This window comes from Lytechinus pictus, chromosome 18, assembly GCF_037042905.1.
Source record: "Lytechinus pictus isolate F3 Inbred chromosome 18, Lp3.0, whole genome shotgun sequence".
Classification (NCBI taxonomy): Eukaryota; Metazoa; Echinodermata; class Echinoidea; order Temnopleuroida; family Toxopneustidae; genus Lytechinus; species Lytechinus pictus.
The window spans coordinates 999,903-1,071,991 of NC_087262.1; the positions used below are offsets into that span (position 1 = coordinate 999,903).

General features: G+C 37.3%; 3 protein-coding genes across 7 annotated transcripts in view; all 3 read left to right on the forward strand.

The window, feature by feature from the left end:
- Positions 1-3,252: 3,252 nt before the first annotated feature.
- Positions 3,253-30,779, forward strand: LOC129282207 (cytochrome P450 1A5-like). Of its 2 annotated transcripts, none has more exons than XM_064112729.1 (10): positions 3,253-3,402; positions 16,019-16,202; positions 17,467-17,640; positions 19,360-19,453; positions 22,614-22,772; positions 23,739-23,947; positions 24,602-24,724; positions 25,732-25,971; positions 26,465-26,563; positions 29,769-30,779. In XM_064112729.1, the coding sequence occupies exons 2-10, from the start codon at positions 16,034-16,036 to the stop codon at positions 30,023-30,025; spliced, it is 1,524 nt and encodes a 507-aa protein (XP_063968799.1). In that variant the 5' UTR covers positions 3,253-3,402; positions 16,019-16,033; the 3' UTR covers positions 30,026-30,779. The 2 variants fall into 2 exon arrangements, with proteins under 2 accessions (XP_063968799.1, XP_063968798.1); XM_064112728.1 differs by lacking the exon at positions 3,253-3,402 and adding an exon at positions 8,792-9,001.
- Positions 30,780-35,464: 4,685 nt separating this feature from the next.
- LOC129282265 (cytochrome P450 1A1-like) lies at positions 35,465-58,586 on the forward strand. Of its 3 annotated transcripts, none has more exons than XM_064112730.1 (10): positions 35,465-35,838; positions 40,793-40,976; positions 42,437-42,610; positions 43,788-43,881; positions 45,974-46,132; positions 46,762-46,970; positions 52,614-52,736; positions 53,299-53,538; positions 54,033-54,131; positions 56,049-58,586. In XM_064112730.1, the coding sequence occupies exons 2-10, from the start codon at positions 40,808-40,810 to the stop codon at positions 56,303-56,305; spliced, it is 1,524 nt and encodes a 507-aa protein (XP_063968800.1). In that variant the 5' UTR covers positions 35,465-35,838; positions 40,793-40,807; the 3' UTR covers positions 56,306-58,586. The 3 variants fall into 3 exon arrangements, with proteins under 3 accessions (XP_063968800.1, XP_063968801.1, XP_063968802.1); XM_064112731.1 differs by having other exon boundaries at positions 35,468-35,838; positions 40,802-40,976; XM_064112732.1 differs by lacking the exon at positions 42,437-42,610 and having other exon boundaries at positions 35,744-35,838; positions 40,802-40,976.
- A 12,476-nt stretch (positions 58,587-71,062) lies between these two features.
- Positions 71,063-72,089, forward strand: part of LOC129281258 (cytochrome P450 1A1-like) — a 15,652-nt gene continuing 14,625 nt past the window's right edge. For both annotated transcript variants that reach the window (XR_010296459.1, XM_054917199.2), the window contains exon 1: positions 71,063-71,250. Coding sequence is in view for 1 of the 2 variants with exons in the window: in XM_054917199.2 (XP_054773174.2) it covers positions 71,082-71,250 (169 nt within the window). In the remaining variant the exon portion in view is untranslated. The remainder of the gene's footprint in view (positions 71,251-72,089) is intronic.

A 72,089-nucleotide genomic window follows, 5' to 3' on the forward strand; every position in this document is an offset into this window, starting at 1 on the left:
AAAAAAATCTTTAATGTCACTATATACATGTAAAATTTTTGCTCGCGCGTCGCACTCGCATTGCATGTTCGGTGAGATACATACCTTGCTCAATAGGCTGATATGGAGCTTAAAATATAAAGTTTTAAAGTCTATAATCAATAAAGATTGAAAGAAAAAAAAAGTTTTGAAGCCAATTTACAAAACATATTTAAGCTCGGACATCGATCTTTCATTATTTTGTTTCATTTACAAACTGATTTTCAAAAAGTTCTCTCCAAAATGTCCGTTTTATTGTCTGAGTATCAACATTTTCAGCTCGCGCTGCGCGCTTGCATTATTTGATCTGTCAAGTATTTATTCTCTCCATGTATTCCATAAAGTTTCCAAATTATCCCTTTTCAGGTTTGATTGTCAAAACCTATCAGCTAGCGCTGCGCGCTCGTATTTTTTTTATTTATGAGGAATTCTATAATATACTACTTAAAATCCTATTTTCATGACAGTTTATCAAAAATTCATATTTACAAAAGTACTTAAAAAGTTAATATTAACAAATTTCGCGCTTTCATTAGGCTTATTAGATTAATAAATAAGATAATAACATTCTTCATGAATTCCTAATAATTAAATTGTATCTTTTTTCAGAAAGGAATAAGTTTTACCTCGCGATTAGGAAGAGGAATAGGAAGATCATCACTTTCATATGATTACAATATGTCCTTAGAATGTCCCGGTCCCAGGTCAAATAATAAATGAAAATATCAGATCGCTCTTCGCGATCGCATCGTTTAGTGCAATCCATATATCCGTTTCACACCTACGCAGAGCTTAAATTTAGACTTTTTCAGATAGGAATATCAAATATTTTTCAGCTCACGCTTTGCGCTCGCATTATCGATTTTCATGATAAAGAATGTGTTTAGAATGCCAAGATTCTAGGTCTACATCTAAAACACGCGCACGCATGTTTATTGAAATATGCAGCTTGTTCTTAGTTTAAAACATGCTTAAATTATCCAGTTTCAAATCAGAATATCACAAATTTTATGATCGCGCTTCGCGCTCACATTATTTATATAGGAACATACCCAATTACCCATCATTTTCGTGATTTACAAAACATAAATAGTGTCCCATTTTTAGGTCTAAATTTTTGTTTTTATTTCCGCTCGCGCTTCGCGCTTGCATTGTTTAGTTATATACCTATCCTGTTCATGATTACAAAAAGTGTTTAGAATGTCCATATTTAGGTAAGAAGGTCGAAAATTTTCAGCTCGCGTTTCGCGCTCGCATCATTTGATTATTGAAATATATATCGTATTCATGGCTAACTGCAAACGGTCCTTAACAGGTCCATTTTCGATCAGGCCAGAACGTATTTTTAAAATTTCTGCTCGCACTTTGCACTCGCAGTAATGATATAGTTACATATTATACGCATCTTGTTAAGGATAAAAAACATTGCCCAAAATGTTCAATTTTTAGTACAAAATACATGAAAAAAAAATTAGCTCGCGCTTTGCGCTCGCACTCTTTAAATAGGGCTTATGAGATTATGCTGGGGTTTTTTAAGAATATACTTAAGAAGTGACTGTTAGGACTACCCCTTCAAAGAAACAAACAAAAATTGACTTTGAGCGACCGATCGGGGGATGTATGGGTAAAAAGAAAAATGTTGCCCCCCCCCCCCTATTGGGGAAAGCTGGATCCGCCCCTGAAGTTACTTTAGGACAAACATAATAAAAAGCTAAGAAATTGTTAAGATCGTGTTACATATTGGAAGGTCCCAACCGCGTAGCCAGGATTTCATTTTGGAGGGGGCGGTAAATGCACGCGAAGCGTGCCAACACTTACAGAGCGCGCGAAGCGCGCTCCCTAGGGGGTGGGTGCAGGGAGGGGGAGTTTACCCCTCCCGCGCGAAGCGCGAAGCTTTTGGTATGTCATAAATTAAAATGAAAAGGAGCCGTCTCTCTTGTCTCTAGTACCTATATCAGCTCCAATTCAGTTGACTTTATTGTGATTTTGAACCTTGTTTTCAAAAGCGATTGTGAACGCACAAAAAGGAATACAATGGAGGAAATTAAAATCATAATAACCCCGCGCGAAGCGCGGAAGCTAAAGCGTTTTTTCAATTTTTTTGCCATGAAAAGGGTCCCGAGAAAAGGGTATTCTCAAAGATATATTGAATACTTCCCTTGGAAATATCGGATTTGATTACAAACAATTTAGCGACAGTGCATATCTTTAACTCGCAAAACAGAGGAGAAGAAGTGTATATGCCGGGAGGAAGATATTCCTCCCCGCGCAGAGCAATAAAACTCTGAAATTTCAAAGGGTGGATGTTTCATCAAATGCAGATATGTCTAATACCCCATCGGCTCTAATTCAATTGATAACCTAAGATTATTGAACTTCATTACAAGGAAAATAGTGCGCAAAAAGTTGAAACTTCTGTGATTTATTAAAATTATATAAAAAAGGAAGCCTACTTTCTTTGACTTATCCTGAAGCGCTTCATTTTGAATTATAAAGAAACCTAAGTGTCATTCAAAATTTCAAACTGAGGGCGCAAAATAGGACAGGAGATGAATGTGCAGAGAAATAACATGAAGATTAATAGAATTTGAAAAAAAAATATTGTACTTTTTTATTTAATACGACACGAATTTTATACATTCCTCTTTTTAAATTAGGAACCTGTTTGCCCCAAATTATGGTTGTTTAGTAATGACCTGAAAAGCGGGAGAAGTTGACTTTATGGAGGTGACGGCAGAAATTGATATAAAGATTTTACCCGCCCGGAGCCGACCCGACCAGAAGTTGCGCGATCAATAAAAAAAAGATAACTTCATATACTTCGGCCTAACCTTACTCTAATTCCATGCCCTAATCTATACATTTGAACTTTAATTGGCAAGAAACACATATAGCTGAGGTGGAAAAGCAGGGTTAGAGAAAGGGCGGGGGAAACAATGGAGAACTTCAATATTGTCATTTAACCGCGCGCAGCGCGGAAGCAAAATTCATATATATATTTACAGGAAGAGTGAAGGAGTTTCTCTTTTGAGAAAAAAAAAAAGAATAAAAAGAAAAAAAAACGACAAAGCTACCTTTCTTCCCTTTCCTCCCTTCCCTTTTCCTTTTTCCCTTCTTTTTTTCTTTTTGGGGACGTTTTAGGGGGGGCGACCGCCCCAACCGCCCCCCCCCCTGGCTACGCGCCTGGTCAAGGTCCCAGTCATTGATATGAGGCGACAATATTGGTCTTTCTCCATTACTACCGTGCATGTTACAATTGGGATAACGTATGGCATACAGAAAATGCACGTACATTAACACAGGAATCAATCTTTGTATGCAATTCTGAGATGTGAAGTCAAAGTCAACAAAGGCAGACGAACTTTCGTCTAGTATTTAGATAAGGTATTTATATTAAAAAAAACACTTTACTTTGTAAATGTACGCAATTGTTTGTGTCTTGTCTTCGGAGTATGACTAAGCAGTAAGGATGTAGTCTGCATTCACAGACCTTTGGTTTTATCAATTTGCATGATGCATAATGCAGAGTCTGAAAAAGTGAGACTAGGTTTACTATGTACTATGGCTGGCTCTACCAAGAAAAAAGACCGAGAGTGTTTGCGTCTAGTCTCAAATATGAGTATGTTCTGGTAGACTAGTAAGAAGAGTCGTTGATTAGGTTTTCGAAGCTACATTTGCCCCCACCATACTAAACTGAAGAAAAAATGTATAGTTAATGCGCCTCTGCCCCCAAATTGTACCCCCGCATGTTTAAAAAAAAATCCTGTTAATGCCACTGCGGAGCTATAGATGAGCTATTGTTTAAAGCATTTAACCACTCATGCATGACTGTTCACATGAAAATGTCATGTCATACTGGAAGAGGAATATTGTCTAGTCATGTTGACATACAATAATTTGCCTTTAATCAAATATCTATATGGAATATTTAACTTTTTTAAGTGTCCAAGAACTTTTTTTGCTGAGTGTACATGTTTGTATATATTTATTCCGACGTTGTCTCAATGCAATGTGTATTTTTATTCTGAATTCCATTCAATATTTTTACGCTCTTTTAGTTGTCCTCTTAAATTGTATACGTGTTATATGACAGTTTACAATCATTGCAGATTCATTTTTATTCATTGTATATTCTTTTATTATTCCTTGCTCCTTGCGAAAACTTTTTTTCAACAATATGATAGCAGCCTAATTCATTCAATTCATTCATTTTATTAAGTATATCGTATAAATTCTGGCCAAACTATTGAATTTTATGATCTTCCTATCAGTAACATGATGCATCATATAGATTTTGTTATTTTGTTTGATTTACCGTATATGTTACATAGGTGGATCCAGGAGGGCCGAGGGCCCCCCCCCCCCCTCCCCCCTATTGGCGGAGCAAAAAAAAAAGAAAAAAAAGAAAAAAAGAGGGGAAAAAAGAGAGGAGAAAATAGAGGAGGAGGAAGACGAGTGAATAAATAAGATGAGGGGAAGACTTGGAAAATGAAAAGAATCTTTCATGTCACTATATAAAATTTTTGCTCGCGCTTCGCCATCGCATTGCCTGTTAGGTGATTTTCAATACAATACCTAAAATGGAAGAAAAACTTATCAAAATTCTCTCATTTGACATACACAAAATCATTTTCCTTTTCTTGAAATACCCAATATAAACTGCCATGGACTTTGACAGTCCTCATGTTCTTACGATTTACATTTATAAGTAGGAATAAGTAAACAAAGCGCGGGTCTGAGTTTTTGGCTGTGTGCTGCTTTATGTTCAAACGTTTCACTTGAGTCAAGCCTGATCTAACCCGTGGATGTGATCTGTCGATCTAGGGAAGATTAAGGACATTCTGCAATTACTTTCAGAGGAAATCAAAGGTAATAACTGCCTGCATGCACTATTTTATTCTTTCTTTAAATTGAACATTGGAATGTAGCATTTATAAAGTCAGCTTATAGGTGATGTTTACCATCTGATTTTTCTTTCTCTTTTTTTTTTTTTAATTCTTGCTTCTTATTTGTATTTTGGGGTCTGTCGTTGTGCTTCTTTCCGACCACCCCCTATATCATGATCCCCTCTCCTTCACCAACTTTTAGTGTCCCTCTTTTCTGTTCTTCCGTCTTTACTGCTTTCTTCTTTCCTTCTTTTAGTTTCCCCCTTCCTTTTCTCACTCATTTCTTAGATACTTTATGTTATCCTCTCTTTATGCAATTCCTACACTCCACTCTTTTTGTTTTGTTTTTGTCTCACCTGCATAGCAGAGTGAGACTATAGGCGCCGCTTTTCCGACGGAGACGGCGGCGGCGGCGGCGACGGCGACGGCGGCGGCGGCGGCGGCGTCAACACCAAATCTTAACCTGAGGTTAAGTTTTTGAAATGACAGCATAACTTAGAATGTATATGGACCTAGTTCATGAAACTTGGCCATAAGGTTAATCAAGTATTACTGAACATCCTGCCTGAGTTTCATGTCACATGACCAAGGTCAAAGGTCATTTAGGGTCAATGAACTTAGACCATGTTGGGGGAATCAACATCAAAATCTTAACCTAAGGTTAAGTTTTTGAAATTTCATCATAACTTAGAAAATATATGGACCTAGTTCATGAAACTTATACATAAGGTTAATCAAGTATCACTGAACATCCTGCTTGAGTTTCACATCACATGACCAAGGTCAAAGGTCATTTAGGGTCAATGAACTTTGGCCGAATTGGGGGTATCTGTTGAATTACCATCATAACTTTGAAAGTTTATGGATCTGATTCATGAAACTTGGACATAATAGTAATCAAGTATTACTGAACATCCTGTGCAAGTTTCAGGTCACATGATCAAGGTCAAAGGTCATTTAGGGTCAATGAACTTCGGCCAAATTGGGGTATTTGTTGAATTACAGCCATAAATTTGAAAGTGTGTTGGTCTAGTTCATAAAACTTGGACATAATAGTAATCAAGTATTACTGAACATCCTGTGCGAGTTTCAGGTCACATGATCAAGGTCAAAGGTCATGTAAGGTCAAAGAACTTTGGCCACGTTGGGGGTATTTGTTGAATCGCCATCATATCTCTATAAGTGTATTGGTCTAGTTCATAAAACGTGGAAATAAGAGTAACCAAGTATCACTGAACATCTTGTGCGAGTTATAGTAGTTTTCAAAATCAGCACTGCTGCTATATTGAATCGCGTGATGCAGGTGAGACGGCCAGAGGCATTCCACTTGTTTGGTTTTCTACGCGCTTATATTTCTTCAAATTATTTTATACTTATACATTAAGATATTGCGACAATAGTTTCATATTTACTCGCACTGTATCTTTGTCGTTCGTCCGATCAAGTTTTTTTTAGGTTTTCCTTTTTTTACGCCATTTTTATAATTCATTTTGATGCCTACTGAGAGTGGTGACCAGGGAGTGTTCCACCTCCAAGATACGCCACTCCCGGACGCCAATTTACTTTTAGTGCCTCATTTCTCATGTTTTCTATACCATGTGTAATCAAGCTATTGATAATATATATGTATCCAAGATTTATTTCCAATTTGCCTCTAGCTTTATGTACCATTTTATGTTATATTCATAACCATTAACTGTTCATTTGACATGAGAAAAAACCGCTTGAACTGAACTTTTGTTCAATATTGTTTGATTGAATTCTACCCTCCCCCCACCGCCCCCGAAAAGAAAATATCAAATCATCAGTGATTGATATGAAAAAAGGTTTTATCCCATATTATTTGATGTTATCATAGGCAGATCCAGGGAATGAGGGGCCCTACCCCCCCCCCCCCTATTGGCGAAAAAAAAGGAAAGAAAAAAAAGAAAAAGAAGGGAAAAGAGAGGGAAATGAAGAGGAAAAAGGAGGAGAAAGACGAATGAATGAAATAAGATAAGGGGAAGACTTGGAAAAAAAATCTTAAATGTCACTATAGACATGTAAAATTTTCGGTGAGATACATACCTTGCTCAAAAGGCTGATATGGAGCTTAAAATATAAAGTTTTGAAGTCTATGATCAATAAAGATTGAACGAAAAAAAGTTTTGAAGCCAATATACAAAACATATTTCAGCTCGGACATCGATCTTTCATTATTTTGTTTCATTTACAAACTGATTTTCAAAAAGTGCTCTCCAAAATGTCCGTTTTATTGTCTGAGTATCAACATTTTCAACTCGCGCTGCGCGCTCGCATTTTTATTTATGAGGAATTTTATAATATACTATACTTAAAATCCCCTTTTCATGACAGTTTATTAAAAATTTTGGCTCGCGATTTGCGCTCGCATTTATTGTTAAAAATATATTAACCCATGCATCCTATTCATACTTACAAAAGTACTTCAGTTTTCAGGCCTTAACAAATTTCGCGCTTTCATTAGGCTTATTAGATTAATAAATAAGATAATAACATTTTCATGAATTCCTAATAATTAAATTGTATCTGTTTTCAGAAAGGAATAAGTTTTATCTCGCGATTAGGAAGAGGAATAGGAAGATCATCATTTTCATATGATTATAAAATGTCCTTAGAATGTCCCGTTCCCAGGTCAAATAATAATAATGAAAATATCAGCTCGTTCTTCGCGCTCGCATCGTTTAGTGCAATCCATATCCATTTCACAATTTTCCTACGCAGAGCTTAAATTGAGGCTTTATCAGATAGGAATATCAAATATTTTCAGCTCACGCTTTGCGCTCGCTTTATTGATTTTCATGATAAAAAATGTGTTTAGAATGCTAAGATTTTAGGTCTACATCTAAAACACGCGCACGCATGATAATTGAGATACACAGCTTGTTTTTTGTTTAAAACATGCTTAAATTATCCAGTTTCAGATCAGAATATCACAAATTTTATGATCGCGCTTCGCGCTCGCATTATTTATGTAGGAACATACCCAATTACCCATCTTTTCGTGATTTACAAAACATGAATAGGTCTAAATCTTTTTTTCAGCTCGCGCTTCGCGCTTGCATTGTTTAGTTATATACCTATCCTGTTCATGATTACAAAAAGTGCTAAGAATGTCCATATTTAGGTCGGAATGTCGAAATTTTTCAGCTTGCGCTTCGCGCTCGCATTATTTGATTATTGCCATATTCATGGCTAACTGCAAACGGTCCTTAACAAGTCCCTTTTCGATCAGGCCTGAACGTATGTTAAAAGTTTCTTCTCGCACTTTGCGCTCGCAGTAATTATATAGTTACATATTATACGCATCTTGTTAAGGATCACAAACATTGCCCAAAATATTCAATTTTCAGGACAAAATACATGAAATTTAAAAAGAAATTAGCTCGCGCTTCGCGCTCGCACTCTTTAAATAGTGCTTATTAGATTATGCTGTTTTTTTAGAATATACTTAACAAGTGACTGTTAGGACTACCCCTTCAAAGAACCAAAAAAAAAAATCGACTTTCAGCGGCCGATTGGGGGATATATTGGTGATTGGGGGATATATTGGCTGCTATGCTTCAAGCATTTATTTGCTTATTTAGTTTGCCTCTGCATTTTACTCATTAAGTTTTTTTTTCTATATTGTATCTATGTCTTTCTCCAGTCACTATATATAAGATTGTCACTTGTTTATATACGTTATGCTTTCTTATGATTATGTCTCACACATTGTAAATTTGTTTCTGTATATTATTCCTATACATGCAGAAAATCCTGCAAAAAAAAATTGCCCCCCCCCCTTATTGGCGAAAGCCGGATCCGCCCATGAAGTCACTTTAGGACAAACATAATACAAAGCTATAAGAAATTGTTAAGATCGTGTTGCATATTGGAAGGTCCCGGTCTTTGATATGAGGCGACAATATTGGTCTTTCTCCATTACTAACATGCATGTGACAATTGGGATAACGTATGGCAAACAGGAAATGCATGTATATTAACACAGGAATCAATCTTTATATGCAATTCTGAGATATGAGGTCAAAGTCAACAAAGGCAGGCGAACTTTTTGTCTACTATAGTATTTAGATAAGGTATTTATATATATATATATAAAACACTTTACTTTGTAAATGTACGCAATTGTTCTGTTGTTTGTATCTTGTCTTCGGAGTATGACTAAGCAGTAAGGAGGTAGTCTGCAGGCACAGACCCCTAGTTTTATCAATTCGCATAGTGCATAATGCAGAGTCTGAAGAAGTAAGACTAGGTTCACTATGTACTCTGGCTGGCTCTACAAGGAACAAAGACCGAGAGTGTTTGCGTCTAGTCTCAAATATGAGTCTGTTCTGGCAGACTTGTAAGAAGAGTCGTTGATTAGGTTTCTCGGAGCTACATTTGCCCCACCATACTAAACTGAAGAAAAAAATGTATAGTTAATGCGCCTCTGCCCCAAAATTGTACTCCCCCCGCGCATGTTAAAACAATCCTGTTAATGCCACTGCGGAGCTATAGATGGGGCATTCAACATCTTTTTTTATTTGATTTGATTTATTGTTTTCTTCTGCATCCATAACATTCGTATAATACATTTTTCATAACATAATAAACATAATATGCTAGTATTTTTGGCATGAATCATAAATAAAGAGTATTAAAAAGATAATTTCAAACAAAAATGATTAAAGGAGAATGAAACCCTTGAAACCAGCTGAATCCATATCAAAGAGAAAAATCAAAGAAACATATTGTTGAAAGTTTGAGGAAGATTGAATGAATAATAAGAAAGTTATGAGCATTTGAATATTGAGATCACTAATGCCATGTAGATCCTCCCATTGGCAATGCGACCAAGATCTGTGATGTCACACACGTACAACTCCCTCATTACTTTAGTACTTATTTCACTTATATTCTCACTTTTATAGAGTCTATCACAAGGTGAGGTGTTCTCTTTATGAGAGGACGAGTACAGAGGTTTCACAACATTATATCATTGATGAATCGTTTGTCATATGATTAGAATGAGCAAAAAGAGATGTTTTGGGGTATATTTTCAGTGTCCAAAAGGGGAGAGTTGTTCATCTGTGACATCATAGATCTTGGTCGCATTGCCAATGGGAGGATCTCCATAGCATTAGTGATCTCGACATTCAAATGCTCATAACTCTTCTATTGCTAGTCCTATTTTACTCAAACTTTTGTTGATCTTATTCTTTGATTTTTCTGCTTTCACAAAAGCTAACTTGCTCCAAGAGTTTCATTCTCCTTTAACTATATGATATTCACAATTTGCAGGAGAAGGATTGTCATCATAAGCAGATTGCTTGAAAAAAATGACAATCCCAAACTTATACTAATCGAATTAATTAATACATTTATAAAGCAGAATGGGCATACATTTTCAAATACGAAACATGAATTCATGCAATAGTATAGTATGAAGATGAAGATGATAAAGCTGAGGGTGACGGTGATATGATGATGTTGATGACGATGATGATGATGATGAAGGCCATGGAGATGATGGTGGTCATGATGGAGATATTGGTAATGACTAAATCGAAGGAGGAATAAATTCACGATAAAAAGGATACGACACAGAAATTTTACTTCAAAAATTCTGATAATAACATAGATTTAACGTTTGCCTTAAATGAGTGAAGAGACGAAGATTGTTTTACAGGCTCTGGTAGAGAGTTCCACAAATCTGGACCATGGTGTCTTATGGATCTCTGCGCAATAAGCAATTTAGGGTTGATTAAATGGAAATTTGAAGAGTTACGGGTAGGGTAAGAATGAATAGATGTATTCAGAGTATAAAAATTGTGGAATGAAGGTGGGAGCATGTTATTTACGTACTTAAACATAAGTAGTAAACTTTGAAGAGTATTTATGTCAAATACTATTAGAGTCTTTAGTTTATGGAATAATGGATTTGTGTGTGATAAATATTGGGAATCAGTACAGATTCGAATTGCTTTTTTCTGTAATAAGTATATTGTATTAATTTTTGTTTTTGCACATGTTGCCCAAACTATGTTGCAATATGATATATAAGGCAATATTAATGAATTGTAGAGTATGACAAGAGTTGTATGTGGAATTATGTTTTTCATTTTGTAAAGTATACCAACGTTTCTAGAAATACTAGTAGTTATACAACGTACATGTTCATTCCAATTTAAATTTTCATCTATTGTGACACCTAAAAACTTTGTTTCTCTTTTCTTTTTGAGAGGAGTATTGTCTATGTTTATATTGTAAGGAAATTCGTTATCATGTGAGTGTGTATGCTTGAAATATATAAAGTTTGTTTTATCTATATTGAGTGAAAGCTTATTACACTTAAACCACAAAGATAGTTTTGGTAATTCACGGTTAATTATATCTACTAAAGTTTCTAAGCTATTATGTGAACAAAAAAGTTGGTGTCATCTGCAAATAATACATATGATAATAAAGGTGTTACAGAAGTCAAATCATTGATATATATTAAAAAAAGCAAGGGGCCTAGGATTGATCCTTGTGGAACTCCGCATTGTATTAACTGAAAATCAGAAGGAATATTATTGTGAATTACATATTGTTTTCTATTGGACAAATAACTCTTAAACCAAGATAGTGTAATTCCGCGAATTCCAAAATTTTCAAGTTTTTAAAGTAATATCTGGTGGTCAAGAGTGTCAAAGGCTTTGCTTAAGTCCATGAATACGCCTATTATATGTTCTTTTTTTGCCACTGCATTTGTAATTTTATCGTATATTTGTATTAACGCCTGATCAGTCGAATGTCCTTTCCTGAATCCATATTGGTTAGAATTTAGAAAATGAAAAGTATCTAGAAACTTATAAAGTCTATTGTAAATAATCTTCTCTAATATTTTGGAAATGCTGGGAAGAATAGAAATAGGCCTGTAATTTGTTATTTCATGCGGATTGTCTTTTTTTAAAACAGGATTTACCTTTGCAATTTTTAGGGAATCAGGACATATTCCGGTGCTAATCGACATATTAAAAATATGACACAAAGGAGAGGCAATATAGTGTATGATCTCCTTAAGAAGGAAAGTACTAATTCTATCAATTCCCTGTGATTTGCTTGATTTGAGATTTTTTGTTATTTCAATTAATTCCTGAACATTTGTTGGGTTAAAGAATAAAGAAGAGTTAATGGGTGTGGGAAGAAATTTTCCAAAATTTTCATCAGTTCTGTCAAGTTTGTTTGCCAATGAGGGTCCTAAGTTAACAAAAAAGGAATTAAAGGTATCAGCTACATCTTCTGAATTTATCGCAACATCATGAGCTGTGAAATTATCTTTGGGTAATATTTTGGGTTTCTTGCCAATCAAATCATTTATAATCTCCCATGTTGCTTTCATGTTTGATTTGACTTTGTAAAGCTTCTCGGAATAAAATAATTTGCGAGAAGCTCGAATTGTATTGGTTAGTCTATTTCTATAAGTTTTGTATTTATTTTTGTTTTGAATAGAAGGGTTCTTTAAAAATGCCTTGTAAAGTTTATTACGGGTACGTATGGATCTTAAAATTGCTTTAGAAATCCATGGCATTTTTGCCTTCTTTCTTTTGACCAGTGGTATCAGAGGAAAATTTTTCTCGTAAAATGTCTGCAATTTATTGTTAAAATTTGTGTATGCAATGTTTGAATTAGACTCATGAAATACATCCAACCATTCTTCAATAGCAAGATCCCTTTTAAACGATTCAATGTTATTTTGAGATTCTTTTCTATACATTGTCGATTTGAGTATATTTTCTTTTGGAATATCATTACGCAGCGGCGTAATTATAAATTAGAATTACGTTAAATTTGGTGTGATAAAAGATTGATATCAGCCAGCAAATAAAGGAAATTAGGTTAAATTTATGGGGCTAAATTATCAAATCAATCTTTAAAAAAAACTTTTAAAAATGGAGGGCAACTCCATAGAATATGGGAAAATATGTACGTCCGACCCCTTAAATGTACGAGGGACCTTCATGAAATTTTCTGTCTCAGATTTCTGGTTCTTAAGAAAGTATTTAATATTCTCAAAGGACTATGACTTGGTCAGTTTAAAAAGTGTAGTAAAACTTGAGAAAAGTGGGGGTCGGACGTACAAAAAGGTTTATCATTTTATGGAATTGCCCTGGAGATAGGATTTGTTTCTGACATTGTATCATTTTGTATAAAACTGGGACTATCCTGACAAAATTACCATGTATCATGTTCAAAATCATGTACAAAAATAAATTTTGGTAAAAAATGACTTTAATCAAGCACTGCTGTCCAATGTCAGGTCTACACGCAAAGGAGGCAACAAAGAGGGAGGGACGACGTCCGCCCTTATTTTTTTAAGAAATGAAAAATTAGGGGTAAAGAGTTGAAAAAGACACGAGATATCGAGGGTAGATAGATAGAGAGAGATAGGTAGATAGATACAGAGGGGGAGAGAGGGGAGAGAGAGAGGGGGGGGGGGATCTGGGAAGCATTTCATCGACTGACTAGTTCCACAAAGTGTATTCTCCTTTTTATTTTTTACTTTTTATTTCTTACTTCTTATGTGAATCAAGTCAGTGTATATATACATGTTTTTATATATTTATTCCGACGTTGTCTCAATGCAATGTGGATTTTTATTCTGAATTCCCTTCAATATTTTTACGCTCTTTTAGTTGTCCTCTTAAATTGTATACGTGTTATATGACAGTTTACAATCATTGCAGTTTCATTTATATTCATTTATTATTCCTTGCTCCTTGCGAAAACTTTTTTCAACAATATGATAGCAGCCTAATTCATTCAATTCATTCATTTTATTAAGTATTTCGTATAAATTCTGGCCAAACTATTTAATTTTATGCTTTTCCTATCAGTAACATGATACATCATATAACTTTTGTTATTTTGTTTGATTGACCGTATATGTTATGCTTATATGTTTACTTTTTATTGTATATGGACCCCATGGAAGTACAGTATTGTCATGTCGACTAAATTGAACTATCCACCCGTTTTACATTTTTTTAATACGGAAAATGAATACTATACTATCCTATACTATAACATTTTTTTTGTCCGACAGTTTGTCAGATTAGATCTGACAACTTTCCTTGATTTCGATCACTGAGTAGCATCGTCACTTTATGGTATAAACTGTCAGATAAAACGGGACTTGTCGGATATAACATAGAGCTGTAGCTGTAGTAGCTCTATGGCTGTAGTAGCTCTAGTAGCTCTATGGATGTAGTAGCTCTATGGATATAACGTAGTAGCTCTATAGCTGTAGTAGCTCTATGGATATAACGTCTGATAAGTCCTTTTCATGAAACGCTCCTCTGTACCGTGCTCCATAATCCAATTGATCAAATAAAACAACAAAATATGACGTAACTGAATGATAGGTCGTCTTGCCTCCCCCCTACACACACACACACAACATGAAAATATCATGGTGACGCCCCCAGTTGTATGCAGCGGCATAACAGGGGTCGGTGGCCAGGGGGGGGGGGTAAGATCCAAAAATTTCCCGGTCATATCATGGTATGAACAGGCGTAATGGTGTAATGAGGCAACTATTTTGAGAAGGCCAGATATTGCGTATCGGGCAGAATTTATTTTTAAAAACAGTTGCGAGCGAGCGAGCAAAAATTTGGACCTTTTTATACAAAAATCCAATTTTGTGATAGATTTTGACATGATATCCAGAAAATAATATATTTCACTCTTCTCTCTTTAGATTCCTTTTTTGTGGTCTGTACGCCACTGTGAACAGGATTCTTTGTGGAAGTAGCGTGAAGAGTAAAAAAAGAAGAAAGAAAAAACAGGGGAGCAGTATAGCACATGTGCTAAAAAGCTGCTTTATATAAGTCCCGAGCGAGCGAAGCGAGCGAGAAAAAAAATCACCTTTTCATGAGAATCTAACTTTGAGCTATTTTTTACATTATATTCAGTAAATAAAATCATATCCTACACTTTTCCTTTGCTTTTCTTTCCTCTTTTTTTTATTATTCTTGTTTGTAGAACTTTTGGGGGCCATGGCCCAACCCTTCCATACGCAGTGCTGTGCGGTTGGGGTCCGGGCGGAGCTCCCGGAACTTCTTGATATCAAAGCCATTTAAACCTCACAGATTGCCGCTATTTTAATCAAATCGCGGTCATATACAGAATATAGCTTTTACACAACACATTTTATTCAACCCGGTTGCATAATGAACCAAATATTCATAAGGGGCAAAACATAGCAATGTGGGAAAATTTGTAAAAAAAAAAGTCGCCAGCATGCAAAGCGAGCTGGAAAAAAAATTGCCAATTGAAATTAAATTCTAATTATGTGATAGCTTTTTCCATTATATTCAGCAAATAACGCATTTCATTGTTTCCATTCATTTCATTATACGTTGTCTCCTACAATTTATTTTATTTTTTCTTGGGTGTGGAACCAAGATCCCCCCCCCCGCGCCTGTATGCCAGTGATTGATTGTGATTGAACGGGGGGGGGCGTTATAGAGCCATTTGAAGGTTATAAATGAAGAGCCCCTACTGCGTGGGGTCTGGGGCAAAGCCCCGGTAGCTTATTTGCATAAAATTTAGCAAGCTTATAGCACAATGTTGTATGCAGTCCATCTTTTTTACCGCTCTTTAATTTCAATCATCGGCAGCCCGGTCGTGTTATCATTTTTTTCATTGTCCCTTTTCTTTTCCAATTTAGCTTTTGACTAACCCTCTCTACCTTCGTTTCCCGCTATTGGTTGCCATTTCGTCATCTTTTAATTCATTTCCCACCTTGCTATTGCATTACATAGGCCTATTTCAGAATGATTTGTTCTTTCTCAAATGTTCTTCTTTCGTACATTTTCCCGCTTTCCTTCCTTTTCCATTAAAAAAGTTTTTTCTTCGTTTTCTTTTCCCTTTCCTTTTCCTCCTTTCCTTTTCCCCTTTCCTTCCCCTTGCCCTTTCTTTCTCCCTCCTTTTTTTCGGTGAAATCTGCCAGGGGGCAACTTGCCCCCCTGCCCCCCCCCCCCCCCGCCTGTTACGCCACTGGTTGTATGTAGTCTTGAACCATCGTTGTCTTATGTACTTCACTGGATTTTTTGTTTTCTACTCTTCAGATTAAACAGTTCACCATGATTGACTTGCTTGGAGGTGGAGAGTCCAGCTTTGGTCAGCTGAATGCCTTGACCATCACAGCAACCCTTGGAGTGGTCACTGCTACTCTGGCTCTGTGGACCATCATGAGGCCAAAGGGGTTCCCACCTGGTCCCAGGGGTCTACCTTTCATCGGCAGCATCTACAGTGAGTCAAACACTGGGGAGCATTGCACGAATCAAATTTTTAGTATTTTTTCATTGGCAACTGTAATAAGCTACGGTAATCTTAACATCTGATTGGTTGGAAAAAATAGAGAAAAAGATCACTCTCCCTGATGTATACTAACTCGTAATTCTAGTGCCATTTGGGTTCCTTTATTGTAGCAAAAAGATCTACTTGGTCTCTTTTCCGCCACAATTGTGCCTTTCTATGGAATCCACTCAAAATATGTAATACCCTACAGGCGCGGATCCAAGGGGAGGGGGGGGGGGGTCCTGCGCCACCCCGTAAGATTTTAGAATGTAATGGTGCATCTTGTAGAAGGTTTATTGTCAGTTGGTCTACTGCCAATTCGTCCAATTGACAACTCATTTGGTCTACCATCAGGTTGTCCACTATTAAATGGTCTATGCCATTTCGTCCACTCACCATTTTCGTCTAATGACCAGTTGGTCCAATAGCCATTTAGTTCATATACCGTTCGGCTTTTAAAATCGGACTTAGTGTTAATTGGGCAAAATGAGTGAAAATAAAATAGATATTAGACCAACTGGATATGAGACAAAATGTTCATAGACGAGGATCACCTCGAGGATCACCTCGAGGATCACCAATCATCAGATTGGACCAAATGGTTGATAGACGAAGTGTTGATGGGCGGAACGGTATGAGGCTAAATGAAGTTAGACTATGTGGGAGTGGACTAGTTGGCAGTAGACTAATTGGCAAGGAACCTTGTAGAATGCCTTCACTCACCCAATTATGAGCGAATTCCCCCTTTTTTCTTCCTGTCAATTTTTTAAGGCAAATTCACACCCCGTAAAAGTAACAACTCTAGATCAGCCCCTGCCGTATGTTAAATTTCAACATTTCTTTATTCAAGAACAAATTTAAGTATGTACTCGCATTGTGCGTCTGTTTGAAGTAGTGGATCAATACTTCCTAATCAAATATAATCAATAAATTTACATTGTTTCTTTAGTTTTGGCTGCTGTTTTTTTTCGCCCCGCCAATTTGTTCAATCAAGGTGCTAGTTTGTCATTTCCATGGAAATTGAATGGTTAATATACACACGTCTATCACTGAAAGTAGGCTTGACATCAGTACTGTAAGCAGGGGCCGCGGAAACCAAAACGTAAAAATTACCATCTGATTTGTTGCATGGTCAGCCCCCCCCCCTCCCCCATTCAAAACCGTTCCGCGGCCCCTGGTAAGTGTTTATTACTTTATGCATTTTCTCCACTTTCAGGTATGACCGATTCTCCCGAGGTGGTCTTTAAGAAATGGTCTAAGCAGTACGGTGATATCTTCGGGCTTAAGGTCGGGGAAAGATGGATGGTCGTTCTTAACCGACAAGCTTTGATCAAAGAAGCCGTACTCAAACAGGGAGTAGACTTTGCAGATCGTCCTGATTTCCATTCGTGTAAGCAGTTTAATATACTTAAACCTTTCAGCCAGTTTAGGCCGACGTAATATACATGTGGTTCGTTCCTTCTTTCTTCTTTTATCCCATATCTTGGTATCAGGAATATACTGTGAATATACTGTGAACATACTGTTAACACATTGTAAACATACTGTGAACACACTTTTAACACACTGTTGACATACTGTGAAGACTCTGTGAACATACTGTGAAGACACTGTGAACATACCGCGAACACACTGTGAATACAGTGTGAATACACTGTGAACATACTGTGAACACACTGTGAATACACTGTGAACATACTGTGAACACACTGTGAATACATTGTCAACATACTGTAAACAATGTTAAACTGAACATACTGTGAACAAAGGGCCTTCTGTTAACACATTGTAAACATATACTGTGAACACACTTTGAGCACACTGTGAACATACTGTAAAAACATACTGTGAACACACTTTGAACACACTGTGAACATACTGTGAACATGCTGTGCAAATACTGTGAACACACTGTGAACATACTGTGAACATGCTGTGCAAATACTGTGAACACACTGTGAACATACTGTGAACATGCTGTGCAAATACTGTGAACACACTGTGATACACTGTGAACATACTGTGAATATACTGTAAACATCCTGTTTGCATACTGTGAACATACTTGAACACACTGTGAATACACTGTGAACACACTGTGAACACACTGTGAAAATAAAATAGATATTAGACCAACTGGATATGAGCACACTGTGAACATACTGTAAAAACATACTGTGAACACACTTTGAACACACTGTGAACATACTGTGAACATACTGTGAACATGCTGTGCAAATACTGTGAACACACTGTGAACATACTGTGAACATGCTGTGCAAATACTGTGAACATACTGTGAACACTGTGAACGTGCTGTGCAAATACTGTGAACACACTGTGAACATACTGTGAACATGCTGTGCAAATACTGTGAACACACTGTGGACATACTGTGAACATGCTGTGCAAATACTGTGAACACACTGTGATACACTGTGAACATACTGTGAATATACTGTAAACATCTTGTTTGCATACTGTGAACATACTTGAACACACTGTGAATACACTGTGAACATACTGTGAACACACTGTGAAAATAAAATAGATATTAGACCAACTGGATATGAGCACACTGTGAACATACTGTAAAAACATACTGTGAACACACTTTGAACACACTGTGAACATACTGTGAACACTGTGAACATACTGTGAACATGCTGTGCAAATACTGTGAACACACTGTGATACACTGTGAACATACTGTGAATATACTGTAAACATCCTGTATGCATACTGTGAACATACTTGAACATACTGTCACATACTATATTTTTTCCGTGTCTTACATTTTCCAGGGACACAATACAATACAATTTCTAAATGTAAAATAGCCTACACAAAAAGGACACACCTATAATATATAGCTCCTGCAGGGTAAGATATGATGTTATCTTCTGAATACTACGTCAAAATGAAATTTTTTATGATTATATGACATGCGCCTTTTTTTTTGGGGGGGGGCATAATTACGCTACTGCATTATGGTCCGAGGGGGTGCGAATCAGGAACACTGACAGTTTTAGCATGGATGTAATATTTAAATACCGTTAATCATTAGAGGAATCTATTTGAATTGAATATACTGTTATTTCATTTTCAGTTCACATTTTCACGGATGGATACAAGGACATCGCATTCAGTCCATACAGTGAGACCTGGAAACTTCATCGCAAGTTGGCTCATACTGCTCTCAGGTAATAATTTGTTTTTATACTTTACATTAAATGTATGATCAGGTTCTTGCCTTTCCCGTAGAGCTAATATAAACGATGCATATATTCCTACTGGGGGTCCATGACATTTTTTCCGGCGACAATTGCTCCGATGGATAATTGGCACGTTGAGCCAAACATAAAACTATATAAATAAACCCTAATCATTTTGTTGACATTATTCTGAACCAAAAACTTTATTACAATCCGAACTGTAACCCTATTCTCTCTGGGATATTGAGACTGGAGTAAATGTCGCATGAGGAAGTGTCGTGTCATCCCTACGATTGATGACACCGCGCGTCCAATAGTGTGTTCATTGTGTGGGACACAATAATGAATCATCTTCACAGTGCTAAACTTGAGCATTTTAACAATTTTTATTGTAATAAGATTTTCTCATAGTTCGCTTTGTGAACACAGCTGTAAACGCTAAACTGTATATGGGTCCACAGTATGGATTAATTCCACACCTCTAAATTTGAGCATTCAACAGTGTGAATCAAACTTCAAAGTTTATTTTTCACATTTCCATAAAAAGTTTTTTTTTAATACAGGATAAGCCTATCAAATGGTAACAAATAAGATGTATATACATATATTAAAAAGAGGACAAACATATAGAACAGAAAATACATTACGATCAGATTTTCACAGTTCACTTTGTAAACCAACTGTGAAAACTCACAACGTAGAAGTGTCCATACTGTGTGCATTATCTAGTTTTCACATTGCTAAATTTGAGCATTCAACAGTGTGAAACAGTATTTTTCATAGTCCATTGTGTGAATACACTACACTCAACATATAAAGGGGTTCAGAGTGTGGATTATATTCGAACGGTTAAATTTAAGAATTTTTAGTGTGATTCAGATGTTCACATAGTCCACCATGAGAACGCATTGTAAACATTATATGGAGGTATACATCGATCATCTTCACAATGTTGAGCATACTGTACGTATAATAGTGTGAACAGCTCAAAGTCCTTAGGCATGTTAGGACTGTTGGGCCGATTAAACTAAGTTGGGATAGGGCGGTATTATGAGTCCCCGGTTTATAAATAGCGTACTATACTCGCGTATGTGGCTGAAATTCAACTATTTTAGTGTATAAGACCGTAAACACACGTCCCCACTTCGGCCAGAGGCGGATCCAGCCTTCGCTAATAGGGGGGGGGGGGGGCGGTAATTTTTTTCAGCCATATTTTCCCCGATCGGCTGCTCGATCAGTTGATTTTTGTTTGTTTCTTAGTAGTCCTAATAGTCACTTCTTAGCTTTATTCTTATAAATCAACATAAATTTAAATATTATAATCTCATCAACCTTATTTAAATAGTGCGAGCGCGAAGCAATTTTTTTTAATTTCATGTATTTTGTCCTGAAATTCTGGGCAATGTTTATAATCCTTAACAGATGTGTATACAGCAAAAAAGATTACTGCGAGCGCGAAGCGCCAGCAGAAATTTTCAATATACGTTTTGATCTGATCAAAAAATGACCTGTTAATGACTGCTTGCAGTTAGATATGAAGACGTTACATATTTCAACAATAGATTAATGCAAGCGCAAAGCGCGAGCTGAAAATTGTAGACATTTCTACCAAAAGAATGGAAATTCCAAGCACTTTTTGTAATCGTGAACAGGATAGGTAGGTTTAGTTACTATACAATTGAAGTGAGCGAGATTTAGACCTAAAAACGGGACACTCTATTCATGTTTTGTAAATCATGAAAAGGATAAGTAATTGGGGATCTTTGTACATTAATAATACGAGCGCAAAGCGCGAGCTAACATTTTTGGACATTTCTACCAAAAGAATGGAAATTCAAAGCACTTTTTGTAATCGTTAACGAGATAACTAAACAATTGATGCTAGCACGAAGCACGAGCGGGAAAATTAGAGATTTAGACCTAAAAACGGGACATTCTATTTATGTTTTGTAAATCATGAAAAGGATAAGTGATTGGAGATCTTCGTACATCAATAATGCGAGCGCAAAGCGCAAGCTGAAAATTTTGGACATTCTACCAAAAGAATGGAAATTCCAAGCACTTTTTGTAATCGTGAACAGGATAGCTATATAACTAAACAATTAATGCGAGCGTGAAGTGCGAGCAGAAAATTTTTCGAGATTTATACCTACAAACGGGACACTCTATTCATGTTTTGTAAATCAACAATAATGCGAGCGCAAAGCGCAAGCCGAAATTTTTTGATATTCTGATCTGAAGCTGGATAATGATTTAGAAAGAGAATAAGCTGCTTATCTGAATAAACATGCGCGCGTATTAGACCTAGAATCTGGGCATTTTGAATGCATTTTTTTAAATTGAAAAATGAATAAAGTGAGCGCGCAGCGCGAGCTTAAAATATTTGATATTCCGATTTTAAAAAGGGTAAATTTAAGCTCTATATTTCAAGCACTTTGTAGGAAAATTATGAGGTGGATATGGGTTGCACTTTACCTTTTAATAACAAAGAGCTGATATTTTTCATTATTATTGCTTTGAGTTTTGACATAGGACCGGGACATTCTAAAGACATTTAGTTATCACATGAAAATGATGACTATCTTCCTATTCCTCTTCCTTAGCGCGAGATGAAACTTGTCGATATTCCATTCTGAAAAAAGGGCAATTTAATTATTGAATTAATATCTTATTAATTAATTTGATAAGCCTATGAGAGCGTGAAATCTGTTAATATTATGGCCTGAAAACTGGACATGTTAAGTTTTTTTTTTGTAATTATGAATAGGATGCATGAGTTGATATATTTTCAACAATTAATGCGAGCGCAAATCTTGAGCCGAAGTTTTTGATAAACTGTCATGAAATGGGGATTTTAAGTTTTTTTAAGAATTAATATTGAGATATACATAACCCACCAATCAAAATAATTTTTTCCTAGTCTTTCCTTCATCTTGTTTTTTTTTCACTGGTTTTACTCCTATCTTTTTTCTCCTCTCTTTTCCCTTCTTTTTCTTTTTTTATTTCGTCCCCTTTTTTTCCTTTTTTGCTCCGGCAATAGGGGGGGGGGGGCGGCGGGCCCCTCGCCCCCTGGATCCGCCTATGCTGGCGATTATGATAAGCGAAGTTGTGTAGCCTTCCTGAACATTTATGCATCTCCCATTCTCAGGCACTTTGCAACCGGCAAACCTCTACAAAATCTGATCTCCAGCGTCTATCCAAAGGTTGAGATGAGTCTTGCCAAGACTGAAGGAAAGCCAGTGGATCCAAAAGTCCTGCTAACTCTTCTCATGTTCAATGTACTTGCACAGATGTGTTTTGGAAAGAGGTCAGTACTAATGACATTTTACTACGAATTATAAGTTGAGAAGTTGATAACCACCTTGTGGAATGCTAATTAAATTACACTTTTTTATCTTGGCAATATCGATCAACATTAAAAAAATATATATCATTTTATTTTGCGGTTTACTATATGTATGGTCACTTCCTCACCAGAGCAATGGCACAATCTTGGAGAGCTGTTTCTTACATTGTTGGCTTAAAGTTGTCAGGGAGCGTTGCGGTATCGATCAGTAGCGTTATGAACCAAAAATTTGGAGGGGGCCAGACATGAAATATGGGGCAAAATTTATAATTAGCAGCAAGCGAGCAAAATTTTTGAACACACATCAACCCCTATGACGTTTAATGTCTAATGAAAGCTATCCCTCTTCAGTGGAGAGGTGGCGCTACAGGGGGCAGGGGCGACTATACTCATATTACGATCTTTAAAGCAGGGCGGAGACAGGATGGAAGGGCAAGAAAAAGGGAAATAAAACAGTTCTATGCAAAAGTAAGAGTTATACTACCCCGTTGTTCAATCGATAAAAATAATGTCATACATGGGTCATTTTTATCCAGACAGTCTTCAGTCTTTTGTGTGTGTGTGTTTTCCTTTTTATTTTCTGCAATTTTTCTTTTCAAAAATTAGTTGCTTGATAGAGCCCGAAACTTTTGAGGGGTCAGACACGGCGGATGGTGCAAAAGCCATAACAGACGCAAGAGAGCAATTCGAGCGTGCATTTTTTTTCCTTTTTGATACCAAAATATTGTTTCTGGGTAGATTTTTACATAATATTAAGAAAGTGTTATAATATTTTACCCTTTCCCTTTCCTTTTCATTCCTTTTCTTTTTTTTGTTCATGGTAGTGAAATTGATAGGGGTCATGGTTTTCAAGCCCCCCTCCCATTTCTACACCATGTGAATATGATATAATATGACAAAATATAATACAATTAAATTTGAATTCAGTTATGATTTGGACGATCCTAGCATCGCTGGTTGGATGAAATTGAATGATGAGCTCAACGAACAGTTTGGACTGGGTCTAGCAGCGGATTTCTTTACTTGGGCCAAATACGTTCCCACGAGTGGGCCACGGACCATGAAGTATCTCACCGAAAGGTTCTTCTCCTACACTCGTTCACAGATTGCCGAATCAACGGAAAATTATGATCCAGGTATATATATCTATTTGGTTTGGATGCCGCTTGTTATGGAATTTCAAACTGGGGTGGGGGCTTGATAAATGCCTTACAAAATCTAAGTAATATCATAGCAACACACCTGGATTAATGCATAACTCATTGAAAGTTCTTTGTTCTTCTTTGGAAGACTCCGGGTTATGACCGCGATAATGCCCCCTTTCATTTGTCTCCAGATCGTATAGGATATCTTAATTGACCTCCTAGGTCATGTATGGCGCATAATTAAGGCGATTGTACAATTCTCGAAAGGACCGTCTAGTCGCGATCTTCTGAGTTATCCAAGAGTTTCAAAATGATCGTGTTAATTGGCTTACACTTATGTGATGTAGTCGGAAGCATCTTGTCGATGTTTAAAGACACCAAACACAATCATGGGCAGCGGAAACGGGGGAGGGGGTTCCAAAACCATGTACAAAAACGTAAAATCACCATCTGATTATGATTTTGTGCATGGCTTGCCCCCGCCCCCTTTCAAACCCGTTCCGCGGCTTCTGAAACAGAGGAGAAAAGAGAAACAGAGTATGCAATAATACTCCTTTCCTTTCTTAACATGGAATTGTTAAAGTTTTTCAACACTCAACCCTTTTAGAAATGACTCATTATTTTGTTGTTGTCGTTTTTCAATAGAGAACATCAATGATTTCTACAGTCTGCTTCTCAAGGCCCAGGATGATGCAAGGAAAGAAGGGGAGAATGTAGATAAAATGACAGATACCCATATCTTCCAGACAATTTCAGATATCTTTGGAGGTATATGTATACACTTTTCTAAATACATGTGGGCGCCTTGAGCCTCTGGAATATCCAAAATAACAAAACATATTTGTAGATCAACTGACCGATACCCGCATCCTCCAGGGATACCTAAATATGGTTGTGATGAATTTTAATGGCTTATATGTAAATTAATTAAATTGTTGGCTTATTCTTTCTTAAAACATTGTCTCAAACCTCAATATGGTCTTACGAAATTATGCATTCGATTGGACCATTGACAAAATCTGGTTCATCCATAGTGTCCATGCAATGGCATGCTGGTGGTTAGCTTCAGCCTCCGTGACCCCTCCCGTACTTTTTATCAGGAACCATGTGCAAAACACGAAAAAGGCCCTCAAATTGTGGAATTATGCATGACACCCACCCCAACCTGCAAAATCGCTTCGGCTCATAATGAAGTACACGCATAAAGAAAGTTTAGCCTGTAGTCCTTACTTGGTTTGATGATACGCATTATTTCATTAATAATAATAAGAATAATTAACATCATTTATATAGCGCTTATCACAAAGAATGTCTCTAAGCGCTTAAAGGAAAATACATAGGAAGACAAGAAATTTCAGCTAAAATCAAATTATACATGTTGACAGTTGAAAGTAGACAGTTGAAGCAGCATATGCTAAGGACGATCTATTTAACGAAAAGATGAGTTTTTAACATAGATTTGAATTTGTCAGTGGAGTCTGCTTGTTTTATGCTCTGAGGTAGGTTGTTCCAAAGTTGAGGGGATGCTGAACAAAAAGATCGGGAACCATAAGACTGGGTGTTGATGGCAGGAACTTCTAAGAGTGATTTTTTGCATGAGCGCAAGTTGCGGGAAGGTGAGTATTCTGGTATTAATTGTTGAAGATAGACTGGAGCTGATTTTATCAAACATTGGAAAGTAAGCAAGAGGATCTTAAAATCAATTCGTTCACGAACCCTTAGCATATGAAGCTCTCTTAGCATTATATAGTTCTGTATTTTTCATTTATAATCAGCTGGAACTCAGACCACTATTGAGACTCTGTACTGGGCCATGGCGTTGCTTGCGACCTACCAAGAAATCCAGGCAAAGGTTCAGACCGAGATCGATGATGTCATCGGACGTGATCGTCTACCTACCATCAACGACCGCGGTAAACTTCCCTTCACGGAGGCAACCCTCTACGAAGTAATGCGGTACAGCAGTATCACCCCCGTTGCGCTGCCTCACGCTACTACTCGAGATACTAAATTGGGTAATTATCTGGTAATCGTGTGATATAAGTAACTTCTGATGAGTCCGAACCATTCCTTTATGTATGTCGCAGTCTACTAGGGCCTATACGTAGGCCTACCCGAATAAACAGGAAACCAGGAGAATGCTTTTTTTTCGACAAAGAAGTCTTTAAACTCCCCATAGTAACAGTCACACACCTTTGCTTCTCAGCCAATCAAAATCAAGAAAAGTTGTCAGATCTGACAATTTGTCGGACGACAAAATGTTGATGAAAGGCTCTCCAGGGAAGCGTTTCATGATCACTTGTCAGATTTGACATTTTTCCTTGATTTTAATTGGTTAAGAAGCACTCTTACAATGGGAACTGTCGGATAAAATGTCTGATAAATCCTTTCATAAAACGCTCCCCAGATACTGCAGGTCTATATTTACATTAATATAAGGAAAATGAAGGAATCTTTTATAATAAATTCCTATCTTGTTGATGTACTGCTCTCTGATTGACTTTGCAGGAGGCTATTCCATCCCCAAGGGTGCGGTTGTGATGATCAATACCTACTCCATGCACTTTGACCCTCAAGAATGGGACCAACCAGACAAGTTCCTCCCAGGTAAAGACGTTAACTTATATGAGTGTTCTTCATCTTGATTGAAATAATTACAAATCAGCAACATTATATATCCCACTGCTGCCACCAAAAAGAGTAACTAGTTACTCCATGCACTTTCGCCCAAGAAATTCCTTTTTAGAAAACAATTTTTAGAGGTGTATTTCATCCTCTGAATTAATTTGAAATGAGTCCAATTGTGTTTCCCACTGCTGCCACCATTCCAAGGAGCAAGTGTGATAGATGGCTACTCTTTGCAAATATAACCCTCAAGAATGAGTTCATGTTGACAGGTTTTTCTCAGGTAAAGAAACTGATGTCACGGAGCAACTTCGAGGCGTGCATTCTATATTCCTCTTTGAATGTTTTAGAAATAAGTAGAGTTATGTCACCAAATAGAGGAAATGTGCTCAATACTAATTACATGCATTTTAGAATATTTCATATTCCATATAATAAAATACAAAATAAATAGTGAGTGAGTGATGTCATCAGTTCCCTCATTTGCATACCAGCCAGGATGTGCATAGTACTGTTTTGTGAAATTAAGCGAAACTTTAAAATGTCATAACTTTCTTATTTTACAACCGATTTTGATGAAATTTTCAGTGCTATGCTTGCTGGATTTTTCTCTTTTCATCCAAATCAACTTATTGTTGGGGTGGACTTGTCCTTTAAGAATGGGCCCAGTATGATAGGTTTTTACTAAGTAATAAATCAGTCTACAGTGCGTCCCCCCAAAAAACTATACAGTTTTGAAATGGCTGTAAAATATATAGCACTTTGGGGAAAAACACTTACACATAATTATGGAAGCCAATAAAGGCAACTTTCAAATGACACCAAAAAGTTGGAAAACTATATATGCTTGAGCGAGCACTGGCCACTGAAACAAAGGGTATGGAAATTAGGCTGGGCTGGAATTAGCCTTCCAATTAATGTCATTTTTTTGAGAGGCATATCCTTTGGAGCTTGCAAGTTAAGGGCATTGTGATAGATTAATGATCAACCGTGACCAGTTTTGGTATTTTAAGCAAATTTCATAAATCATTAAATTGAACATTAATGCATGAGTGAACATAAATTACACTTTTTGAGCAGCATTTCAACTTTATCATGCGGATCTCAGCAATGTGTTCATGGGAGTCGGGAGAATAGAGGGTGAGATAGGACTTAAGTGGGAGAAGTAGGCTGATGGAATGAGGGTCAACAGAACATTTAACCCCCCTTCTCCCTCTCTCCTTCCCTCCCCTCCTGTTGAGAGACTGATTGCTATTGTCATGTATGCGTGAAGTCCAGAGCAGAATGTTGATTTAATTATAAATTCTGAATTGGGGCATCAAATTTTTGCTATCAGTCAACAATTCATCAGTAAATCAACTCATTCAATGTGCAATGTCATCGATCAAACATTCAGTGTTTTCAGTAAATTATTTCATAAATCATCTTAATCCGTAAATTTCTTGGTAATCATTCAATAAAAAAAACCTTACCATCAGCCACCGGTCACTTGGCTGCCAGTTAAGTTTTGAATAGGTTACAATCCAGGAAGTGAGAAAGAGAGATAGAGAGAGAGGGGGAGGGGGCTCGGAAATGGAGGTGGAGGGGAGGGTGCATACGACTTTTAATTTGTAAAAGGACGAAAAGAAGAGGAATGCTCTTTTAACAAAGTCTTACCATATCTCACCCTCTTGCTTGTAATAGGTACCATCACATTACTCTGACTCTCACGAAGACACTGCTGAGGTCCACAAGATGAATATGCTACACTAAAATTACTATTCCTGTTAACTCATGCATTAAATTTCAATTGAGTAACTCATGAAATTTGCCTAAGAAAACAAAACTTATCTCACTCATTAATTTAGCACAACACCTTAGCTTTGCAAGTTCCAAAGGACTAACCACTCAAAAAACTGTAAGGCTAATTCCAGGAGAGAAGTGGGGAGGGGGGGGGTAGAGATGGAGGGAGGGGTTGCTAAATGTTCTGTTGACCTTTATCCCATTAACGTACTTCACCTACTTAAGTCCTATCTTACCCCTATTCTCCTGACTCTCATATACACATTTCACATGATAAAGTCAAAATGCTGCACCAAAAATTGCAATTCATGGTCACTCATGCATTAAATTTCAATTTAATAACGCATGAAATTTTCTCAAACAACAAACTGATCACAACTGATCATTAATTCATCACAAAACCCTCAACTTTGCAAGTACCAAACAAAAAAACTGAAGGAAACTGGAAGGCTAATTCCAGCCTAGCCTAATTTTAATACCCTTTGTTTCAGCGGCCAGTGCTCGTTCAATAGTTTTCCAACTTTTTGGTGTCATTTGAAAGTTGACTTTATTGGCTCTCCATATAAATTATATAAGTCTTTCCCCCCAAAGTGATATATTTTTTATTTGGCAGCCATTTCAAAAGTGTATAGTTTTTTTGGGACGCACTGTATAAATGAAATCCATATAGGGGTACGTAACATCTCATCCTATTTGAGGTTATTAAGAAGCTAATAAACGCAATGTCGATGGGACGTGTGCTCGGTGTTTTGTAACCGAAAAGAAACGAGGCTATATGAATTAATTGTCTGTTAGACTGGATTTGATTAGAAATGAGTAAAATTGGGTATCCAAAGGGTCAGTATTTCTTACGAATTCCTACCCCATGCACTATGACCCACGAGAAAGGTACCTACAAGTTTCTCCCAGTTAAACAAAATGGCCAGTCAATTTATCTCTCTTGAAAATTATCCCTTTTTTTATACAGCAGTACGGTGAAATCTGAAGGTGGAGGCTGTTGGCTTTCTTAAAAATGGGGAATGTATTGAGCATCTTTCCCAAGATTTTGGTACTTTATCCATATAGGATTTGATATACCATCTCCAAATTACTTTACATAATCTTCGTGTGTAGTTCAGAGATGGTTAGGGCCTGATCTAGTTGAAAGATAAAAATGCAATGAAAATTTTACAAATCTTGTAATGATGCATATTAATTGAATTTGAAACATTGTTACAATCTGCCTAAGGACAAAAGACAACAGGCCAATGAATTTACTGTTCACAATAATCTATTAACAATTTTTGTGGTTGCTAGCCTGAAACAATTAAATTTTTTGAACCCCCTTTGAAATATTATATGATTTATACCTATGAGAGATGCAGCTAGGCTGATGCTGCATGCCCTCTCTTATATTTTGATGTAGAACACTTCTTGGATACAAGGGGCACAGTTCGAGATCACCCTCCAAGCTTTCTACCCTTTGGAGCAGGACGTCGTGGTTGTCTCGGTGAAGCCGTGGCCAAGGCTGATCTCTTCCTGATTTTCACATGGTTCATGCAGAACTATACCTTCAGCAGGGTTCCTGGAAAGGAGTCCGAAGACATCTTGAAGATGATTCCTCAGACAGCTTCTGGGAGACTTCTGCGGCCTTATGAGATCATGATCAACAAGCGTGACTAATATAAGTTCTTTAACTTGCTCTAAGTCTGATGGAGAACAATGAATATTTTATTGTAGATGAATACTTGGGTACCTGAATATCATGGTAGTTCTTAGTCCTACTGGTAGTTTGTCTGAATACTGCACTGTAAAAACTATGGTGTTAAAACTGACACCAATTGGTGTTAATAGAGGACCACACCCTGAGGTGTTAAGATAACACCCTAGAGATTGAACATAACACCAAAGAGTGTAAATGTAACAACCATTTGTGTTGTAATAACACCTATAGGTGTAAAACTAGCACCACCAATTTAACACCGGTGTAAAATAACTGGTGTGGTCCTCTATGTACACCGGTTGACACCACAGTTTTTGCTGTGTGTATACTACGTTATTATCAAAATTCATCTGTATTTAAAATTCAGATATGTACGGTGCAACACATTGTAGCAGCCCTTCAAGAAGACTGTAACATACTTTGTAACATAGTATGTATGATTTCATCATAAACGTTCTGTCTGGATTAAGACTGGTTAAGTTTGGATTGATGTTATTTAACAGATTGAAATATCATAATCCATACATGTAGTGATTGAGAGGAATCATTATATTGGGAAAATCGACTCTCTGTCATTTCAGATAGGATAGCATTATAATAAGTTCACGCCGCTTCCTTCTAGAATCCACTCAATAACAAAGGAGTCCCATGTTATTCGCGATACGTAAATGAAAATAAATTCACGTAAAACCCAATTATTCAGCCCCCCCCCCCTTCCCCCCAAAAAAAGAAAGAAAGAAGCAGAATCATTAAAAAATCAGTCAAAATAATGAAATTCAAAGCAAATCCACAAAAACAGAGCTGCGCATAATAAAAAATATATAAAACTCCTCCCCTCAGACATGGGTCCAATATCACACAAAGGTTAGCAATTTTCACGGTTGATTGTAGATTGTAGTCAATGGAATCAATCGTAGAAAAATGTTCTATGGTAATTGGTAAGCTTCGTAATAATTACGGGCCCTTGTTCGAGTTGATTTTTGCCAAACTTTATCTGCATGGAAACTTCCGGGGGTTTTCTTTTATAATATACTTTCACTATTTTTTGACCGTCTTATCCAACACAACAAATCCTCTTTTCGAATAGATGACCCCCACACAAACACCACTAATGAGGGCCGCTTTAGGTAAGCGTGCATGCTCTCACAGGATGAAAAAAAAAGCTTCAGACTTTTTTTTAATAACTAACGGTTCTCACAGAACTTTCACACGCTTTAGTAAATATGCCAAAATATAAGAAAATTTGACACGACTCAATCGACATGTACTAAATTAAGTTTAAGCATACAAACTAAAACAAGAATAATATTTTTCAAAATCCCTATTGTAAATTTGGCATCACTTCTTTTGGTTAAGAAATAAGTTTGATTGCAATTTTCTAAAATTTTATTCTGCGAAAACAGCTATCCCTCATAACTGGAAGAGAGATAATCCCTATATGTACAAAGGTTATTCTTACTCCTTAGGTTAGGAGACTGCGCGAATGCACACGCTCCTACAGGAAATGAATGAAAAAGTCGCAAATAGACTCCGCCGTTCAATCCGATACTGTACTGTACTGTACTGTATAGCCGGTATACAGATCGGCACGTGAGACAAGCGCAGAGCGATGGATATGAATATTCATGAGCAGGTATTGATGTCATTTGGTCTCAAGGTGGCGCGCTTCATTTTTTATGTCAATTCCAAAATATGCATCAAAAGAAAGCTCACTTGGCAAAATTTCTCTTCTTTATATATTTTTTTAGAATAAAAACAGTTCTTTTGGCCAATGCAATACATTTTATGGACTCAGAACTTTGGTTGATTGGTTGATTGGTGGGGATTTTTTACCTGATTGCTAAGAAAGCATGAATGCTTGTAAGCAAGCAACCAGAGGACCGACGGCTTAAGGTCCTCTCCGAAGGACCTGGTAATGAGGATTAATGCCTTACCAAAGGGCACTAGCGCACCAAGTGGGAATCGAACCCGGGTCACCGGAATACGAATCCCCCGCTCTACCGACTGAGCTATCGCGCCTCCTTTTATGAGTATTGTGAAAAGCGAAGAGTGAAATCTAAAAGAAAGTTTTGAAATAAACCAATGTCATAATTTACCTTTAAAGACAATGACGAGTGTCTGATTTCTGAGTATTAAACAAATGTTTATCCCGAAATTGATAACATTTATACAAATTGTATATTTTTAGGGTTCCGAGTAATCCAGTTTCGCTTCTCAGGGGTTCTGACCATTATATGTACCTTGTATTTGATTTTAAGACTCTTATGTTATATTTTGTATTATATTTTGTATTATGTCTTTTCTGTATGATATTTTGATGTTTTTAATGGCAATCAATTTAATTTAAATTGAAAAATAAATGGAACACTATATTAAATGCTCAAAATTTTTGTCTGTATAAGTTCATTGTATCTATTTTGACCACATTACTTTGTTCTGTTGAAAATGAAATAAAATTAATTGAAATTGAAATTTAGATTGGGCCTAAAAAAAATTTTACATATCGATTCTTGTTTATCAACGCGTACACTGATTGTTTTTAATTCAACGTAATTCACCGGATACCTGGTGTGCAAAAAACATTTTAAACATTAAACATGAACCTTTTCCACATCCTATTTATGCACAGGATGTAATGAATCTGAAAAAATCATACAACATTTTGGGATTACTCAGTTACCTGATGTTTTATTGTGGATGTATAACAGTTATTTGAGAAGTTAAAGTTACTGTAATAAAACAAGGATTTTCTGTGAATTTAATTTCATTATTTCCTTATTGTTTTAGTGGCCCAAATATGGAGTAGTTTGCGTGTGCTCCGCTTTGTAACTGAAAGGAAAAGGCTCTGTAGTAGTGGTGCAAAGATGGGGGGGGGGGGCTTGGGCGTGCTCTCCCCCCCCCTCCCCTCCCAAATTTTTCACGAACGAGAAGAAAAGGAAAAAGAGAATGGTGAAATATGATATTATTTTCTGAAAATTATGTCAATCAGAAATTTGATTTTTGAAGTAATAAGAATGTCGACATTTTCGCTCCCTAGTAGCTTCTTATAGATTTTGCCCTATACGCCATATCTGGCCCCCTCAAAATTTTTAGATGATTACACCACTGCTCTATATCAAATGACTATTGAAATGGATTGGATTTTATACTATATACATATTTCCAGCAATTGCAAATATGATCGATCATCATTAAATGCTTTTAAATATATGTTGAACTTTTATGTCTGTGTTGAACAATGAATTTATGTGATTTTGTATCATTCAATAAAAGATGGAGAAATATGATTTTGCTGTATAGATTTATTCTTTTGAGTCTGTTTGGTTTTTGTTTGACGTTGTTTATTTACGGTCACGATGTAAATAACGAGGGGAGTGGGGATATACCCCCACACTTTTCGGAGAGGGAGGATGGCATCTATAATCATCTCCCCCACCCACTTTTCACGACAGAAACGATATTTTTTAATTATCAAGTTATCAATACTACTATTAATGCGGGGATTCATCCTTAAATACAGTCAAAGTGCTTAAATTGGCCCAATTATCGTGCGGTCGCTCCGCTCCCGTGCTCAATCTAATCTTACAAGATTTTGGCCATGACAAACCCTACCTTTAGCTCATTGCAAAGGTTAATCATTAGCCTGATGAGAAAATAGTCATAATACACCCATTTGTGAATTGTATGGTAACAAAGGGCTAAATATGGTTATATCTTTGAACATAAAACAATTAAAACATCCTTTGACTACACACGGGCGTGGATGTCGGGGGGGGGGGCATAATTCTATCATCTTTGTGGAAGTGGGAGATAACATGTAAATAGTTCTTCTAAAGTTGACCTTATTGACAATTTACCATTATCATCATCTGTAATATATGCACCATTTTAAACGACTAACGCATTTCTCAAATAATTACACACCCCTTGAAACATGGCCCTGAGAAGCGGGGGTGCAGCGTGTATTATTCTCCATAAGCAGCACCCCTAGGAATTCTGGAAGGTGTGTGTGGGGAGGGGGGGGGATGAGAAATATGTAAACCAAATGACCTTCATTTTTTTCTTTTCTAAATTCCTTGAAAGACGATTTGGTCATCATTCTGTCATCTAATTATTGAAATAACATTCCAATTATTCACATGATTAAAATAAAAACCCAATAGCAAATAAAATGAATCCATAGTAACATAAAATGAAATATAAAACCATAAGATATTTTGTCTCTATTACTTGAAAAAACCGGTTATCCATGGTTACCCAGTTAGATATTGCCCACAAGTTCCTTTTTGTTGCCCAGATGCATGCGAGCGATTATATTCCGCCATTAGGCAAGAGATAAAAATAGAAATACTTGAGTATATGATATACAGCGTGTACCACAAAAAATATCAATGGCACTTTAAATGAGTTTAGTGTAAAAAATACTTAATCATATTGCATATTATTTTACCATCCTAAACTGGCATTTGTTTTGTACAATTGGCATAAATTTTATCGATATGGTCTCTTGAACACAAAGATATGAGCCTTCTTTCAGCACTTGCCAGGAAACCTCTCCATCCAAATTTCGTTATTAGTGCGTAGTCCAATTACGCCTTCATTTCATCTTACTTTATTTCCTTTATTAGATTTCGGACCTACAATTTGCGGGACTATTCTTAAATCTAAAAGAAAATGAAGGTTTAAGAAACCTATACTAAAAATATAAATGTGTAAAAATTATTCTAGAAATTAACTACATAAATGAATTAAACAGGGTTTTTTTTAACCATGATCTCACTTTGTAAAGTTCTGTATATTTCTTTCCATGCCTAATCTATAGTTTGTAGGGATGATATTTTAGGTCTTTATGTGCAATTCTATTTGTTTGAGCATATCCGGAGCAGATCTTAGAACCACGAAGGCCCTCTGCACGGGGGTGAACAGTTACTGCCACCCTACCATAATTGATTATCATAAATGATTGAGAATTGCAATTTTTCTTTTGAACCAAGATGCAGTCAAAGTGTTGGTATGTTATGAGATGTGTCCTGGTGAAGATGATAACCTACACTGGTCAGAACTGCTGTTTCAACAAATTCATATCTGTATTGTTCGTCGGTATGCAAGAACTTCATCAGATGAATAAATAGGTCATCTTCAAGCCCTAAAAACCTCTCATTTGACATACACAAAATCCCGTGCTGATTTGTGGCTGAACGTGAATAGAAAACAAATCTTATCATACTGCCCTGACTACACATACTACTTAAGAGAGGTTTCCTGCTATGTAATGAAAAATGCTAATATGTTTGTGATTATGATACCATATCACATATCATTCACTTGTAGAAAATGAATTGCAGCTTAAGGTATAAACCATTCAATGTTGCAATTTTCATGTTATACCCTTCTAAAGTGCCATTGATATTTTTTGTGGGACAGGCTGTATATGTATGTTTATGAGCCCTAAAAAGGAAATACTTAATTGATATTAGAAAGGTTGGCAGAGAAAATCTTATCAAAATCCTCTCATTTGACATACACAAAATTATTTTCCTTTTCTTGAAATACCTAATATAAACTGTCGTGGACTTTGGCAGTTCTCATATTCATACGATTTACATTTATACGTAGCAATAAGTAAACAAAACGCGGGTCTGAGTTTTTGGCTGTGTGCTGCTTTATGTTCAAACGTTTCACTTGAGTCAAGCCTGATCTAACCCGTGGATGTGATCTGTCGATCCAGGGAAGATTAAGGACATTCTGCAATTACTTTCAGAGGAAATCAAAGGTAATAACTACCTGCACTATTTTATTCTTTCTTTAAATTGAACATTGGAATCTAGAATTTAGAAGTCAGCTTATAGGTGATGTTTACCATCTGATTTTTCTTTCTCTTTACTTCTTTTTTTTTAATTCTTGCTTCTTATTTGTATTTTGGGGTCTGTCGTTCTGCTTTTTTCCGACCACCCCCTATATCATGTTCCCCTCTCCTTCACCAACGTTTAGTGTCCCTCTTTTCTGTTCTTCCCTCTTTACTGCTTTCTTCTTCCCTTCTTTTAGTTTCCACCTTCCTTTTCTCACTCATTTCTTAGATACTTTATGTTATCCTCTCTTTAAACAATTCCTACACTCCATTCTTTTTGTTTTGTTTTGTTTTTCTAGTTTTCTATGCGCTCACATTTCATACTTTTACATTAAGATATTGCGACAATAGTTTCATATTTCTTCGCACTGTATCTTTGTCGTTCGTCCGATTATTATTATTATTATTTTTTAGGTTTTTCTTCTTTCTTTACGCCATTTTTATAATTTATTTTGATGCCTACCGAGAGTGGTGACCAGGGAGTGTGCCCCGTGTCCCACCTCCAAGATACTTTTACTGCATCATTTCTCACGTTTTCTATATCATGTGTAATCAAGCTATTGATATTTTTATGTATCTAAAATTTATTTCTTATTTGCCTCAAGCTTTATGTAACATTTTATGTTATATTACAACCATTAACTGTTCATTTGACATGACTTTTGTTCAATATTGTTTGATTTAATTCTACCCTCCCCGCCCCTGAAAAGAAAATATTCATAAAAATCATCAGTGATTGATATGGAAAAATGGTTTTATCCCATTTTATGTGATGTTATCATAAGCGTATCCAGGAAGTGAGGGGCCCTACCCCCACCCCCTATTGGCGGAACAAAAAAAAAGAAAAAAAAAGGGAAAAGAAAGGAAAATAGAGGGGGAAAATGAAGAGGAAAAAATAGAGAAAGACGAGTGAATGAAATTAGATAAGGGGAAGAGTTGGAAGGAAAAACAAATTTTAATGTCACTATATACATGTAAAAGCTCGCATTGCATGTTCGGTGAAATACATACCTTGCTCAATAGGCTGATATTGAGCTTAAAATATAAAGTTCTGAAGTCTATAATCAATAAAGTTTGAAAGAAAAAAAAAGTTTTGAAGCCAATAGACAAAACATATTTCAGCTCGGACATCGATCTTTCATTATTTTGTTTCATTTACAAACTGATTTTCAAAAAGTGCTCTCCAAAATGTCCTTTTTTGTCTGAGTATCAACATTATTTGATTTGTCAAGTACCTTTTCTCTCCGTGTAATCCATAAAGTTCCCAAAATATCCTTTTTGATTGGTTTGATTGTCAAAACCTGTCTGCTAGCGCTGCGCGCTCGCATTTTGATTTATAAGGAATTCTATGATATACTACTTAAAATCCCCTTTTCATGACAGCTTATCAAAAATTTCGGCTCGCGATTTGCGCTCGCATTTATTTTTTACACAGAGCTTGAATTAGTGCTTAAATTGAGGCTTTTTCAGATATGAATATAAAAATATTTTCAGCTCGCGCTTTGCGCTCGCATTATTAATTTTCAAGATAAAAATTGTGTTTAGAATGCCAAGATTCTAGGTCTACATCTAAAACACACACACGCATGTTTTTTGAGATACGCAGCTTTTTCTTTATTTAAAACAAATTTTATGACCGCGCTTCGCGCTCGCAATATCTATTTCTTTTTTTATTTTGTTTAACAAGTTCACACCTAGTTACCATTAATGCATATAGCATTTCCATTTATTTGAAAGCAGGATAAAAGAGCATTGTAGATTAAATGCCTTGCTCACGGGCATAGCTGCCGCGGTCGGGGATCGAACCCCGGACTTTTTCATGTATAGCCAGGCGCCTTAGACCACTCAGCCACGGCACCTCCACTATGTAGGAACATACCCAATTACCCATCCTTTTCGTGATCTATTACAAAACATGAATAGAGTGCCCCATTTTTAGGTCTAAATCTCCTTTTTTTTCCGCTCGCGCTTCGCGCTTGCATAGAATGTCAATATTTAGGTCGGAATATCAAAAATTTTCAGCTTGCGCTTCGGGCTCGTATTATTTCATTGTTGAAATGTGTATAGTATTTATAGCTAACTGCAAACGATCGTTAGCAGGTCCCTTTTCGATCAGGCCAGAACGTGTGTTAAACGTTTCTGCTCGAGCTTTGTGCTCGCAGTAATTATATAGTTACATACTATACTCATCTTGTTAAGGATCACAAACATTGCCCCAAAATGCAAAATGATAAATTTTCAGGACAAAATACATGAAATTTCCACACACAAAAATTAGGTCGCGCTTCGCGCTCGCACTCTTTAAATGTAGGGCTTATTAGATTATGCTGATTTCTTTTAAGAATATACTTAAGAAGTGACTGTTAGGACTACCCCTTCAAACTATCGGCGAAAGCTGGATCAGCCCCTGAAGTCACTTTAGGACAATCGTAATAAAAAGTTATAAGAAATTGTTAAGATCGTGTTACATATTGGAAGGTCCCAGTCACTGGTATGAGGCGACAATATTGGTCTTTCTCCATTACTACCGTGCATGTTACAATTGGAATAACGTATGGCATACAGACAATACACGTACATTAACACAGGAATCAATCTTTGTATGCAATTCTGAGATAATGAAGTCAAAGTCAACAAAGGCAGACGAAATTTCGTCTAGTATTACGATAAGGTATTTATATTTAAAAAAGCACTTTACTTTGTAAATGTACGCAATTGTTTGTGTCTTGTCTTCGGAGTATGACTAAGCAGTAAGGATGTAGTCTGCATTCACAGACCTTTGGTTTTATCAATTTGTACGATGCATAATGCAGAGTCTGAAAAAGTGAGACTAGGTTCACTATGTACTATGGCTGGCTCTACCAAGAAAAAAGACCGATAATTTTTGCGTCTAGTCTTCAAATATGAGTCTGTTCTGGCAGACTAGTAAAAAGAGTCATTAGGTTTATCGGAGCTACATTTGCCCCACCATACTAAACTGAAGAAAAAAATGTATAGTAAATGCGCCTCTGCCCCTAAATTGTACCCCCCCCCCGCGCATGTTTTTTTTAAAATCCTGTTAATGCCACTGCGGAGCTATAGATGAGGATCCATAACTCACTAGGGAGAGGGGGGGGGGGGCCTTCGACATCTTGGTAATTAGAAATTGGTATTATGGTAAATTTGGCGTGGTAGAAGATCGATAATATCAGCCAGAAAATAAAGGAAATTAAATCAAATCATCAAATCAATCTTAAAATCTTTAAAAAATTGGAGATGGGCTTTATAATTTTGTATGAACTAGCCCTATCCGGACAGAATTCCCCTGTATATTAAATCATGTAAAAAAAGATTTGGGTAAAAATGACTTTAATCAAGCATTGCTATCCAATGTCAGCTAGGTCCACATGCCAAGGGGGCTTCAAAGAGGGAAGGACGACGTCCGCCCCTATTTTTTAAGAAATGAAAAATTAGGGGTAAAGAGTTGAAGAAGGCACTAGAGGGGGTAGATAGAGAGAGAGAGGGGGGGGGGGCGGGGCAGTAGGGGGAGAAAAGAGATCTGGGGAGCCTTTCATCAACATTTTTGTCTGACAAGTTGCCAGATCTGACAACTTTCCATGATTTTGATCGACTGAGGAGCATCGTCACTATGGTAACTGTCAGATAAAACGGGACTTGTCGGATATAACGTCTGACAAGTCCTTTTCATGAAACGCTCCTCTGTACCGTGCTCCATAATCCAATGATCAAATAAAACAACAAAATATGACGTAACTGAATGACCGGTCGTCTTGCCCCCCCCCCCCCCTATATACACACAACATGAAAATATCATGGTGACGCCCCCAGATGTATGTAGTCTTGAACCAAGAAAAAAGACCGATAATTTTTGCGTCTAGTCTTCAAATATGAGTCTGTTCTGGCAGACTAGTAAAAAGAGTCATTAGGTTTATCGGAGCTACATTTGCCCCACCATACTAAACTGAAGAAAAAAATGTATAGTAAATGCGCCTCTGCCCCTAAATTGTACCCCCCCCCGCGCATGTTTTTTTTAAAATCCTGTTAATGCCACTGCGGAGCTATAGATGAGGATCCATAACTCACTAGGGAGAGGGGGGGGGGGGCCTTCGACATCTTGGTAATTAGAAATTGGTATTATGGTAAATTTGGCGTGGTAGAAGATCGATAATATCAGCCAGAAAATAAAGGAAATTAAATCAAATCATCAAATCAATCTTAAAATCTTTAAAAAATTGGAGATGGGCTTTATAATTTTGTATGAACTAGCCCTATCCGGACAGAATTCCCCTGTATATTAAATCATGTAAAAAAAGATTTGGGTAAAAATGACTTTAATCAAGCATTGCTATCCAATGTCAGCTAGGTCCACATGCCAAGGGGGCTTCAAAGAGGGAAGGACGACGTCCGCCCCTATTTTTTAAGAAATGAAAAATTAGGGGTAAAGAGTTGAAGAAGGCACTAGAGGGGGTAGATAGAGAGAGAGAGGGGGGGGGGGGGCGGGGCAGTAGGGGAGAAAAGAGATCTGGGGAGCCTTTCATCAACATTTTTGTCTGACAAGTTGCCAGATCTGACAACTTTCCATGATTTTGATCGACTGAGGAGCATCGTCACTATGGTAACTGTCAGATAAAACGGGACTTGTCGGATATAACGTCTGACAAGTCCTTTTCATGAAACGCTCCTCTGTACCGTGCTCCATAATCCAATGATCAAATAAAACAACAAAATATGACGTAACTGAATGACCGGTCGTCTTGCCCCCCCCCCCCTATATACACACAACATGAAAATATCATGGTGACGCCCCCAGATGTATGTAGTCTTGAACCATCATTGTTTTATATACTTCAATGGATTTTTTTTGTTTTCTACTCTTGAGATTAAACAGTTCACCATGATTGACTTGCTTGGAGGTGGAGAGTCCAGCTTTGGTCAGCTGAATGCCTTGACCATCACAGCAACCCTTGGAGTGGTCACTGTTACTCTGGCCCTGTGGACAATGATGAGACCAAAGGGGTTCCCACCTGGTCCCAGGGGTCTACCTTTCATCGGCAGCATCTACAGTGAGTCAAACACTGGGGAGCATTACACGAATCAAATTTTACGTATTTTTTCATTGGCAACTGTAATAAGCTACGGTAGTCTGAACAATCTGATTGGTTGAAACAAAATAGAGAAATATATCACTCTCCCCTGATGTGTACTAACTCGCAATTCTAGTGCCATTTGTACGAGGGGCCCGTTTTTTTTTGCATAAAACTTTTTACCTGAGAAAACTCTGGTAAAAACTGAAAACCAAGGTAAGTCTGATTTCTGCCATTGACTTTAACACAGGGCAAAAACTCAGGTAAAAACAACACTTAAATCTGTAATACTTTAGAGGTGCGAATCCAAGGGGGGGGGGGGGGTCCCGTGCCACCCCGTAAAATTTTAAAATGTAATGGTGCATCTTGTCGAACGATTTTTTTTTCAGTTGGTCTACTGCCAATTCGTCCATTTGACAACTCGTCTACTATCATTTGGTCTACCATCAGGTTGTCCACTGGTCTATGTCATTTCGTCCACTCACCATTTTCGTCTAATGACCAGCTGGTCCAATAACCATTTTGTTCATACTGTATATTGTTCGGCTTAATTGGACGAAGTGTTAATTGGGCAAAATGAGTGAAAATAAATTAGATATTAGACCAACTGGATATGAGACAAAATGTTCATAGATGAGGTGATGATTGGACCAAATGGTTGTTAGACAAAGTGTTGATGGGCGGAACGGTATAAGGCTAAATGAAGTTAGACTATGTGGGAATGGACTAGTTGGCAGTAGACGAATCGGAAATGAACCTTGTAGAATGCCTTCACTCGCCCAATTATGAGCGAATTCCCCCTTTTTTCTTCTTGTCAAATTTTTCAGACAAATTCACTCCCCGTAAAAGTTATAACTCTAGATCAGCCCCTGCCGTATGTTAAGCTTCAACATTTCTTTTTTCAAAATAAAGATTAAGTATGTATTCGCATTGTGCGACTGTTTGAAATAGTGGATCAATACTTTCCAATCAAATATAATCAATAAATTAACATTGTTTCTTTATTTTTAGGCTGCTGTTTTTTCCCTGTTTTCTGTTTTTTTTTGCCCCGCCAATTTGTTCAATCAAGGTGCTAGTTTGTCATTTCCACGGAAATTGAATGGTTAATATATACACACATCTATAATAATAATAACAATGATATCAATAATAGTGATATCTTATTGAGCGCACACACCGTCCAGAGACGCTCATGGCGCTAGCGCAGCAACAGTTCCTTTGGATACAAAATTTTATACATGTACATTACAAACAGCTATCACTGAAGGTAGGCTTGACTTCAGTACTGTAAGCAGGGGTCGCTGATACCATGTACAAAACGTAAAAATTACCATCTGATTATGTTTTTTCCATGATCAGCCCACCCCCCACACACATTCAAAACCGTTCCGCAGCCCCTGGTAAGTGTTTATTCCTTTATGCATTTTCTCCACATTCAGGTATGACCGATTCTCCCGAGGTGGTCTTTAAGAAATGGTCTAAGCAGTACGGTGATATCTTCGGGTTTAAGGTCGGGGAAAGATGGATGGTCGTTCTTAACCGACAAGCTTTGATCAAAGAAGCCGTACTCAAACAGGGAGTAGACTTTGCAGATCGTCCTGATTTATATTCGTGTAAGCAGTCTCACACCTGCAAGTTTTAGCCAGCTAGGTTATGCTGACGTAATATACGAGTGACCAGTCGTTTTCTCCTTTAATCTTGGTGTAAAACAATAGATTTTCAACGACACAAAATATCAAGAATTCAAATTCTTTATTTTTATGAAGAATCATCTGTCTTTTAACAATAAGTAATCCACTATCAGGCCCTTTGCAGAAAGAGATACGTTTATGCGGGGAGGGGGGGGGGGGGCGGGGCACTTCCAATGATCGACGAGTGGATATCATGCGTGGCCATAGAAACACGTAAAAGGGATCTCCTTTCCAAGATAGTGCACGTTACGTACGTAACGTAATAAGGGTGTCAAAAACACTAAAATACTGAAAAAGGGATATATTTCGCGAGGAAAGCGACTCGTTTACGGTCCAATTTGCGATGGTATGAAAAGACTAAAATACCTTATAAAGATGTACTTTTTGCACCAACACTACGTGTTTAGGGTCCTGTGAGAGATGGGGTGGTCCCGGGAAACGTTGTTTGTTTGCTTCTCTGATGTGATTGTAACCCAAATGTACATAGGCCTACACATACTGGAAAAAGGATTGCTACTAATGCTGGGGCTGTCGCTGTACTTGTTAAGGGGGTCAAATTAGTAAGTCAAGGGTTTCGTTATGTTTCCAATACTTGTTAAGGTAGGGTTTCACACGCCAATACTTGTTAAGAGGTGCATTTTCAGAACATGGAAAATACTTGTTTAGGGTGCTTTTCGAAACCCCATGTTCACGCATGATGTCCACTCGTCATTGGAAGTGCCCCCCGGGGGGGGGGGGGGGTTAAACGCAACTAAAAAAATCGCAAGCGAAAGTCCCTCACGAAGTCCCTAATACATACATTCAATAATTGGTTGAAAGGCAAGTTGCGATTGATGGCAACTCTTTGTGAACATACTGTGAATATACTGTGAACATACTATATAATCATTTTGTTAACATATCGTGAACATTATATATTGTGGATATAGCAGTGATGGTGATGACTTTTTTCCTGATTACTAAGAAAACATTAAGGTCCCTCCAATGACTTCAAATAAGGAATGACAGCTTTAGCATTGTCGCAGTATTTGACATTTCAATACTGTGAATCATTAGAGGATTTTAGGTGAATTGAATATATTTTTATTTCATTTTTCAGTTCACATTTTGACGGATGGATTCAAAGACATCGCATTTAGTCCATACAGTGAGACATGGAAACTTCATCGCAAGTTGGCTCATACTGCTCTCAGGTAATTTTGTTTATATAATTCACATAAGATGCATGATCGGGTTATTGTCTTCTTGTGCTCCTAATGTAAAACGATGCATATATTCCTACTGGGGCTCCATGCCATTTGCTCTGACGACAATTGCTCCGATGGAAAACTGGAACGTTGAGCCAAACATAAAACTTAATTCCCGAAACTAAATAAGCTCTTGGAGCAAGTTAGCTTTTGTGAAAGCAGAAAAATCAAAGAATAAGATCAACAAAAGTTTGAGTAAAATAGGACTAGCAACAGAAGAGTTATGAGCATTTGAATGTCGAGATCACTAATGCTATGGAGATCCTCCCATTGGCAATGCGACCAAGATCTATGATGTCACAGATGAACAACTCTCCCCTTTTGGACACTGAAAATATACCCCAAAACATCTCTTTTTGCTCATTCTAATCATATGACAAACAATTCATCAATGATATAATGTTGTGAAACCTCTGTACTTGTCCTCTCATAAAGGGAACACACCACCTTGTGATAGACTCTCTAAAAATGAGAATATAAGTGAAATAAGTACTAAAGTAATGAGGGAGTTGTACGTGTGTGACATCACAGATCTTGGTCGCATTGCCAATGGGAGGATCTACATGGCATTAGTGATCTCAATATTCAAATGCTCATAACTTTTTTATTATTCATTCAATCTTCCTCAAATTTTCAACAATATGTTTCTTTGATTTTTCTCTTTGATATGGATTCAGCTGGTTTCAAGGGTTTCATTCTCCTTTAATCCCTATATTACTCCTAATCAAAAACGCGATTACAATCCCAACTCTAACCCTTTACCCGGTGAGATATTTAGTAAACGTCGTAGGAGCAGATGTCGTGTCACCCCTATTGTTGGTGACATGGTGTCCAACAATGTGTTCACAGTGTGGGACACAATGGCCCGTATTCTGAAGTCGGGTTTAACTTAAACTCAGGTTTAAAGTTGTGGTTTAAGTATGGATAGCCAATTACATAAATCACTAACAGTAGATATATCATATTTCAGCTCATTTGGCTCTCAAATCATTCATAATTGTCTAGGAAGTATAAATAAATGATTGTCTTCACCATCAATGAATCAGGAAAGATCAGAGTAAACATAAGAAACATACAAATTAATACAAATTTCGACACCTTTGGCTTCCAATTATTTTAGCACAGAGTTAGACCATGGTCTAAGTTATACCCGACTTCAGAATACGGGCCAATATCTTTATACTGCCTGTAATCAGATTTTCATATAGTTCACTTTGTGAACACACAGTATAGGTGTCCACCGTGTGCATTATCTTTACACTGTTAAATTTGAACATTCAACTGTGTGAATCAAATTTCTTTTTTTTCCACATTTCCATAAAAACAGAAAACAATTAACAGGATAAGCATATCAAATGGTAACAAATAAATTGCATATACAGAGGATAAAAAGAAGACAAATAGAGAATACAATATACATTATTATAAGATTTTCACATAGTTCATTTCATGAACACACTGTGGACGCTCACATTGTACTGTAGAGGTTTCCACAGTGTGAAATATGTTCACAATGTTAAATTTGAAGATTTTAAAAGTGTGAATAAGATTTTTACATACTTCACTTTCTGAACATACTGTGAACATTCACACTGTAGACATGTCCATGGTGTGATCATCTTCATGATGTTAAATTCTGAGCGTTTAACAGTGTGAACAATTCACAGCCCACTATGTGAGTATGCTGTGAAACACTATCTTCTTTCCATCAGTGGATGGCCCAAACTCCGTTTTCCAACGAGTGTGTGTGCGTATGTGTGTGTATGTGCGTGTGTAGGAAATGTGTGAGAGTGTGTATAACTTTAGCGCACCTTTGTGAATTCGGGCAATAATTTGTAAAAAGACCATGTTGAGGCCGATTAAACTAAAGTTGTGGGTGTAGAGCGGTGGTATGATCGAGGCCCCAGTAAGCGAACTTTGCTCAGGTATGTCCGAAAATTAGCTCGGTTATTAAACCGCAGACACATGTCCGCACTTTAGCGATCAATGAATGAGGTTGTGTAGCCTTCCAGAATATTTACATATCTCCCATTCTCAGGCATTTTGCAACCGGCAAACCTCTACAGAATCTGATCTCCAGCGTCTATCCGAAGGTTGAGATGAGTCTTGCTAAGACTGAAGGAAAGCCAGTGGATCCAAAAGTCCTGCTGAATCTTCTCATGTTCAATGTACTTGCACAGATGTGTTTTGGAAAGAGGTCAGTAACACTCAATGGGGAGGGGGGTCATGACATTTTACTACGAATTATAAGTTGAGAAATTGATAACAACCTGTGTGGAATGCTATTTTAATTACTTTTTTTTATCTTGGCAATATCGACCAACATCATTAACAAAAACAAACAAAAAACTTTCATTTCATTTTGCAGTTTATTGCCACTCCCCTTCCTTAATAGGGTGTTGGCACAACGTTTGACCAATTTTGTGAAATGTTTCCCACATTTATCCAAAGAGTCTAGCACCGCCCATGCTTCAAATTTTTTAATATCTATATTTATACAATTTCTATTCTAATGTAATCAGTTGCTTAATGAGCTCAAAATTTGAAGGGGCTAGACATGGCGGATGGAGTCATAGTCTTAACAGATGCAAGAGAGCTAAGCGAGCGAGCATAGATTTTGAGCTTTGATGCAATAATGTTATTTTGGGATAGACATTTTAATTTGTATTAGTAAAAATATTGTAATATTTCACTTTTTCTCTTTCCTTTTTCTCATTTTGTCCGTGGTCGTGAAATTGATGGGGGCCATGGCCCTCAATCCCACCCTTCCCCCATTTGTACACCGGTGAATATAATATGATGTGATATGATTCAATTTGATTTCAGTTATGATTTGGACGATCCTAGCATCGCTGGTTGGATGAAATTGAATGATGAGTTCAACCAACAGTTTGGACTGGGTCTAGCAGCTGATTTCTTTACTTGGGCCAAATATGTTCCTACGAGTGGGCCACGGATCATGAAGGATCTCACCGAAAGGTTCTTCTCCTACACTCGTTCACAGATTGCTGAATCAAGGGAACATTATGATCCAGGTATATATCTATTTGGTTTGGATGCCGCTTGTTATGGAATTTCAAACTGGGGTGGGGGCTTGATAAATGCTTTACAAAATCTAAGTTATATAGCAACACACCTGGATAAATGCATAGCTCATTGAAAGTTCTTCTTTGGAAGACTCCGGTTATGACAGCCATAATGCCCCCTTTAATTTGTCTCCAGATTGTATAGGATATCTTAATTGACCTCCTTGGTCATGTATGGCGCATAAAATATTAATTCCTGTGGCGTTCTCTCAGGTACATGGAGAAACCATATTATTATTTTTTTGTCTCGTACTTGACATGTATTAAATTTACTTGCATATTATGCAGTTGTTTTTCTCGCCACTTTTCAGTTTCATTCCTATACCCTTACCTCTTTATGTGGCAACGGCTCAATCCAATTATTATAAGTAGAGTCCTAAATTCCGATACAATTTCATTCTTTGACTTTCCAAAATATTTATACATTTTGTTAAAAGATTATTTATTGGGCTTCTTATGTGTTCACCTTATACTATCAAATATCAAATATTTTAAACGGTTCGTCAAAAAAGATTACTACTGAATTGACATATTGTTACACTGTAAAAGATTTTGCTTATTGTACATGCATTGTTGTAGTTTAATTTGCATGCCAAATCCACAGGTTTCACCAAATGTACACACATGTACCATTTGCACACTTGCAGTTGGCCTCTCTCCAAACCTCCGGTACTTTACATTTTCACGTCCCCCTGTTTGAGTCACATACTTTTACTCCAGATATTTTCATAAAGAACCCGCAAGATAGCAAATATTACACTCCCCAAGAATTCAACAAGGAATTTAATTTTACTCCAGATAATCTACCCCTTTTACATGCAAACATAAGAAGTCTAAATAGCAACTTTGAATATTTAGTTAACCTCTTACACTCATTAAATAACTTTCAGTTTTCAGTCATCGGTTTAAGCGAAACATGGCTACATGAAAATTCTCCTGACATGTTTAATATACCTAATTATAAATTAATAAGGGCGGATCGTAAGGGATGAAGAGGAGGAGGAGTTGCTTTTTACATTTCACAAAATCTCAAATTTAAGATTCGATCTGATGTTAAATTATTGCATGCAGAGTCATTGTTTATAGAGATTGAAAATTCTAATTCCAAAAATATCATCATAGGATTAATTTATAGACCCCCTGATACAAATATCGATCGTTTTCACGATGAACTAGAATATTTTCTTCATGAAATATGGAATGAAAACAAACATTTTTTTTGCTCGTTGATTTTAATATTAACTTCTTGCCCTCAACTGACATTGATAATTCATCCAATTTCATGAAATTGATATATTCGTTTGGCTTTATTTCTATCATTAATAAACCCAGAAGGATTAACTTGAATTCATCAACTGGGCGTTGTGGCGTGCGCCTGTAATCCAAGCTATGTGGGGAAGTTACAAATTGATGCAGAGGTTCGAGGTTCGAGCCCTGGTCACGTCTTTCGGATGGTGACGTTAAAGGTCGGTCCCAGACGTAAATAATCATATCTGATTGATACACGTCTGACAAAACTCAAATACACACACACACCAAACACAGATTGATAACATATTTTCGAATGTTCATAATAACAAAGCCACAGGAGGGATATTATGTTCTAAAGTTTTGGACCACCTGCCTATTTTCTTAACTTGTGAATGTAAACTTTCTTTCCCCAAATCAAACAAAGAATATACTTATCGTAAAGAATCTAAACAAAATATAGAATTACTGAAGCAAGACCTAGTTTTGGAAGAATGGAATGATGTTTATAATGAAGTAAATCCCAATATTGCATACAATAACTTCAATAATACATTAAAACATTATTATGAAAAGAATATCCCTATAGGTAAAGTAAAAAACAAACGTAATAAACCCCAAAATCCTTGGATAACGAAAGGTTTACTGAAGTCCATACAGACACGTAATCGCCTATATAAATATCACTTACGCAATCCAACTGATGATTCTTTAAAAGAATATAAAATATATCGTAATAAACTAACAAAATTAATTCGAATATCCCGAAAATTGCACTTTGCTAATAAAATAAACGATGCCAATGGAAATACAAATACAACTTGGAAAATTATCAAAAAAGTGTTGGGTACAAAAACACAACCCCCACCTGATGATAAAATCACTCTCAATGGATCTGAAATACTTGATCCCACTAATTATGCAAACTCATTCAATTCTTTTATTACCAATATTGGGCCCGAGCTTGCAAACAAAATTAATAGTCCCAACTCACATTTTACAGATTACCTCTCAGATCCAAATCAAGAATCTCTTTTTTTAGCCCCAACAAACCCCTCCGAAATAATCACTATTGTTCGTTCCCTTCATAATTCTAGATCTTCTGGTTGTGATGGCATTAACATGTCTCTTCTTAAGCAAATAATTCACCCTCTTGCCAGCCCTCTGACTCACATATTTAATAACTCCCTATCCCAAGGTGTTTTTCCAGACTTATTCAAAATAGCAAAAGTTAATCCAATTTTTAAAAAAGACAACCCTCACGAAATAAGTAATTACCGTCCCATTTCCTTACTTCCAACAATATCTAAAATTCTAGAAAAAATAGTTTACACAAGACTTTATAAATTCATAAACAAATATAACATTCTAAATTGTAATAAATATGGTTTTAGAAAAAAATATTCAACAGACTTAGCATTACTTCAAATTTATGACAAAATAACAAATGTCATAGCGAACCAAGAACACGTAATTAGCATTTTTTGCGATCTTTTTTGCGATCTTAGTAAAGCGTTTGACACCCTCAACCATGAAATTTTACTCTCCAAACTCAACCATTATGGAATACGAGGTCAATGTCTCTCATTTTTTTAAGACTACTTAAATTATCGAAGGCAATATGTCAATTTTAACAGTTGCGACTCTGATTCTCTTTTACACTGTTGGTCATAAAGGTGGAATTTTTTTTTTCACCAAATTTTCACAGCGTAATTATTACAACATGATTTGAATATGGCATTTATGGTGCATGATAACCACTTTACTTTATTATTCTGCCTGTTACACACGTTTTACAGTGATATTTTACAAGTTTATGTCCTAAGCGATGGATGTCATGAGCATAGAACAACAATGACGACAATATACAGTAAATTAAAGGATCATGAGATATTTATTTTCAATCTCTCTCAGTTTTCCAGATGACTTCTTTTTTGTGATTTCATGGACAAATTTGCATCAAACTTGAGTCATTGGTCTTACTAAGTCACTAGTATCGGGTATGTCCACCCCTGGCACGAACCAGCGCATGCAGACGTCGTGGCATGCTGTCCACTAGCTCGTTGATGACGTCAACAGGCATAGTGTCCCATTCTTTCCTCAGAGCATCTGCCAACTCCTGCAGATTTTGAGGAATGACCTCTCTGTCGTTGATGGCTCGGCCTAGGGCATCCCATGCATGCTCTATGGGGTTCATATCCGCCTCACGTTGACGTTTCAGGATCTTAGAGACTGCACTCTGTGATATCCCTAGGACGTCTGCGATATCAGTCTGCTTGCAGCCCTCCTGTCGCAGTGCTACCACTCTCTCGCGTGTTGCTGTTGCCGTTGGACCACAGGACCAGGCATAGTCCAGGGAACGTCTTTCCCGATTTTTATTTCAAACGGTACAAGGAACTCGAAAAAATGCAACCTTCTTATACACAGTGCTAAATCAGGGAAAGGGACAAAATATCATATGCATAGGTTTTTATATTCTACAACAAAATAATTTATTACGTAATCCAAATTTCTCATGTTATAATGTCACCTGTGTAATGGGGAAACATTATGTAATCACTCAATTACCATTTTGTCTACGCGTAGCCTTTCAAAGACCAACAAAACTGCCGATTTTTATTCAAAAATATTTTATTCCACCTTTATGACCAACAGTGTAGTTCGATGTGGTGTCCCTCAAGGTTCCATTTTAGGCCCACTTTTATTTTTACTCTACATTAACGACATTATTACAACCTCCTCTATTTTATCCTTCGTTTTATTTGCCGACGACACCAATGTATTTTATTCTCATAGAGACCTTAATTCACTAAACAATATCGTAAATCGTGAAATTGATAAAGTATCAAACTGGTTCAAAGCCAATAAACTATCCCTTAATACAAAAAATACACATTTTATGTATTTCATACACCATTCCCATAACATTAACACACCGATCGACATTAACATTGACGGCACCCCCCTAGAACAGAAAAAACAATCTAAATTTTTAGGTGTAATTATGGACGAATATTTGACTTGGAATCAACACATACACTATGTTACGATGTCCGTTTCCAAAAGTATTGGGATAATTTCCAAGTTAAAATTCACTCTTCCTGACAAAACTTTATTCTTGTTATACAATTCATTAGTCCTCCCTTATATAACATATTGTAATATCGTCTGGGCAAATTGTGGTTCTTTTAAACTAAACTCTGTCTTTAAACTACAAAAAAAAGCCATTCGTATGTGCACGGGGTCACATTACTTGGCTCATTCTGACCCATTGTTTCATAAACTTAAAACCTTAAAAATCTCTGATATCAATACGATCCAAGTAGCCATCTTTATGTTCAAATATTTTAATAATCAACTTCCTCCATCCTTTAATAATATGTTTAGGTTTAACAGGTCTGTTCATTCCTACCCAACCCGCACATCAGGAAACCTTCATCTCACCAACCCTAAATTATTAATAACTCATAAATCAATTCGACATTATGGTCCTGATATTTGGAACAATTATCCAGACAACGTTAAGTCATGTTCGACAATATACTCACTTAAAGCCACTATTAAAAGAAAAACCATCGAATCATATGCATCCCCCTCTTCAAGTTAATTATTCAACATGCCCTTTACTCCACCCGCACCTGTACCTGCATTGCACCCACTTGATCAATGAAGAAAGAAATGTATGTATACCATTTTACGAGGCCGCCATCATTTTCCAGCTTAACCGCTCACGATGGCGGTCTCCTGCATTCGTTTAAACTGTTATGTTCTTTTCATTGAATATTGCTTATTGTTAATATTTATTTTTCATTGCTTTACTATGACTATAGCTTAATTGTTTACTAAAACTTTATTGTACCACCTAGATGTTATGTTGCATATTTATAGCCTGAGTGCAGGAATAAAATAAAATCAATCAATAATTAAGGCGATTGTACAATTCTCGAAAGGACCGTCGAGATCTTCTGAGTTATCCAAGAGTTTCAAAATGATCATGTTAATTGACTTACAATTATGTGATGTGGTCGGGAGCACATCTTGTCGATGTTTAAAGACACCAAACACATGGGCAGCGGAAACGGAGGAGGGGGTTCCAAAACCATGTACAAAAACGTAAAAAAATGACCATCTGATTATGATTTTGTGCATGGCCAGCCCCCGCCCCCTTCCCTTTCAAAACCGTTCCGCGGCTTCTGAAACAGAGGAGAAAAGAGAAACAGAGCAATAGAAAAATCAAATGCAATAATTCTTCTTGCCTTTCTTAACATGGAATTGTTAAAGTTTTTCAACAATCAACCGTTTTAGAAATGACTCATTATTTTTGTTGTTGTCGTTTTTCAATAGAGAACATCAATGATTTCTACAGTCTGCTTCTCAAGGCCCAGGAAGATGCAAGGAAAGAAGGGGAGAATGTAGATAAAATGACAGATACCCATATCTTCCAGACAATTTCAGATATCTTTGGAGGTATATGTATACACTTTTCTAAATACATGTGGGCGCCTTGAGCCTCTGGAATATCCAAAATAACCAAAATATTTGTAGATCAACTGACCGATACCTGCATCTTCCAGACGACATCAAATTATTTGGAGGATACCTAAATGTGGTTGTGATGAATGTTGATGGCTTATGTAAATTGATTAAATTGTTGGCTTGTTCTTTCTTAAAACATTGTCTCAAACCTCAACATGGTCTTAACAAACTCTCACAACATTTCGCATTCGATTGGACCATTGACAAAATCTAGTTCATCCATAGTGGCCATGTAATGGCATGCTGGAGGTTAGCTACAGCCTCCCTGACTCCTTTCGTACCTTTGATCAGGAGCCATGTACAAAACACGAACAACGGCCCTCAAATTGTGGAATTATGCACGACACCCACCCCAACCTTCAAAATCGCTTCAGCTCATAATAAAGTACACGCATAAAGAAAGCTTAGCCTGTAGGCCTTATTTGGTTTGATGATCATACGCATTATTTCATCATATAGCTTATATAGTTCTGTATTTTTCATTTATAATCAGCTGGAACTCAGACCACTATTGAGACTCTGTACTGGGCCATGGCGTTGCTTGCGACCTACCAAGAAATCCAGGCAAAGGTTCGGACCGAGATCGATGACGTCATCGGCCTTGATCGTCTACCTACCATCAACGACCGCGGTAAACTTCCCTACACGGAGGCAACTCTCTACGAAGTAATGCGGTACAGCAGTATCGTCCCCGTTGCACTGCCTCACGCTACTACTCGAGATACCAAATTGGGTAATTATCTGGTAATCGTGTGAAAAGTAACTTCTGATGAGTCCGATCTATTCCTTTCTTCATGTTGCAGTCTCCCAGGGCCTATACGTAGACTTACCCGAATAAACAGGAAACCAGGGGAATGTTTTTTTTTCGACAAAGAAGTCTTTAAACGCTCCATACAGGTACACATCTTTGCTTCTCAGCCTTTCAAAATCAAGAAAAGTTGTCAGATCTGACAATTTATCGGACGACAAATGTTGATGAAAGGCACTCCAGAGAAGCGTTTCATAATCATATTTGTCCGACATGATGTCAGATTTGACAACTTTCCTTGATTTTGATTGGCTAAGCTAGAAGCACTCTTAGATGGGAACTGTCAGATAAAACGTCTTTTCATGAACATGATGAACGCTCCCCAGATATACTGCAGGTCTATATTTTCATAGATGAAGGATTCTTTTAAAATAAATATTTCCTGTTGATGTTATGCTCTATCTCTGATGATTTTGCAGGAGGTTATTCCATCCCCAAGGGTGCGGTTGTGATGATCAATACCTACTCCATGCACTATGATCCTCAAGAATGGAACCAACCAGACAAGTTCCTCCCAGGTAAAGACGTTAACTTGTAGGAGTGTATTTCATCTTAATTGAATTAATTTCAAATCAGCAATATTAAATATCCCACTGCTGCCACCAAAAAGAGCAACTAGTTACTCCATGCACTTTCTCCCAAGAAATTCCTTTTTAGAAAACAATTTTAGAGGTGTATTTCATCCTCTGAATTGATTTGAAATGAGTCAAATTGTGTTTCCCACTGCTGCCACCATCCCAAGGAGCAAGTGTGATAGATGGCTACTCTTTGCAAATATAACCCTCAAGAATGAGTTCATGTTGACAGGTTTTTCTCAGGTAAAGAAACTGATGTCACGGAGCAACTCCGAGGCGTGCATTCTATATTCCTCTTTGAATGTTTTAGAAATAAGAAGAGTTATGTCACCAAATAGAGGCAATGTGCTCAATACTAATTACATGCATTTTAGTCTTTAAGAATGGGCCCAATATAATATGTTTTTACTAAGTAATAAATCAGTCTAGAAATAAAATCAATAGGGGTACATAACATCTAATCCTATTTGAGGTTATCAAATGTCAAGTCCACCCCCAAAAAATGTTAATTGTAAATAGACAAAAATCAAACTAGCAAAATGCTGAAAATTTCATCAAAATCGGATGTAAAATAAGAAAGTTATGACATTTTAAAGTTCTGCTTATTTTTCACAAAACAGTGATATGCACAACTCAAATGAGACAGTCTATGATGTCCCTCACTACTTATTTTGTTTTTTTATTGTTTGAATTATACAATATTTCATTTTTTATAGATTTGACAATGAGGACCAACTTGACTGAATCATATTGTATTTAACAATGCCCATTCGACATGTTCAGGGAGGAATTAATCGTTGTTTCACTTGACAAGGAGAAAAATAGGATATTCCCTATTTTATATAACAAAATACAAAATAAATAGTGAGTCATTGACGTCATCGGTCTCCTCATTTGCATACCCAACAGGATGTGCATATAACTGCTTTGTGAAATTTTTAAGCAAAACTTTAAAATGTCATAACTTTCTTATCTTACATCCGATTTTGATGAAATTTTCAGTGTTATGTTTGTTGGATTTTTCTCTTTTTATTCAAATCAACTTTTTGTTGGGGGTAAACTTTAAGAAGCTAATTAACGCGAAGTCGAAGGGACGTGTGCTCGGCGTTTTGTAACCGAAAAGAAAAGGCACTATATGAATTGTCTGTTAGATTGGATTTGATTATGAGTAAAATTTGGTATCCTAAAGGGTCAGTATTTCTTACGAATTCCTACCCCATGCATTATGTCCCACGAGAAAGGTACCCCTGCAACCCACGAGAAAGGTACTATGTCCCACCAGAAAGGTACAAGTTTCTCCCAGTTAAACAAAATGGCCAGTCAATTTATCTCTCTTGAAAATTATCTTTTTTTTATGCAGCAGTACGGTGAAATCTGAAGGTGGAGGCTGTTGGCTTTCTTATAAATGGGGAATGTATTGAGCCTCTCCCAAGATTTTGGTACTTTATCCATGTAGGATTTGATATACCATCTCCAAATTACTTGACATAATCTTCCTGTGTAGTTCAGAGATGGTTAGGGCCTGATCTAGTTCAAAGAAAAAAAAAGCCAAAGAAAATTCTACAAATCTTGAAATGATGCATGTTAATTGAATTTGAAGCATTTATACAAACTGCTTAAGGACAAAAGACAACAGGCCAATGAATTTTCTGTTCACAGTAATCGATTAAAAATTTTTGTGGTTGCTCGCCTGAAACAATAAACCGAAAGTTGCATCCCTTGGAAGCGAAAGTCATGTTTAAAAAAATAATAAAATAGGTCATCACACTTTTTGGACCCCTTTGAAATATTATATGATTTATACCTATGAGAGATGCAGCTAGGCTGATGCTGCATGCCCTCTCTTATATTTTGATGTAGAGCACTTCTTGGATACAAGGGGCACAGTTCGTGATCACCCTCCAAGCTTTCTACCCTTTGGAGCAGGACGTCGTGGTTGTCTTGGTGAAGCCGTGGCCAAGGCTGATCTATTCCTGATCTTCACATGGTTCATGCAGAACTATACCTTCAGCAGGGTTCCTGGAAAGGAGTCCGAAGACATCTTGAAGATGATTCCTCAGACAGCTTCTGGGAGACTTCTGCGGCCTTATGAGATCATGATCAACAAGCGTGACTAATATAGGTGGCTCAGTAGAAATATGAATTCTTAAATCCGTGTTGCTTTTAGGTAAAATATAAAGTCAGAGGTTCTGGCTGCTTAACATACGTTAAAGCTGATCAGAGCCCCGTAACACAAAGCTTTGCGATGAATAGAAAATATGAAGAAAAAAAAAACGCTTCTGATTGGTTACTGGTAAGTATTTTGAGCCAAATGCTCTTTAGACAATAATGTTGATTGGTTAATTCATTTAGCGATTGATTGCTAATCTTTGTGTTACGCTCCCCAGATCTATTGATGAATTACTGCATTACCACTGTTAAAGTGTTGTTAGGTATGTTTTTATCTTGCCAATCAAATCGTTCATGATCTTCTAGGATGCTATTTGATTTTATTTTACACTATTGAATTTATCTGAATAATACATTTTTGTGCCCAAATTATGGAATAAACTGCCTGTAACACTACAATCTGCTGACAAGACTAGTTTAAAACGTTTAAATCTCTGCTTAAAACTCATTTATTTGCTTATTGATACCTTTCCCCTCATATAATTTTTTGGTTTAACTATTCATGTGTTTAGTTCTTTTGTTGTGAGGATGGGATGCTTTTGTGAGTTGGTTTTGTGTTTTTAGAGCCCTTGTGATTTATGAGCCTGCCGAGTTGCCTTTTGGGCAAGTTCCTATACACTGCGGGTGAACAGGGTATTAATTAAGATCAGGCACCTGTCCCCTAAGTGCTGTTTAATGTAATTTCATTATTGTTATTATTAGTTGTTTATTGTTAGTAAAGCGCTATATAAGTACCTGTTATGTATGTATACGTTGTAGACATGTTGGAATTAGCAAGAATTATCAGATATTGTATTATCACGAATATTTTGTTAAAAACAGCAAAGATCTATGAAAGCCTTGTAAAGTTTATTGTGGTGATGATGATGACGACGATAACGATGATGATGGTTGTATTACAGATAGCAGCACTGATGGATTGTAACCCTGGTTTTTTTTTGTAAATTCTTGCATTTTCTTTTTACCTTTCTAACCAGTGATTTTGGAGGAAAATTCTTCAAGTAAAATGTTTGCACTTTTTTATATTTTTGTTTTAGAAAGAAATATTTCCATTAGACTCATAAAAAGCATTCACCCACTCTTCAAATGATTTTGAATGATTCAACATGTTCATTGTCACTATAAAATATTGTTTTATTTTTAACTGTGGTAAACTTCTTGTGAAATGTAACTTCTGCATTATAGATAAACCGCAAATATATGCTTAGGATATTTTAATCCGCTGGTAGGGTATTTTGCTTTATATATAATTGAAAAATGTTATCGATTAAAGGCTAGCATTTCTGGTGTGAGTATGACGGATATAATAACCAAAATAATACATGTAGGAGTGGTTTATGTTCAATATTTTATAGCAGTTTTTTCACATATTGCGAGAGAAGGAAGTAACGTTTCAAGAGATTCACGAGATACACTGCTTTACCGTAAAGAGATGTACGAATTTAGCTCGTAATTACCACAATGACATTTATTTTCTCCTTGAAATTACGATTTTCAAATGAAATATTCACTTTTTACATAATATTCTTTCTTATATTAATTGCAAATATTTACTGACTTGTAAAATCTGACACCCCGTCCTCTCTGATCGTTAATTTCATAAATAATAACAATATTGTATGCAAACAAAATATATCAGGTAAACTATTATGAAACCATGTTTCAGTGATATCAATTAAACAAATGCATAATCATTATAATCGGTCATGCTGTTTCCATAGATTCACAATTTTTTTTTTCTTTAGTCTTCCAGCATTTACGTAAATTAATCTGGATGTGATATGATATTTTTTCTTAATCTAAGGTTGAGCAGTAGTTATTAACGGATGACAATGTTAAAATTAAAATCACGTCTCCCTATAACAATAGCTTGAGATAATAATCGACTCTGGCCCCCAGAATTCAACGACCAAGAAAAAGGGGTTGAGAAAAGGGGAGGATGAGAAAGAAAATAGAGAAATATTTTATTTGTTGAAATTAATGCCAAATCTATCTTCAAATAATATTTTCATCTTAAAACAGATATTTTCGCTTGATTTTGACGTTTTGTGATCTGCTCATAACATTTTGTGCCCATCAACATATTTGGTTCATTACGCCACTGGCTTATGATTATAATAACAATAATAATACGTGCGCATGTGCTGAAACAATAGAGGGTTCTTAGATATATTGTCACCTTGGAGAACATGGCAATGGGAAACCTTGTTCATCCCATCATAAAAACAATGATTGGTCATGGTTTGATGCATCGGTATTTTTTTTCTCCAACATCGGATGAAAGAAGAAAGGCTGACGAAAATAAGAATATAAACTCCTCAAAAAAGGTTTGGAAATCTGACTTTGATCGATAATCCCTCCTCGGTTTTAGTAAATATCAATGTGTAATTAATATCAATAAATAGATCATTTAATTTTCTTTAAAATGATACCCTACATGATATGATTATGGTTCACATGGGGGTGCAGTGCATTGAAATGTGGGGCAGGGTCAAAATTCAAAAGTTGCAAAATGACACAATATTGTTTTTTTCCCGTGGTGATGAGTAAGTTTCTTAGCGGTTTCTTTTGGCTTTGATCGATGATCCCTCCTCGGTTTCAATAAATATCAATGTGTATTTAATATCAATGAATAGATCATTTAATTCTCTTTAAAATGATACTTTACATGATATGATTATGGTTTACATGGAGGTGCAGTGCCTTGAAATGTGGGGCAAGGTCAAAATTCAAAAGTTGCAAAATGACACGATATTGAGAGTCACTGTTCTTTTTTCCGTGGTGATGAGTGAAATTCTCAGCGGTTTCTTTTAATTGTTTTCATGCACCTTATTGTCATTATTAACATGGAATCAAACACACCGCTGCACAAGCAAACACATAGCAAACAAACAAACCATCACTACATAAACCACAACAAAACATACAAAATGAAGAAGCAGGGGCTTGATTTTAATGGATTTTCATCTCTATTGACACTGTAGACAAAAGAATCATGTTCTGTATTGACCCTTCATGACTATTTCTGCTCGTTTTGCAGCTTTTCAATTCAGACCTCATCCAACACTTTTGAATCCTGCTCTTTTCATGATGGCATGATCATAACAAGCATGGTATCATTTTAAAGAGAATTAAATGATCTCTTACATGATGTCAAATATGCATTGTGTAAAATTTGTAGTTGGGAGAAATTAATGGCCAAACTCATATTTCTAAACCTTTTTTGAGGGGTTTAGAATAAAAGAGAAATAGATGATGATGATGGTGGTGGTCATGGATGATGATGATGGTGGTGGGTGGTGGTGGTGATATGATGGTGATGATGCCGTATTGTATGTCGATTCTTAAATTTATTTTTACTCGCTCAACTGTGAATATGAGTAGGCCTAATCATCAAAGATAATATCACGTGAAAGAGACTCTAAAATTAACAATGAGACAAATTATTGAGAATTCTTTGGGCTTTTTGTGAGACGCGCACTGCAGTCTGCACAAGATGATCGTATATTTGTAAACAAAAACTACCGGGTAGTTTGCCACGCAAACCATATTGATCGAGGAACGGTGGTCTAATTCTGTGCAGCCTATAAACCATGCCTAAACTAAATTATAGAAGTTGATCTGCGTATGGCCCGGGATTAATGGTCCTTACCAAAGAAAAACAAGAAGTACCGGTATTAAAATTTGCAAGACTTTTGCAAAAACCCATTTGTTGATTTCAGCTTCAATTAGGATATGTGAAATGCTCTGAGCCCAGACGCGCAGTGTACAAACGGGCATTCAGGTGAGAGTACCGTGAAGTTTGGTCAATATCATTTACATAATACATAATTTAAACAGAAATTAAGCACTTACCACGATTGTATGGATGATAGTCTAACGAGTGGCAGTTTCCTGACATCGAGGCACAGACTGGAACCTCAAAAAACGATCAGTTCTGTCGCGGTGTCTCTCCCTCTTTCAAAATTCAAAACAAAATGGCCGATCGAGACCGAGGCTAGTATAGCACTAGCGCATATAGACTTTGTCAAATTCGCGCATGCGCCCTACACCCTCTCGAACGGCCATTTTGCTATGAATTTTGAAAGAAGGAGAGCCACCGCGACAGAACTGATCGTTTTTTGAGGTTCCAGTCTGTGCCTCGATGTCAGGAAACTGCCACTCGTTAGACTATCATCCATACAATCGTGGTAAGTGCTTAATTTCTGTTTAAATTATGTATTATGTAAATGATATTGACCAAACTTCACGGTACTCTCACCTGAATGCCCGTTTGTACACTGCGCGTCTGGGCTCCAGCCCGCTACGCGGGCTGGAGCTCTCTGGGTTATGTCTCTGGAGGTTTTATATGAGAAGAAGAATAAGGGTCTGTTTCTGCAGACTGGATGTCGAAATTATGCAATAAGTTCCGCAGAGATTTCATACGCAAATTGATATAGCCTTTGCATCATCAACTGCTGTAATCTTCAAAGGGCTCTCCACGTCACAACCCAATTTCTTCAGATTGAGAATTAGTTTAGGTGCGTTCCGGGTGCGTTTCTCTGAACTCTGTTCTCTGATTGAAGACTGAAGTTTGCTGTCTTAAATAGACCTAGATTCTAGGAGAAAATAGAAGGTAATATCTGTTCGAAAATTCTTGTATTTTATTAAAGTTTGTGTTTGTGACACTCGTACTCGGTTGTTGTGTGTCCGGACAGGTTGTGTGTCCGGACGATCAATTTTAGAAAGTCATTTGGAAAAATTTACAAGCGAAGTTTCATCAATTTTTAGTAGAAAATGTTAGGAAATATTAGAGAGAACAAAATCGAAGATGATAATCATATTTTTAGTGTAATCCAAAGACAAAAAAGAAGGCTTCAAAAATATAAAGTGTCCGGACACCCGACCCCCCCATGCCCCCCATCCTACTCTTTTTGAAGTTCCAGTCTGGGCTTAACTGCAGAATACCCCGACACTGCTCACTACCCAATCGTTGGTCAGCCAACACAACGATGTCAAGACCTATAGCTATATACTAATTCAATGGTATATAGCCTAGATATATCCATACTATTATATACGTACATGCATTACTGGTACTACTACTACTACTATACTACGTACGTACGTACGTATGACGGTACGTACGAGCAATGCATCCAGGCCATACGTAATGACCTTTGCCCTTTGACTACTACTAGAGCTATAATTAAACATCGTTGGGTGCGCTGCTAGCCAACGACCCACGTTGTGACGGTACGGACGGTGCAATATAATATTCAAAACATCGCTAGCCAACGACCAACGATGTGACGGTGCCATGTAACATTTAAAACATCGTTGGCTAACCAACGACCCACGATGTGAAGGTGCAATAGTACAAGATTAATACACTCTTTTAAATTACCTACTACTACTAGCTATTGCTATACATCGTTGGGTGCGCCGCTAGCCAACGAACAACGATGTGACCGTGCAATGCAACATTCAAAACATCGTTGGCAAGCGTTTCAAAGTATGGTTTCACAAAACAGTTTAATATATGCATATCCTGGTTAGTGAGGTGATCGATGTCATTCACTCTCTATTTCTTTTGTATTTTTTATACATGAAATATTTTCATTTTTTCTTCATTAAAATATGAAATAAAGTTTTAATTCCCATTGAAGGAATTCAATGGGAATTGAATTCAATTAGGGTTAGGGTTAGGGTTAGGGTTAGGGTTTAGGGTTAGGGTTAGGGTTAGGGTTAGGGTTAGGGTTAGGGTTAGGGTTAGGGTTAGGGTTTAGGGTTAGGGTTAGGGTTAGGGTTAGGGTTAGGGTTTAGGGTTAGGGTTAGGGTTAGGGTTAGGGTTAGGGTTAGGGTTAGGGTTAGGGTTAGGGTTTAGGGTTAGGGTTAGGGTTTAGGGTTAGGGTTAGGGTTACGGTTAGGTTTAGGGTTAGGGTTAGGGTTATATTCACATCGTTGGCATCGCCGGCAATGTTGGCCTCTACAACAGGCATATTCACATCGTTGGCATCGCCGGCAATGTTGGCCTATGTAAGATACATTCACATCGTTGGCACTGTTGGCATCTACTACAGGCACCAACACATCGTTGGCATCGCCGGCGCTGTTGGTATATACATACTAAACATACATTCACATCGTTGGCATCGCCGGCAAAGTTGGCCTATACTTACTAAAGATACATTCACATCGTTGGCATCGCCGGCAATGTTGGCCTCTACTACAGGCATATTCACATCGTTGGCATCGCCGGCAATGTTGGCCTCTACTACAGGCATATTCACATCGTTGGCATCGCCGGCAATGTTGGCCTATGTAAGATACATTCACATCGTTGGCACTGTTGGCATCTACTACAGGCACCAACACATCGTTGGCATCGCGGGCGCTGTTGGTATATACATACTAAACATACGTTCACATCGTTGGCATCGCCGGCAAAGTTGGCCTATACTAACTAAAGATACATTCACATCGTTGGCATCGATGGCAAGGTTGGCCTGTACTACAGACACCAACACATCGTTGGCATCCTGGCCGGCGCTGTTGGCCTATACGTACTAAAGATACATTTACATTGTTGGCATCGTTGGCACTGTTGGCATCTACTACAGGCACCAACACAACGTTGGCATCGCGGGCGCTGTTGGCCTATACATACAAAAGATACATTCACATCGTTGGCATCGCGGGCAAGGTTGGCCTATACTACAGACACCAACACATCGTTGGCATCCTGGCCGGCGCTGTTGGCCTATACGTACTAAAGATACATTTACATTGTTGGCATCGTTGGCACTGTTGGCATCTACTACAGGCACCAACACATCGTTGGCATCGCGGGCGCTGTTGGCCTATACCTACTAAAGATACATTCACATCGTTGGCATCGCGGGCAATGTTGGTCTACATAGGAAACTACAGATATGATCGCATCGTTGGCATCGCGGGCACTGTTGGCATGTACTACAGACACCAACACATCGTTGCCATGGCGGGCAATGTTGGTTTACATAGGCAACTACAGATATGATCGCATCGTTGGCATCGAGGGCAATGTTGGCCTATACTACAGACACCAACACATCGTTGGCATCCTGGCCGGCGCTGTTGGCCTATACGTACTAAAGATACATTTACATTGTTGGCATCGTTGGCACTGTTGGCATCTACTACAGGCACCAACACATCGTTGGCATCGCGGGCGCTGTTGGCCTATACCTACTAAAGATACATTCACATCGTTGGCATCGAGGGCAATGTTGGCCTGTACAGTACAGACACCAACACAAATCGTTGGCATCGCGGGCAATGTTGGTCTACATAGGAAACTACAGATATGATCGCATCGTTGGCATCGCGGGCACTGTTGGCATGTACTACAGACACCAACACATCGTTGCCATGGCGGGCAATGTTGGTTTACATAGGCAACTACAGATATGATCGCATCGTTGGCATCGAGGGCAATGTTGGCCTGTACTACAGACACCAACACATCGTTGGCATCGCGGGCAATGTTGGTCTACACATACTACGGAAATATACACATCGTTGGCATCGCGGACACTGTTGGTCTACATACTACAGAACACAGATATAGATCGTTGGCATCGAGGGCAGTGTTGGCCTGTACCGACTACAGACACCAACACACCGCTACCATCGCGGACTGTGTTGGCCTACACGTACTACGAAAATATACACATCGTTGGCATCGCGGGCAATGTCGGCCTACATACTCAAATGCACACAGATATATATATAGATCGTTGGCATCGCGGGCACATTCACATCGTTGGCATCGCGGGCAAGGTTGGCCTATACTACAGACACCAACACATCGTTGGCATCCTGGCCGGCGCTGTTGGCCTATACGTACTAAAGATACATTTACATTGTTGGCATCGTTGGCACTGTTGGCATCTACTACAGGCACCAACACATCGTTGGCATCGCGGGCGCTGTTGGCCTTTACCTACTAAAGATACATTCACATCGTTGGCATCGAGGGCAATGTTGGCCTGTACAGTACAGACACCAACACATCGTTGGCATCGCGGGCAATGTTGGTCTACATAGGAAACTACAGATATGATCGCATCGTTGGCATCGCGGGCACTGTTGGCATGTACTACAGACACCAACACATCGTTGCCATGGCGGGCAATGTTGGTTTACATAGGCAACTACAGATATGATCGCATCGTTGGCATCGCCGGCAATGTTGGCCTCTACTACAGGCATATTCACATCGTTGGCATCGCCGGCAATGTTGGCCTATGTAAGATACATTCACATCGTTGGCACTGTTGGCATCTACTACAGGCACCAACACATCGTTGGCATCGCGGGCGCTGTTGGTATATACATACTAAACATACGTTCACATCGTTGGCATCGCCGGCAAAGTTGGCCTATACTTACTAAAGATACATTCACATCGTTGGCATCGATGGCAAGGTTGGCCTGTACTACAGACACCAACACATCGTTGGCATCCTGGCCGGCGCTGTTGGCCTATACGTACTAAAGATACATTTACATTGTTGGCATTGTTGGCACTGTTGGCATCTACTACAGGCACCAACACAACGTTGGCATCGCGGGCGCTGTTGGCCTATACATACAAAAGATACATTCACATCGTTGGCATCGCGGGCAAGGTTGGCCTATACTACAGACACCAACACATCGTTGGCATCCTGGCCGGCGCTGTTGGCCTATACGTACTAAAGATACATTTACATTGTTGGCATCGTTGGCACTGTTGGCATCTACTACAGGCACCAACACATCGTTGGCATCGCGGGCGCTGTTGGCCTATACCTACTAAAGATACATTCACATCGTTGGCATCGAGGGCAATGTTGGCCTGTACAGTACAGACACCAACACATCGTTGGCATCGCGGGCAATGTTGGTCTACATAGGAAACTACAGATATGATCGCATCGTTGGCATCGCGGGCACTGTTGGCATGTACTACAGACACCAACACATCGTTGCCATGGCGGGCAATGTTGGTTTACATAGGCAACTACAGATATGATCGCATCGTTGGCATCGAGGGCAATGTTGGCCTGTACTACAGACACCAACACATCGTTGGCATCGCGGGCAATGTTGGTCTACACATACTACGGAAATATACACATCGTTGGCATCGCGGACACTGTTGGTCTACATACTACAGAACACAGATATAGATCGTTGGCATCGAGGGCAGTGTTGGCCTGTACCGACTACAGACACCAACACACCGCTTCCATCGCGGACTGTGTTGGCCTACACGTACTACGAAAATATACACATCGTTGGCATCGCGGGCAATGTCGGCCTACATACTACAGATGCACACAGATATATATATAGATCGTTGGCATCGCGGGCAGTGTTGGCCTGTACTAGGGACAGTACATCGTTGTGCGTTGGCTCTCCAACGATAAGGTAACGCAGTGTCCGGTATTCTGCAGTTGTTCCCCAGTCTGCCAGCCAGCTCCAGTATAGCTTAGCAGTAACGTTTGATCGATCTCCCAGTAGGCCTACGGTAGCTACCATGCAGGTATTCGAGGAAATGTAAGACGCGGCGAGCCCCCGCACAATGGGCCAGAATGAGTTGGAAGCTGGTGCGCCAAAATTACATCCCGTGTCATATTTTGACTTAAACATTTTGATTATAGGTTTAGGGGTAATTTTGGGCGTAGAATCGACTGAACATAATTAATGCCGATGTGACGTCACCTTGATACCAAATTTTGATTGGCTAGACTACCTAAAAGGCTAAAACCTAGCTATATTACCCCAAAATTAAGATAATAATAACTATTGGCGAATGATACATCAAATGAAACTGCTAGTCTAATTTGCTTTATAATATAAACTTTTGCAACAACAACAAAATTAAGAAAATTTTGCCATTCGATGGTTGGTTATTGGTAATAAAAGATCAAATTTTTAAAACCCATTCTGCCGCATAATGTGATGCCTCAAATTTGTTTGCGATAAACGTGTTATGTTTGAAAATTGCTCTGCGCCATTCCAAGAATATTTTCTCTTGAGTCTTGCGCAACTTTTGAGTCCAAATTTTCGATGCTCGTGCATGCAGTTTTAAAATTAAGCAACATTTAGTAGTACATGTCAGCCCCTAATATGCTGAAATACGTGATTTAATTTTCTAAAGCGAAAAAATATGTAAGAAAATGTCTTTGGTACCATTTGTTTTTGAAGAAAAGTTGTGAGAAATGCCATGAAGAATATGTAGATCTACAGCAAAAATTAGCACTCTACAAGTACAAGCTTTAATTACTGAATTAGAACAGAATATGCTTTTATGAATAAATTAGCATATGATTAGTTCATATATGATATAAAATGAAGTATAGAACTACATATAAATATATATATTCAGACAATAGAAGTGATTTCAATCAATGATTCTTTTTTTTTTAAATCATTCATGGTGAAAGTGGAGTAGGGGGCTATATAAGTGTTAAACTCTTTATAGACTACATTACAAGATCAACCTGATTTTATTGACATGATTTCAATTGTTTTTAGTAGATTTTGGCATTCGATTTTGAGTTAAGAAAATGAAACTGCCACAAATAAAAATTTGTTAATCATTTGTACACGTTTCAATAGAAGCGATTTAAATCTATGATTTTTTGAAGAAAATTAAATCGTTATTTAAATCACGATTTAAATCAGCCTACCCTGTGGTGCGTCCCTTAGTAATGTGGGGATCATTTTTGTATTCACTGGAGTGCTCAAAGACCTGAATTTTGGGCATATTTTTGTGCAGGCCCTCTTTTGGTGGAAAGTAAAATTTCAAGAAAATTGTCATATATCTCTATTTTTAATTAAAAATATATATATATAGAAAAACTTCAATTTACTTTAGAACCAAGTTATATCATGAATAGTTGCATTGGAAACTGACAGTGTCAAAAATCTAGCATTTGTCCCCCAAACAAGAGAAAATAAGCCAAACATTGCCAACCTTATTCCCGACACAGGGAATAGTAACAGAGAACACTTGAGGTGAAATCATAACTTTGTTCACTGAATGAGTGAAATAGACCAAAGATACCTTAATTTTCTTGATTTTACATCAATCTATATATATATATTTTTTTATGTATCTATTATTTTCCAAGGAGGGGGTTTGACCGTGAAATTTGACAAGCCAAAAAAGGGGGAAAAGGGCTTCACTACAAAATAAAGGTTATTGGTACCGAGAGCTTTTACAAGCAAAAAAAAGAAAAGAAAAGAAGAGGGTTTCACTACCGAATGAAGGTTATATTGGTACAATTTCTTTTTTTACAAGCAAAAAAAAAATGGGTTCACTATCAAATGAAGGTAATTTTGGGTTGGCTTTAATATGTAGGTCATTATTTTTTCTTACTTGACAGCACAAGGGGGGGGGGGAACCCCCTAAACACCCCCCCCCCCCCTCCTTAGATCCACCACTGGTAGATAATTGTATTAATTATTCTTATTTAAAAAAATGCACCTAGTAAAGACTAAAATCAACATAATGGATTTGTTCACAGAGAATTGTTATTCATTTACCTCCCTGAATCTCATTGAGTCTGGTCAAAGGTTAATACTAATAATCAACAACAGAATTATGCAAAACGAAACTGTCACACAGTATTAGAGAACTGTGTTGAATAGGTCTTCGGTACCCAGGACCAAAATCCAGTTAAAACCAATTAGGGCAAAACCAATTGAAACCAGTTGGCCAACTGGTTTCAATAGGGAAATTGGAACAACTGGTTCCAATTGAAAACCAGTTGCCAATTGGTTCCAGTTAAAAACCAATTGAAAACCAGTTGCCAATTGGTTCCAGTTAAAACCAATTGGGCAACTGGAACCAGTTGGCAATTGTTGTCAATTGGTTCCAGTTGTTCCAATTTCCCTATTAAAACCAATTGAATCCAATTGGAGGCAACTGGTTTCAATTGGTTCCAGTTGAAACCAATTGGAGGCAACTGGTTTCAACTGGAACCAGTTGAAACCAATTGGTTTCCAACTGGATCCAATTGGACCTTCCAGTTGGAACGAACTTAATTAGTTACAAATTAATTAGCATTTGCAGTAACTATTTCTCATGCCAACACAGAAGCAGTGTTATATGTCTATTAATACCAATGTAAAGGGCATTGATAAAATACAGACTTTCATGTATATATATTTATATGGAAGATCTTCAAATATATGTACTTTTATTTGATGTAATTTGGTAACAGTTAGTGGTGTACTAATTATCCTTTAATCTGTTTTAATTATAATCTATAACATTTATGAACATGGTTTTCACTGCTAAGTATTCTAAATACTAATCTTTAAAAAGTGTGGTGCTTGAAATTGTAAAGAATTAAATAGATACATTGTTAATGATGATTAATCTCATAAAACATTAATATGTGCACACTGGCAAATAATATGCAAATTAACTGGTTTCAATTGGATCCAGTTGGGTAACTGGAAAATTTCCAATTGGAAACCAATTGGAAATAATTTCCAGTTACCCAACTGGTTCCAATTAGAATTCATTTCCAGTTACCCATCTTTCCAGTTAGAAGTCATCTCAGTTACCCAATTGGTACCAGTTAGGATTTCCAGTTACACAGCTGAATGGTTCAAGTTAGGATTTCCAGTTACCCAACTGGTTCCAGTTAGAAATCATTTCCAGTTGGAAGTCATTTCCAGTTACCCAACTGGTTCCAGTTAGGATTTCCAGTTGCCCAACTGGTTCCAGTTAGAAATCATTTCCAATTGGAAGTCATTTCCAGTTACCCAACTGGTTCCAGTTAGGATTTCCAGTTGCCCAACTGGTTCCAGTTGGGATTTCCAGTTACTCAACTGGTTCCAGTAAGAAATCATTTCCAATTGGAAGTCATTTCCAGTTACCCAACTGGTTCCAGTTAGGATTTCCAGTTGCCCAACTGGTTCCAGTTGGGATTTCCAGTTACTCAACTGGTTCCAGTTAGAAATCATTTCCAGTTGGAAGTCATTTCCAGTTACCCAACTGGTTCCAGTTAGGATTTCCAGTTGCCCAACTGGTTCCAGTTAGAAATCATTTCCAATTGGAAGTCATTTCCAGTTACCCAACTGGTTCCAGTTAGGATTTCCAGTTGCCCAACTGGTTCCAGTTGGGATTTCCAGTTACTCAACTGGTTCCAGTAAGAAATCATTTCCAATTGGAAGTCATTTCCAGTTACCCAACTGGTTCCAGTTAGGATTTCCAGTTGCCCAACTGGTTCCAGTTGGGATTTCCAGTTACTCAACTGGTTCCAGTTAGAAATCATTCCCAATTGGAAGTCATTTCCAGTTACCCAACTGGTTCCAGTTAGGATTTCCAGTTGCCCAACTGGTTTCAATTGGTTTCAACTGGAAATTGTTAAATTCCAGTTAAAACCAATTGAAACCAGTTGAAACCAATTGAAACCAATTGAAACCAGTTGGAAATCCAACTGGTTTCAATTGGATTTTGGTCCTGGGTAGGATGCAAATGCTTGTGTAATTAGTTTGTCTTGTGTGTGCTTGTACAATTGCACTTGACCAGAATATTCTGTAGGTAGTACAATGTTTTCCATTTAATTGAAAATAGATATCATTTGATTTAGAAAGAACACAGAATTTTATAGAATTTCATGGTAAACATAATTTTTGAGGCCCCAAAAATACAGTTCTAATTCATCACAAGTGGAACGCCTCCGGCAGTCTGGCCTTCATTGCACGATTTGATATAGCAGCAGTATACCCAGTTGTTGTGTGTCCGGACGATAAATTTTTTTGGAAAAATTTACAAGCGAAGTTTCATCAATTTTTAATGCAAAATGTTAGGAAATATTATAGAGATCAAAATAGAAGAGGATTACAACTATTGAATTCATGTTTTTAGTGTAATCCAAAGACAAAAAAGAAGGCTTCAAAAATGTAAAGTGTCCAGACACCCGACCCCCCATCCTACTCACTTTGAAAACAACTATTGAATAATTATTCACAAAAGAAAACATTCATATGGCAATAAAATACTATAGGCCTATTCATTGACCAAAAATGAGCTTTGACCTTGATCGTATCACCTAAGACTTGTGCAAAACAATCATTCATACTCGATTAACCTTATGTCTATGTTTCTTGAACTAGATCCATAATCCATAGAGTTAATCAATTGCAAATTCGCAATTAGTAACAAGCCTTATGTTTGATTTTTAGACCTGGGTCAGTATTCAATTCAATACTTAAGCCAGAATTTTAAGTAGTTTACTCAGTATTTGGCTTAAGTAGTTATTCAACTTTGGTATTCAATAGAATTTTTTGGCTAAGTATTTTGCTTAAAATGTTAGCCAACGACCAGACTTAAGTCTGGCTTGCGTGCAGTTTTCAAATGGGATACGTGCAGTCATTACATCCTGCGCTCAGATTAGATACATACTGTACATTGCACGTTATTTGACTAACACTTTATGAGGTCACAATTGTTAGTAGTAAGTGTTTTACTTAAATTTGGCTGATAAAGTAAATTACTAAAGATGTGATCTGAATACGAGTTTAGCCAAGTAAAATGCTGAGTAAAATTTACAAAATAAATACTTTCAATTGAATACTGGCCCTGAAATTGACTTTCAAAAACACTTCCTGAGAAATCCATTTTAGTTATTAAATTATGTTAATTTGATTAATTTTGATATCAATTCCATTTCAGCTTGATTAACGATCACCATGATTGACCTACTTGGAGGTGGAGAGACCAGCTTTGGTCAGCTGAATGCCTTGACCATCACAGCAACCCTTGGAGTGGTCACTGCTACTCTGGCCCTGTGGACCATGATGAGACCAAAGGGGTTCCCACCTGGTCCCAGGGGTCTACCTATTGTTGGCAGCATATTCAGTGAGTCTAGCTCTGATGTTTTTCTCATAAAATAATAATAATAATGATAATAACAATAATGATAATAACAAGAATAATAATGAAAATTATAATTATGATAATTTATTATAAAGACTGATTTATTATTAAAGCGAATAATTAATAAAACATCTCACAATGCACTATTTCAGAATAATATTCAAAGGGCAATCTGTCTTTGTGTATTTTTGTTTGGGTTTTATAACTTAGAAAAGCTATCTACATGTATGGCCTAACTACCGTTAGTAGTGTCATAAGAAACTTTCTAGAAATCATTCAACATCTGTATTGTATTTATAGAGTGTAACTCTTTAATAGTGCACCCTACACAGTAAATTACAACATACAGGATGCTTTGCCTAGTGTCAAATCTTTAGGGGCAACAGATTTATGTTTGTTTGACTCAAACTCAGCGCACACTATGCAACATGAATTTCGCCAAGATCCGATTGTATAAAATTGCAGAGTGTATGTCAACCTGCAACACGCTGCCACTGCGATCCAATTTGTTGCAGAAGAATCACAGACAAAATCTCAGAGATATGACATGTCTTATCTTCCTGTGATTCTTCTGTGATTTTGATAATTTGAGCCAATAATTTTTGTCCTAGATGATGACGTCACAACCAATTTTCTGCGCTGCTGCAGCGCAGTAAGAAAGGAGGTGCCATAGAGATGCAGCGCGTTGAAGAGCTGTTGCATTGTATGTGCTGGCCTTTATGCGATTTCACCGAGATGGGATTTGCAACTTGATGCAGTCGGATCTCAGTGCAGTCGCATCACAAAGTTTGCGCTTGGCTGTAGGAGATATTTGAGGAGGG

Coding starts and splice junctions, on each gene's coding strand:
- LOC129282207 (XM_064112729.1), top strand. CDS start 16,034: ATGATTGACTTGCTTGGAGGTGGAGAGTCCAGCTTTGGTCAGCTGAAT. Junction 17,641..19,359: donor TCGTCCTGATTTCCATTCGT/GTAAGCAGTTTA, acceptor TTTCATTTTCAG/TTCACATTTTCACGGATGGA. Junction 26,564..29,768: donor ACCAGACAAGTTCCTCCCAG/GTAAAGACGTTA, acceptor ATTTTGATGTAG/AACACTTCTTGGATACAAGG.
- LOC129282265 (XM_064112730.1), top strand. CDS start 40,808: ATGATTGACTTGCTTGGAGGTGGAGAGTCCAGCTTTGGTCAGCTGAAT. Junction 43,882..45,973: donor TTGGCTCATACTGCTCTCAG/GTAATTTTGTTT, acceptor TCCCATTCTCAG/GCATTTTGCAACCGGCAAAC. Junction 54,132..56,048: donor ACCAGACAAGTTCCTCCCAG/GTAAAGACGTTA, acceptor ATTTTGATGTAG/AGCACTTCTTGGATACAAGG.